This window comes from Vigna umbellata, chromosome 1, assembly GCF_029865625.1.
Source record: "Vigna umbellata cultivar VRB3 chromosome 1, Vumbellata_1.0, whole genome shotgun sequence".
NCBI classification, from domain to species: Eukaryota; Viridiplantae; Streptophyta; class Magnoliopsida; order Fabales; family Fabaceae; genus Vigna; species Vigna umbellata.
The window spans coordinates 25790220-25862308 of record NC_142165.1 but is presented as its reverse complement, the minus strand read 5'-3'; the positions used below and the strand labels follow the sequence as shown (position 1 = coordinate 25862308).

Genomic DNA, 72089 nt, shown 5'->3' with positions numbered 1-72089 from the left:
AAAAAATATTTAAAAAAATACACACAAAGCGAAGGACTAAACTAAAATTCACTTAAATTAACAACTTAAAAGAAAGGTGTAAAACATGTTTTTCTTCAAAAAAAAAAATAATCACATTAATACAAAAAATAGATTACCAAATAAAATTAATTACTTATTAGAAAAATCAGTGAATCAAATAATAGATTCTATATAATCATATTCACGATCCAAATAAATTCATGACATTTACCAGCTCAACAAATACATCTCCAAACCAGAAAATAAATAAAACCCAATCTATAAAGCTATTCTTTTTTCTTTTCACAAGTTTCTTCTTTTTTGCATTAAAACTTCTTTTATGGTAAACCTAAAACTTCTCCCAAAACTCTAGTTTGATGATATAATTAAAGTTCTTACTCAGGATATATATTAATAAATTTCATTCAGAATATATTTTGACGAACGCAGATTCAGTAATTTTAAAAAAATCACAATAATTTTAATTAATTTAAATATGTTGAATGCTCAATTTTAATTTTTAAGAACAGATATAAACAAGCTAGTTAAAAATTAAACAAAATTACATAATTTTTACTTAAAAAAAAGTCATTAATTTGTTCTCCACCTTGACCTTGTATTCTCTGCCAGAGCAATGTCTTTCAGCTAACTATCCAAAACCACAATTGGCAACCCACAAACAAAAGCCACACAACAAAATGTCTTTGATTTTTAATGAATGACATAATATGACCTAGGTGCATACCCAAATGAGATATATATAGAACCTGTATATTTATCATCATTTTATCTTTCCTAATCCCTATATCATCATTACAAACATTCGACCCATAAATCATAATGTGAAAAAGTTACTTCAGAAATTATTGGTAATGTAGGTCTAAGTTTTGATTTGTGCTCAAGAGAATACTTCTTCTATATCAAGCTTTAATTATCATATGTTATGTAAATTTTAATACAAGTAGATAAAAATAAATAGGACATCAAATAATTTTGTAAAAAAAGATTATATATTTAAATGACCTAAGTTTTAAAGGTAATTTGATACTTTATAATATATATTAAAAGTAATAATAATACTATGCTATATTAATTGTGTAAAAGTTTGATAACACGTATATGAAAGCCTAAAACTTTTGAGTAACGTCACATGTGATGAGCATAGGGTGAAAAGTTTTGATTCATTTTGAGAATGATTGAAATTGGAAAACTAATTGGTGCCTTGAATTGTCAGTGCTATGGAATCCTAGCGTATAGTGGTGGCTACTGTTGACCACCACTAAGGTTGTGTTCAATAAATGATTAGAAGGAGATGAAGTGGATTAATTTCGATGTTGAAAGTTTTTTTTTTTTAAAGTATTTTAAAGTGATGAGGGATTAGATTTAAGAGTAAAATTTGTTAAAATTTATGAAAAATTTAATTGGTGTGATGGATTAAAAAAGTTTTAATAAATTAAAAAAAAGATTATCAAATTATTTTCAATGTTAAAAACAATGTAAAATAATATTTAGATGAGTTAGAATTAATTCATAATATTTTTATTGAATAAATTTGTAAAAAATATTAATTGAAATAAATAAATATATAAAATATAATAAATTTTCACAATCGGTTCCCACCACCACGAAACCAATTTTTACATTCTTAGAATCAATTCTAACCACCACAAAACATGTTCCAAACAAATCAATTTTCATACATCTGAAATTGATTCCAATCACTAGAGAACAAATTCCAAACACAACAAAATTGATTCTCACACCCTTAAAAAATCGATTTCAACCCCGATATAGGTTCCAATTATTTCTTGAAAGCACAATGAAATCGATTCCAACTCGGTCTTCAATGATACTTGAGGTGTCACATAAAATATATTTATGTAAAAATACTACATTCATCTAAAAAGTCTTCGTTTGAGCATATGAGAAATTAACATTAATCTCAATTTTTTTTTTCATTGCCTTCTAATCTCTACAAAATAACACGAGAAAAAACCTTAAATCATGACTTGGTATTCTCTTTAAATAGGAATTCTATAAGTAAGAGAGAAATTGGAGTTAAAGCAATTGGAAAGTGTGGAATTCTTTTTTTCTTTTGTTTTCCAGATTTTGTATGATGCTATATTGGTGCACCACCACCACATGAATGCCAATCAACTCAGATATGAAATCTAAAAGTAGGGTTCATATGAAACCCACGTAACAATAATAACAATAATTCTTTTACAAACGGCCCAACACTGTACACTCAAACCAGTGTGTGGCCCAGTCCAATGCGCGGCTTGGTATTTCCCAAGCATTCTGACTTCCAGCGTGGCAAAAACATACCACGAGAGACCTGAGAGAGAAGAGAGAGCGGGGGGTCGAGAAGCTTCGCCTCGGGTGCTGTCCAGGAGCAATCCGGCGACGATGGAGGCCGCTGTTCAAGGTGATGAAGAAGACAAAAATGGAGGCGACAGTGAGAGAGGTAAGAAAAACTCTTCCTTGTATTATTTTAATGTGTCTGAAAATATTACATTCTCTGTGTGTTGTGTCTTGAAACGGAAACAGAGAAGCTCTATTTATAGAGCTTCTGTAAACCCAAAACTGTAAACTAAACGTAACAAACTAATAAATGTAAAATACAAGACTACTGTCTTTTGTTGACAGTAATGAATATAGACTACTGTCTTTTGTTGACAGTAATGAATATTCATTCCCAATAAATTCTCTGCAATCGCCTTCAACTTCAACAATCGCACTACACACATATGTCTTCAATAGTTTTTCACCAATAAATCTCTCTCATAAATATTACTACACCTCTCTTCACAATGCCAACTTTAATTCATCATATCAAACTTCCCAGCCCTCCCATAGATTTATATAAGAAATGGAAATTTATTTTTTTATATATTAATCTAACTCACATTGAAATCTTAATAATATTCAAAATCTAAGAACTATCTTATTATAATAATGGTTGTATGAAAGAACTTTTTTCTTAGCAAAAAAAAAAATGTTCTAAACAAAAAGACATTTCAGGTATTACAATCCATATAAATAATAAATAATTATATATAAAGGTTACATAAACATACTAAGGATTCAACAAATCACAAATTCTTGTTCATTTAATAAAATAGAAAAGAGAAAATTAATCATTTTACTTTTGTTGAAAAATTCAATATTTAATTTAAATAAGTTTTATAATAACGTAAAAATTTAAATCGTGTTATTTAAAAGTTATATTGTTTCTACTTAATCACAAAAGATATATTGGTTTTTGTTTTATAAGTTGATGTTTATTGTTATTATATGATTTTTTATCATGTTTGTTAATATTTCATTTTGCAGTAAATATGGTCTCTGATTTGACTTTATTTTATTATTTCCATTCTCTAGATATTTGTCAATTGAATATAAAATTCACAGTCATCATTTTACTCTTACTTGAATAAGATATTTATATTATCAACTTTTGTTATATTTGAACATAATGTGATTTATTTATTTATTTTTTGTCAAATATTTGTTGTTATTGAAAATATACATAAACTCCCAAATAACTATTCTATCTTCTGGCTTTAAATATTATTATACTTTCTTCTCTCTAAAAATATTATAATTAATCCACTTATTTTGTGATTAAAATAATATTCAAATATAATTATATTTTTATCATATTATATTCTATTAAATATAATATAGTATACTGACATAAATATAGATATCGTTGCATTCTTGTGTCAGTATTTTTCAAATATTTGTATAACCTAAGTTATTAATATTTGAAAATTGATATTGTGGATGTGGGGTATACATGTGTGTGGATAGATGCAAACATGTGTTGTTAGAAAGAAAGTGTGAACTTAAAATATCATAAATTAATATGTGTCTTCTCTTTTTAAAAATTTGTATTATAACATAAGTTATTAATATATATTTAAAAATTAATAGTATGGTATGAGAATTAGTACATGCGTCCGTCTATAGATGAATGTATGTATTTGAGTGTGTGCGTTTATGTGGTATAATACATATTATAAAAGAAAATACAGATACAATGTGAAAAACACATGTGTTTTCACTAATAATATTATAAATGAGATAAGTGTATTTTCTCCTCTTTAATAAAATTATTCTCAAGGTACCCAATGATAATTTATATGATGTTTATTTTCTATTAGTCTCCTTTATTATTGATATCAATTCACAGGCAAGGACGGCTTTCGAAATAATTTTTTTAATGAAACGAATACTATTGAAAATGTTAATTAACTTTCTTAATAGACGAGTTAACACACACTATATATATATACTTTTCTGTTTTAGAAGAGTAGGTTAACGAATTGTATGTGAAGTGTATTCTAAGAAATACATAATTACACTTTCTTCACTTATTATCAAAGAGACTGAAAACCAACCAGAAAAAATTAATAAAAAAAAGGGTTTCCTTATTGGTGGGATATTTAGATTGTTATCTGAGATGGAGTTGCGCAGTGGACAGGATGAATAGTTTGTGCCGGTCATCATCGAACCAAAAACTAAGAGGTCCCTTCATTCCAATTAAAAAATATAGACAAAGAATGTGACCATTCACGAACCAACCCCACTTCACCACTTTAGTAGTTTCATGTTCTTCCCTCATGCCATGTTTTTGTTTTTGCCCTAACTTTTAATACAATTATTTTACTTTCAAAATAATATTCTAACATCCAACAATCTCCCATAATTTAGAAGTCTAATGTATAAAAAATTTAAGTTTTAAAACGAATAATAACTTTAACCCCAACATGAGACTAAATAATGATAATAATACGGTGTTTGACTGGCACATATGTGGTAGAAGGTTGCTTGGTGTTGCGTCTCTTCAGATATGCTTTTGTGATATGAAAGGACAAAATGAAAAGCATTATGGTCGGCAACCTCACATGATTGCTTGATTTAAGCAGCCTCTCGTGCTACTTGTGATGTCAATAAATGTGGTCCTCTTTATATGGTCTATGTTTTTTCTTATTTTCTTCGACTCCTGTCTATGCTTCAAATTAATTTTCTGTCTCTTCGTACTTTCAGCTATATGGATTCAATCCTTAATGATGTCATATTAGCATTTGGGTTAGTGTCTTGGGCTTTCAAACAGGGACCTTAACTGGACTTTGGGCCTTGTTAGGCCCAGTAATTATACCCCCATGCCTACACCAAATAACTAGAAAAGAAATACCTCTTGTGCATTCCTTGAACTTGTAATTAGAAAAGATAAGCATGTGTTCCTTGTCTCACTCTCCACGCTTTGGCTGAGACTGAGAGCTTTAGTTGAATCCTTATCTTCTTATGTTTTAGGATATTTCTTCCTGTACCCCACCTTTTTCTTCTTGTACTGTCATACAAGTTGTAATTCCAACATTGTCCCTCATTAAAATTATAATAGAAATCTCCACTCTTTTATATTTTTAATATTTTCTGGATTGGATGTTTTGGAAGGTATTTCAGACTTGAAAATATATTATGAAAACTCAGTATAGAAGGTATAAAAAATATAACCTGGATTGGGTGTTTCGAAAAGTATTTTTTAATTCGGAAATGCTTTTTGAAACATTGATTCTAATTGTTTTTTGTTACGTCCGAAAAGTATTTCTAAATCCAGAAATATGTTCCAAAAAACTTATTCTGAATTATAAAAACAAATTTAGATCCAAAAATACATTTCGAAATACATGTTCCAAAATATTAAAATAAACATATTCACTGAAAATGATGAATCCGAAAGACATATTTTAGAATGCATGATTTGGACTTGGTTTAATTTGGAAGAAGAATGAAGTGTTGAGGAAAAATCAAGGTTCACTTTCCTATTAACTCAAGGGTAGACTGGTATTTTAAAAGTTGGAGGTGCATAAAGAAAAATTGGGATGCTGGAAGTAGCAGCCTATATTTTATGTCTTCAGTTATTTACAACAGGGACCACTGTGGCGAGTTCATTGTAGTGCTACCACATTCCACGTTATAAGTTCTTGCTGCACCACTCTCTCTTTTCCACTATTTTGTCATCCATTTATAGTCATTTTAAAGTGGTCACTATTGTCAACATGAAGGTGTCACTACAACAACGCTAGTTAGTAACATTTCATTTATTTATATTAATTAAATATGAATAATGTTAATTTCTTTTTATTAAAATAAGATATCAGATTAGCATATTATTATAATAACATTACGATTAATATTAAAATAACACTAGAAATAATATTGCAATAAGATTGGAATTAAGAATAAGATTAATATTAGATTATGTAAGGTTATTAGTAAGTGAAAAGTGGTAATATTAGTTATAGGATAAGTTTAGTTATATTTATTTAGTCTTATGAAAAGTTTCAATTTCTTTAATTAAATTTTAGTTTGAAATGTGTGTATATACTTTATTGATATTTTTTTGTTATAGCTTGATATTCCTATTTGTGATATGTTGACCGTATTAGAATTGAGTTTAGGGGACGTTGGATCCTAAATAAATCGTAATTTTTAATTTTAGAAGTTTGTAGTTTAAGTTTTTTCTTACGAATTGATAATTATTTGTTTCACAGACAATGTTGTCATGTGGTTTTATTTAATATTTATAAAACCAGAGACAAACTTGAAATATATAATACAAAGACATGTTTTAATTACAAAATAATTTATTTTTTCAGCTCATCTAACATATTATAAATTATTATTAATTTTTACTTTTAAATCTACTCTATCTTTTCATAACCTACATTGAATTCATTTTAAATATGTAGTTTGCAGTAAGAATCGATAAATTTGAATATATAAAATAGATGTATATTTTTATTTTAATGAGATCGATTTATTTTAATAATAAATGTTTCGTAATATAAACATAAGTTTATATCCGTCTCATTATCTAAAACACAAACCATTTCTCTAAAATAATCTTCTCTTGAGTTTCCTACCTTCTCTTTACTTTTTTTAACTCCTAGTTCATCTTTATAAGCGTTTTTAGGGTTCTTTGAGTTTGAAGCAAGGGTTTGACGTGTAAGGTAAGGAAAGCTAGTGCTATATTTTGATAATTTAGTTCCTAGTGTTTTATGACTAACTTGTTAGGTATCATTTTTCTTACTTTCTAAATAATTTCATCTGTTACATGTATCTTCATTGACATCACAAGTCAATGAAATGATGGAAATGATAGCATTTATGTTACAAAATTTTGAAGGTCAATTGCCTTCAAAGTTTGCCACATTTCAACCATCGGTAATAATTGCTAAATTTATTTGTATGATTTTTTTTTAAAATATATAACAGACTAGCTATTGTGTTATATTGTAGGTATCTTATCAAGGAAACATATTAAATGATGAATGTAACGAAGATGAAGAAAATTAGACATCTTTCTATTTAATTTTTATGTATGAATAATTAGTTGTGTTTGTATTGATATGCAATGTATGAAGTTTTGAGGATGCAAATATCACCTGCCACCCTTTTAATAACTCGACGAGACTACCGAAATGCAAATGGCCAAAACGAAAATGTCACACAATGGCATCATCCTTTACATCAAACTTCAAGCACTTCTTTTGTAGTATGTTCAGTTCCAACTTGTCTATTATGTTCTTTTTCATTTCTTCTTGGACAATCAAGCGACAAAGTTTATCTTTTAAATATAGTACTTAGTCCTTCATGAGAACATACTTGCATGTCTTCATTATTTGGCTCATTCTCAATATTTTGCTTTTGAGATCGGGTACATAGTACACGTATCTAATTTCTTTAACTCGACCATTCTTCTGTAGGTACCGAATTGTACCTCTCCCTTTACCACCACCTTGGAGTCATCTCCAAATTATATGTGCCTGACCTCAACTTTGAATAACTCTTTGAATAGACTGTCATCACCGTACATATGGATTACTTGCTCTTATATCCACATACCAAACCGAGTTGTTTGAACAACTTAGACTAAGCTCGACATTTGTCTCTTGTTCGAACATAGCTTGGCTTCCGATCTCCTTAACATCATACAACTCATATTCAGCTTGGCCTCCGGTCTCCAGCTTGGTAGCTTGGCTTTCGATTTCCAACTTGGTAGCTCAGCTTCTTCCCATCTCCAGCTCCTGAGTTTGTAAACATCATTACAATTCCTACTTCTTCATAAACTTCTTCAGTAAGGGCATTTGTCTCCTTCTTTCTCTCATACCGATAATACTTTGCAATATGATTGGCCTTATCACAATTATGACATTTTGCTGATCTGCAATCGTTTGCATAATGGTAGTGCTTTCCACATTTAAAACAATCAACTCTTGAGCTACTTAACCAACCTCCTTAATCTTTCCCTTGTCCTCAACTATGCCAATTTTGAAGACCAAATTGTTCTTTGTTGTCTCCAAAATCAGCTCAGCCACGTCCTATGTCCTTGGCTTTCTCAGCTTCTTCCACCAGAACCTCAGACTTGAGTGTAGCGTTCGCCTCAAGCGACTTTTAAACTAAGAGCATTGTCAAATCCTTAGACTCCTCAATGGCGCAAACCATGTTCTTAGAGTCATCTGTTAATGACCCTAAAATATTCTCAACAACTCGGCTACCAAGAAGCGGTTTTCCATTTTTGTCGAGTTGATTTGTCACGTTTTCCACCCGAGTCATGTACTCGGCTTCTCATTTTCTCTTCCATTCTCAAGCTGTAAAACTCGCTTTTAAGGGTTTGAAGTCGAACTTGCTTAACTCAGTCATCCCATTTGTATGCCTTTTCCATGATCTCCCATACTTCTCTGAAAGATGAAGCGTTTGTTATTTTCTCAAAGTCGGACTCAACCAGAGTTTGGTACAATACATACAAAGCTTATTTGTCCTTTACTCGCATTTTCTCAATGCAGTAATCTGGGCAACTGTGTACTCTTCATCTTCTACTAGTTCTTGATACGTATTCCTAACTATATCCCACACTCTACATATTTCAATTATCATAGTTGGCTTTCTTTGTCAATTACGACAATAATACATTGTTTACAAGATTAACCATCTTCCTCTTTTTTTCCTCAAACACTCAAACAAACTTATTTTTTTCATTCAAACAGTCGTACTCTTACTTTCCTATGTTAATTTGTTAGTAAATAAGTGAAACAAAGAATAATGTAAATTACTTTTGTATATTTATTAAATTAAAAAAGCTATTAAATAACAGTAAATAGTCAGTAAAAAAAATACTATCATAATACATTAGAATAACTTTTTATAATTACGTGATAACGAGTAAGAGATATTTATTATGTACCAACAGAATTAGTTCTTTATTTTTTTTCTTCTCAATTAAGTTTTTAATTTTGAAAAATTAAAATAATGTAACCCTTACTATTAAATTAATTAAAGGATGTCAAAAAATAATAACTTAACATATTATCGTAGATTTTTCAAAATTAGAAACTTAATTGAAAAAAAAAATTAAATGTATTTTCAATAACTCCTTAGTTTAAGTTTACATAAAAAAGGGAATCGCGAACTAGTAGAGACTGAGGGGCAAAAGCATATAGTAAGAATTGGGATATGTTACCAAATTGCAAAGGGAGGGACTGGCTACAGAGAAAGAACAATGGCAGTGACCATTTAGAGGTTTAATTCTATGGGAGTGTAAATTGACGGGACAACAATGACACGATGTCTGTTTAAGTAGGAGTTTAGTTCAGTAATAAGGGAGTATGAATAGTGATGGAGTAGTTTAGTTCTTGTAAGGGTCCGTATGTATGGTAAGTCAGAAGTATGTGCCTGGTGTCTAACAAAATCTGGACATAATTAATTTTTATATTCAAGCTTCATGCAAATAAATCTATATATCTAAGTTTTTCATGCAATGTTTTCATAGTTGATGGAAAGAGGAATTAAGATTCAAATATGAATATTATAACTCCAACAGCCATAAAACGATGCCTATGGCATATATTGGGGCCAAAAATGTTTGGAAGGAAAAGAAAGTGCGTGTGGATGGCAGGTGCAGAGACCGAGCGAGCGTCACCATCCGGCGGCAGAGAGTAGGCGATGGCAGAAGAAGAACACCACTTGGTTTCGTCCTGTAACAGAACCAGCATTTAATGCCACAACTCAAAACCTTCACATCATTGCACACTTTCCATCATTACTAACATTTCCCATTCCCACACTCATTCCACCACCTTCTCTTCATCATTACTTTCCTTCCTATAAATTCCACCTTCTTCTTCTTCTTCTTCTCTCCCTCACTTCATTCTCTCCATTTCAACTGCACCATGCTCTCTCACCACACTCTCAACCCTCACGCTCAACCTTTTTATCTTAATCCCTACCAACACCAACTACTGTATTTTCCTCGTCCTATCTGTTACTACGTTCCCCCCTCCACCACCGGATTTTACGCTCCCTTTCACGCCCCAATCTCCGACCCTTCTCGTCAACGCTCCAAAACCGACACCGTTCCGAGTAAACTGTGCGCCCCCACCGGAAACTGGCGCTACCATCGCAAGTTTTACAAATGGCGGGTTAGAGGAAGGAAGATTCGAGCAAACTGTACGGGCGTTATGCCGTTTCCTAACACCGTCAAAGAAGCCGAGTCCTCTTCTATAACCACCGTCATGATTCGCAATGTCCCTAACCAATTCAAGTAACCGCTCTCTTCTCGCTAGCCTTGTATAAAGTGTGCGCTGTGTGAGAGTGTAGTTTTGAACGAGATTTTTGTGTTGGAACTTGTTTTAGGTTTGATGACTTGCTACACATACTGGACGAGCATTGTTTGCGACAGAACAAGGGCGTTGTCGATCCCGAGGAGTGGTCCAAGTTTGACTTCGTTTATCTGCCGGTGGATTATAGGTAAGGTTCTGGAACATTGTGTGTGGTTGCGGTTCGTGTGTTGTTCACGTTTGCGTGGTTTTTTTTTTCCAGGAAATATGCGATGCAGAAAAGGGTTTCGAATTTGGGATATGCCTTTGTTAACTTTACCTCTCCCGAAGCTGCGTTCAGGTTCTACGTCGAGTTCCATGGTCACGAATGGGATGTTGCCCAGAACAAAAAGATATGCGAAATCAACGTGGCTCAGTATCAGGTTTCGTTGTCGTTTCAGGGAATGTCTTTTTATTTACCCTAACGGGTTTGGTAGAAATTTCTGGTGTTTCTATTTGGTTTGATATAACTTAACACCGAAGCTCATTAGTAGTATTAATGTCAGTGTTGGGCACTGCTGCAAATCAAGAATCCATTTGAGTAACGGAGTGAGGAAGAAGACGAAGATATTTGGGAAATCAAATATAGATAGTACGTTTTAGTTTGTTAAGATAGACCTTTTTGTTTGATCAATAACGTCTTTTTGTAGCGTTTGAGCTTTGAATGTTTTTTTTTTATTCATCGACGCATATGAATGAAAGAGTTGATACATAAATTTTAATTAGCTTTAAAAGCAATTACACTCGTATAAATGTAGAATTACTCGCCTTCCTCATTCTCATCAAACGAAAGTTGCAACGCTGGAGACATTTAGGTGACTTGTTACTCTATTCTTAGGGGACAGATTAAATTTTTGTTGGAAAAGGAAATGTAATAGAATTTTAAGAGATTACTGTTATTTATTCTTGAATACAAGGGAAAGTGGGTGTGTTAAAACCGAAGACACCATGAATGTTATCCAAGAAAACGTAGGAGAATGTAACTTCCCTTCATATTTAAACCTTAAATAAGAGAGCTGCATTAGCGGTGTTTTTTTTTTTGTATCGTTTTTGTAATGTGTTGTCCCTTGAATTGTGCAGGGCAGAGATACTCTGATGAGGGTTTTCCAGACAAAAGTATTCCGGTGTGCGAGCCCAGATTTATTGCCTGTGCTATTTTCAGAAGGCCGTAACGGCTTGAATCGTCGAATCGAGGGAACTTATTTGGGAAATTATGTTTGTGGCCTGCCACCAAGAACCAAAAGAACCGGTGCTTTTGATCAGAAAGTGTGATTTGAGCCCTTTTCTGTACCTCTTTCCCCTTTCCAAGGAAACTTAATCGTTAGCTTTTTCATTTTACCTTTTTCTAGGCTGAATCACTTCTTGGTCTTGGACTTCGATGCTGGTTTTGGCGCATCCTTACTGGTCTTTTATTCCATGACAGGGTCTAATACATATTCCACCCTTGCTTCAGCTGCTACCTGCTGGGCATTCTGGTCTAGCTTAATCTAACTCTTCATGCTTGTATTTTGAGAGTGGTGGGATTTAGGTTTTTTCAGCTTACTTGTGTTTCCTTCTCGGCACCCGGTCTAGGTCCTAGGTTGTTTGATCGTATATCTTTAACCATGCATAGTATCTCTTGACTCTTGTTTTTCCTCTAGGCTTTTAGTTTCCTGTGTTTTCATTCTCCCCCTGGAAATGGTGCGCTCTTCCATGCTACAATCTGGGGTGAATTGGAAACATGGGTTTAAAGGACTGTGAATTGCCCCTGTTTGCTTTTGTTGTAAATTGTTAAATAATAGTAATCGTGTCAATCCTAATCCTTCAGAAGAGAAAATAACGTGATGATTGTGTTCTATTTTTTCTTTATATGGCATATATTTATCTATGACTATGATTTTAGGACATTTCTGGCATTTGTTTTCAGACTGAGTTTAAATTTTGCAGCTTCGAGCCTATCCATTGAGTGTGCTGGTCGTCTGAAATCCTCTAGCAAGCAGTTTTCTGGTTTGGTTTGGCTTTATGCGTTGCCTCGTGTTATTTTTCTCCAGCATCCAATTATAGGAAACATCTAATTAATGAACATGTTTTGGGATACTTTTTGCATTTGTAGGCGCTAATAGTAATCATTTAATTCTATATATTTTTTTGACAATTGACGTATTCTGAGCTGAGCCTACGGTCACATGATGTTTATATTTATGTATTATGTACATTAATGGTAGCAAGGTGATGCAGTCATTAAGATGAATAATGGTATTAGTATTACATTGAAATAATCATTAAAATATAAAAATTTGTATTCATAAAAGAAAGAGAAAGGATAGGATTAAAAATGAGTAAAGGATAGGGTTAATCTGAGCGGAAGAATCAAATGTCATTTCTCTTAAAGAAAGAAATATTTATCACTTATTATACTTATATAAAGACTTGTACCTTAAAGGATATGGATAGCATGAAAAGGACGAAACGTACTATGAACATTAATATTATACTGGAAATATACTATTAATAAAGTAAATTTTAAAAACTCAATTCAAAGTATATTAGTAAAGTAAAATTTAGAAACTCAATTAGAAGTAGATTAATAAAATATTCAACTGAAGATATTTGGTTTAGAAGATGACTAAGGTTGTGTTCACGTATGGATGGAACTGTTTACGCATATTAGGATAGACGGATTTGGAATTAAAATCGTGTTTACATTATTGGAAAGGATGGAAGAGCAACGATTTGCGGATGAAGCATTTTCTTCATCTGCGACGATAGCATGGGATTTGAGGGAGATTAGAGTAAAATTTTTTTTTTACCCCTTTAAACATTTTATTCAAAATGCAATTTTGCAATTGTAAAAGCATACAGCCTCGGTATATGAAAACAAAACATTTATTTGAGAGAGGTGTGCTATTGGAGAGGGATTTGCTCTGTGAATATATTAATAAACATATAATAATAGTAATAATAATAAACATATAATAATAATTATAATAATAATTAATTTTCATGTTAAAATTATTTTTTATTTTTTTTATAATAATTTTTATAATTATATATAATATTAATTATTATTATTTTATATTACTTTAATAATTAAATGTATTTTGATAATTTTTAATTTTTATTAATTAAATAAATTTTTTATCTATCATATGAATCAAATTTTATACTAATTTTTACAAATTTTACTTTCAAATCTATTTTCATCTACATTCAAATAAATAACAAAAAATTTATCTTCAATATCTCTTTTAAATGAAAAAAATCTAAAAATATTGTTGAGGAGTTCTTATAATATCTTTAATACGGAAGATAAAAAGAATAAAATAAAAACAATAATAAAGAAATTAAATTGATTTTACTGTTTTTCTAAATAGGCTAGATATTTGGTTATCTAATATTTATTGTATTAAATTTTTAAATTAATTAATATAAAGGTTTAATTAATGCTGGACTACAATTAAAAATGAAAACTTTGGGTTATTTAAGTAAATTCAATTAAATTCTGGTTTCAATCAAATTTTATTATTTTTAATTATGTGTGTGGTTTTTTATCAAATGAAAAATTAATTAACTAAAGTAAAGTTTTTGATTAATTTTTGTTAAAATTTATTTTTAATCATATGAATTATTGATAAAAAGAAATTAAAGTTTCTAACTTAATTTTTAATTCATATGATTAATATACATGGAGACGTGCTAATTAATCACAATATATAAATTATTAGTTTTATCTGATTTAGAAATAAAAGACATGATGAACATAAATAATATTAATAAAAAACAATAAGCTTAAAAAATTAGGTTTCGCAAAAGATTTCTAAGTTTTTCTGTATATTTTTTAAAATATTTCTTTATATATAAATTGGGCTTAATTTTTTTATGGTAATCAATTCTAAGAGTTTAGCACTTCATGATAGAAATGACATGGAAGAAAAATTAAGTCCCTCAAAAGGATTTTAAGCTTTCCTAAATCTTTGTCTAGAAGTTTTTTATGAATAAATTAGGTTGAGTCTTTGGTTTATTGTTGTAACATTCTTCTGTGATAATGTAATATTATGCAGTAATATTTTAAATAAATTTAATATCTTCTATATATATATATATATAATTGTTATGAAATTTTAAAATTAAATTTAATATTTTTAAGATATATATAATTGTTATGGAATTTTAAAAATATTTAAAAAGATCTTACTAAATTTTGAAAAGATTTGGTCTTTTTATATTCTTTTATCTTTTATATAATTATTTATGGAGTATCAAAGTTCTATTATGGGGAAAAATAGAGAAACTGTTGTTGTTGGTTCCCTCTTTCTAGTTTAGCTAAATTTGTTCATATTTTTGATGTTTTTATTCTTCTTCATGCAATGTTTGTCTTAATTCATTGTAGTTTAGTTCATCCATGAGTTTAAACTTAGCTTTCATTATATCAAAACATATTAGAAATATAAAAAAAAACAATAACAAATAAAAAACTATTTTTAACATATTTTTATATCTTAAACTCATTTAACTATCTTAAAATAAATTCTAATTAAAATAACATTTTGAACACAATAAACTATTTATGAAATCAAAATTAAAGATTAAACAATAATGACGAAAGATTGAAAAGAAAGTAAACATAGTTAAAGTATGGTAATCCAATTTTTATTTTGTATAAAATATTACCATTTAACCAACTATTTATAATATTTATATTTTTATTCAATTATTTATTTATACAGTGAGAGTTACTAACTCTCATACTCGAGTCGGTATATAAATGTAATTAAAATAAATTCTCAACAATATAATATAATTACCTACTTTCTTAAATCAAATTTGTGTTAATAGATTTTAGAATGAGATTTTAATTAAGATTAGAAGTTAATCTTTCAGTAAACTATTGACCGAATGGTCAGACACTACAATTTATAATATTTCTATTTTCATTCAATTTTTATTTTTACTTTTTTACGGAAAAAAACCTTTGAATTTTGCGCAACAAAATGTGTAAAAAGCATCTCTCAAATCCCTTATTGTTAACCATAATACTATATTTTTCAATTTATTCTTAAAAGATTTTATAGATGATATTCATTCTATCCCATTGTTTATTTTTCCTTAACAAAATTACTTTTTCTTGTAACCAAAGTACTTTATTCTCATCTATCTTTTATTAATTTTATACTTATTTTAATCTTCATTTCATTTTTCGTCTGCTTCTCACCCACCCTCTTTCTTATTTCATTTGGGTTAAATATGTTTTTGATCCCTTAACTTTCACTGAAAATTGGAATTAGTCCCTCTTCAAAACTTTGGACTAATTTAGTCCCTAAACTTTAGAAATGTGTGAATTTAGTCCTTTTAACCAAATTTTGTTAACTTTATTTGATGTTTCGAACGCATTTCTCAGTTAACATTGAAGCAAAAATGTGTCAAACAGTATAAACAACTTAAATGCTATCATGAAACGCACTTGAAACATCAAATAAACCTAACAAAATTTAGTTAAAAGGACTAAATTCACACATTTCTAAAGTTTGGGGACTAAATTAGGCCAAAGTTTTGAAGAGGGACTAATTCCAATTTTCACTAAAAGTTAAGGGACCAAAAACATATTTAACCCTTTCATTTTTCATAGGATCTCCTGTACGACAATATATTGTGAATAAAATTTAACCTAACTATATTAGACGAAGTAGGCCCAATTTTTGGCTTAATCCTTTAAATCGTATCAATCGACATTGTCTGAGCTGAGCCTTTGGTCACATGATGTTTGTCTAACTTTAATGATAGCAAGGTGATGCGGTGTAAACAAAATATCTCTCAAATCCCTTCTTATTAACTATAATACTAATATTAGTATTGTATAAATATCAATATATACAATAATTGTTTTACCCTCTTAATTTTAAATATCATTAGATATGAAACCGATGGTTAGACTCGGATAACAAATTATTTGAATTGTGGGTTGACTTCGGTAGATTATTTGGGTTACCAGAGTAATTTTCTTTTAAATCTTTTTATTTTTATTTTCAATAAATAAAATGGATATATTAAATCTTTTAATAATTATTTTTTATAATAAATTATAATTTTATGTACTTTATTATTGAATTCTAACAAGAAATATTCAACATTAAAGTATAATTGAAAATTGAAAATTTACCTTTAAAGTATCAAATAGTAAAATTTTATTTTCCGATAAGATTGGATAGCTAAAGTTAAAATATATTGTTATTATTTATTTTAGTAATTTTATTTATCCCATATGATAGAATCAATGACCTTATACATTCATATGTTGAAGTCTATCCTATATGAAAATTTACTTAGATTAATTTGGGATTTTATGAAATAGGTGACGTGAGTTTGTTTATAGGTCTTGATGGCCTACTTGGTAAGGTATAGAGATTTGTGCGAGTGAGTGGTCATGGTAGGTATCACTTTATTTTTATTGGATTGTTGAGAAATGACTTGTGGTTCGATCTGTCTGGTCTTGGTGGTGATATGAAAGAGTTGTGTTTAGGGTGATGTTTCTGTTCTATTTTTGGAAATGACAACTGAAATCATTTGGGGTACGGATGCTGAAAGGAAGCCGCAAAAATTAAATGAACATGCAAAACCAATCCAAATAATCACCTTTTTTAACCCATTTTTCTTTTACCTCAACAACATCACAAAACAATAATGTTTCTCTAAAATAAACCACAGTTAAAAAAATAAAAATAAAAAGTTCAAAACCACCTCAATATATTTATTTGTTCAAATGAACTTAATTATTGTCGATAATATAAACAAGTCATACAGAAAACATGAAAATACTTGTTTACGTTGCTTTCTTTTCTTCTGAATTTTGGATTAATTAGTATTTTAATTTTAATATTTGTCGAATTAATTCAATATGATTTATTAACTTTTTTTATGTTCAATTTATTCTTATTTTATTTAAAATATTAATATGATATCTGTTAAATTATTGTTAATATTGTTTATTGCATTATTCCTTAAATGTATTTATATAAATAGATATGAAAAAAAAACTGTGGGTATTAAATGTTACATATATAGTAAAGTATTGGAAATGTGATCATAACTGAACATTGAAGTTTAATTTAATTTTACATAATTTAATATTGCAAAATGTTATTTATTTGGCTAACAATTGTCTTTAAAACTAAAAAACAAATCTTAATGTATTCATGAATATAAGCATTTGTATGCTAATTCACATTAAAATTTTTGTATCGCTTATTTTTTTCTTTTCTTTTTATTATTTTGTTCCTAATAACTGGTATTAGAGTTAATTTCTTAGTATGCTTTGTGATTGCAGCTTTGTCTTATATTCCATATCAGAAAATGTTTGTTTTTTTAGGAATCTCGGTTTAAAGAAGTTGTGAAAGATGTAGTTAGATGACTACCTGTATTAGAAGAAGTTGTATCTACCCTTAAGAGGGAAGAAGCCAATAATGTTAGATCGATGGACACTTGGTGTGATCCGATTGACATTAGCCAAGAATGTAATGTTCAACATCATGAACGAGAAGAAACTAGCAGATTTGATATAGGTATTGTCAAATATGTATGAGAAGCCATCTATAATCAATAAGGTGTATTTGATTCGTAGGCTTGTCAACCTCAAAATGGGTGAAGGTATCTCAGTTACTCATCATATTAGTGAATTTAATACAATTATTGCACATTTAACATCAGTGCAGATAACATTTAATGATGAAGTGAAATCACTCACTAGTGCAAAAATAACGTATAATGTCACATGTTCAACGTCTAACCACTCAATAGCCAACGTTAAAAATGACTAGTGACATTTTTGTAAATAAATGCAATTATTAAACGTCGATTAGAATTGTAATTCGACGTAAAAGGATATAAAACGTCGAATTCTCCAGCGTTAAACGTCAAAAGGTTACTGAATTGAATAAAAAATTGAGCGAGAGATTGAAAATTCATTCACTTGATCTTAGCGCGCGAGACCCTCTTCTCTGCTCAAACTTTTCTCGAACGAAGTTTGACGACCATCACATGTAATCTTTCTTTCATTTGATACAAATGCATGTTAATTTACTACTTTAGGTATGATTTTCGTTTGTTTTGACCGATTATTTTCGTGTTCTTGTCCTTCATATGCGCATTCTGCTTTCTCTCTCACTTGTAGCAACACTTTATTCCGATGAACCAAGGTTAGTTTTCGTTTTCGTTTTGAAGAACTTATTTGTTGAACTTGTTTGTTGTTATTTTTTGTTGAACTTGTTTGTTGTTGTTTGGTTGAACTTGTTTATTGTTGTTTGATTAAACTTGTTTGTTGTTTGATTGAACTTGTTTGTTGTTTGTCATTGTTGTTTATTGTTGATACTATATTACACGTTCATAGTTCATGCTTTATAAAATACCAAAAACTGCAATGTGTTGTTTTTCTGCTTTTCAGGTCTGATAGAGTTGTAAAAAAGGATCACAATTAATTAAAAAGATAAAAAAATTGATTAACGTCGTTTATTGATAAAATTCGACGTTAAATTTAACGTCAAATTTTTTAAATTCGACGTCAATTTAACGTTTCCCGATATGACGTCGTTCTCGAGTTCGACGTGAAAGGCCGAAAATATTCGACGTTGTACGCTGTTTTTGTACTAGTCATTAGTTTTATTATCATCTCTTTCGATAAGTTGAAGTGCAACTGTTACTGCATTTAGTAATTTTGCAAGCAATAACAAGTTGAAGTTTGATAACATCTCTGTCTTGATCTTAAGCGAAGATGTTCAGAAGAGAAGTTTAGTGGAATCTTTCAGTTCTAATTCTAGTTCAGCATTAAGTGTTGAAAATAGAGGAAGAAATAGCCATAAAGGTTGTAATCAAGGCTAGAACAGATCAAAGTCTAGGGAGAGATCACAAACAAAAGTACGAAATGATATCACTTGTTGGAATTGTTAGAAAAAATGGTTACTTTACAAATCAATATTGGACTTTAAAGAAGAACAATAACAAAAGGAAGCAAGATGATCATCAATCAGCAAATTTAGTAACAAATGAAATTCCAGATGCACTATTATGTAGTTTAGATAGTTCCATTGACTCATGGATTATGGACTCAGGTGCGTCATTTCATACTACACCTTCTTTATAACTATTATCTAACTATGTTTATGAAAAGTTTGAGAATGTTTACCTTGCAGATGGAAAATCTCTTGATATTGTGGGAAGATGTGATATTAACATCAAAAACTCTAATGGAAATGTGTGGACTTTGAATAATATCAAACATATTCCTGTCTTAAAGAAAAACTTAATATTTATAGGGTAGTTGGATCATGAGGGGCATTACACCATTTTTGAAAAAGGACATTAGAAGGTAATGGAATACAATCTTGTTATTTCCCATGGAAAGAAACAAAGATCTCTTTACATAATTGAAAATGAGGATATGATATCAATTAGAGAAGTTGGCTATAGTTCCTCTTTGTGGCATCAAACTTGAGCATATGAGTGGGAAAAAAATGAAAGTCATGATCTCAAAAGGTAAAATACCTAACTTGAAGGATGTTGAAGTTGGGCCTTGTGAACATTGTATCTTTGGAAAGCAGAAAAAAGTTAGCTTCTCCAAAACAGGTAAGACGTTTAAAGTTGAAAGACTAGAATTGGTGCATACAGATGTTTGAGGCCTAGCTCTATTGAAATCCCTTGGTGGTTCACAATATTATGTAATCTTCATTGATGATTCTACAAGAAAAGTTTTTTTTCCTTACTCGTTTTTTTTCCTAAGCAGAATTTTGGCCAAGAGGTTTTAACAAGGTATTTTATCAATTAAATAAAGGTTTTTCAACTTCATGAATAAAAATCTCTTTGACTTTTTTTTGCAGGAAATAAGTAGTTTCCTATTGTCTACCGAGGTGGTCTTGGTTGAACCTTTCACGTAGTTTCCTATCGCCTACGGTGCTCTTGGTTGAACCTTTCATGCAGTTCCCTGCCGTCTTGGAAGGCGATCCTGGTTGAACATTTCATGCAGTCCTAATTGAACCTCTCATACAGTTTCTTGCCTCTTACCAAGGCAGACCTTGTTGAACCTTTCGTATTGTCCAACATACTAACTACGCGACAATAAGGAACATAGTTCTTAGTCATACATGCATCCATTATTCAAAGTTTGAAGAAAAAGACAAGTTATGGAAGCAAAACAAAAGACAAGAAGACAGTAAGAATTATTATTCATTCATATTCAATAAGTACAAGCTTCAGGCCCAACTACTCAGTCTTTTACAAAAAAAAAGAGAACAATACAAATTGCAAGCAATCTAAGTGATGAATCTATTCATCAACTCCATTATCAGTGTTCTTCTCATCCTTATTCATTTGGTCAAAAATAACTGAAGGACTTGCTCTAACGGTCTCCTCTCTAGACTCTTCACCCTCAACATCTTTGACCATAGCTTTGTTCTCAACCGCCTTAGTGGCTGTTATCTCATCCTCATCGATCAGCCGACCTTTGAAGATGCCTTTGTTTACATCAAACCTCACATCCTTTGAAGAGACCTCTTGATAAAAGAACTTGACTTGGTGAATTGCATTGATGAAATCGTTGGCATGTTTAGTAATTATATACTTTTGCAACCCGACCATGTCAAACTCAAGCCTTACTCGACCTTTTTCTCCTCTGTAAGTTCCTTCTTGAGGGCTTCGATCTCGTTCTTCATATCCTTTTCTTTGTTTTGGTTCTTTTTCTCATAATCTAGGCACCTTGTCTTCCAATTCTTCAGTTGCTTGGTGTTCTCCTTAAGGGCCTTCTCCTTGGCCCATGCACTCTTCTCCTCCTCAAAATTCTTTTGCAGGGTGGTAAGCTCCTCGACAAATTTTGTCTTGTCCTCATCGGCCAACTCCTTCTATAGCAAATTTTTCTACTCTCTGGCCAATTTGTCTTGTCCCCATATGGTCCCATAAACAACATAAACAGTACTATAAATATAACAATTATCGAGGTATTTAAATTACGTTTTCATTAATTACACATTTATTGTTTGTTAATGTGAGAGACTGACTTGAGCGTCAGAGTGTCCTTTACAGACATAATCCCATTTCATCTTAAGGAAGACGACTGCTTGGAAAGATGACGAGTATTTTAAGGATTGAAGATTTGAAGCATTCGAGAAATCTTTGAAGTTTTTGCAAGGTAGCTCTATAAGAACAAAATACAATTTTTAAAAATAGCTTAAAGATATATTTAAGGACCCATTGATAATATTTATATGTTAAGGCCTAAAAACACTATTTATATATGCTAGTACAAAAAGTATAATAATCTCATATTTGCGTTTACACACAAATAGTCAATAAAAAATCTCTTATTTACTTGAGTATCATAGAGTTTTTGCAGGTAGATTTCTCCTTAAGGTGACTCGAGCTCATTCACACGTTAGTAGCTTAGTTATCTTAAAGACTGTTCGACCAAACTTGATAAGAATATATATATATATATATATATATATATATATATATATATATATATATATATATATATATATGACTTAGTAGTATTTGAGGTGGTTAATTAGAGTACTGACGTGATTTGTGAACGAACTCCCACTCACCACGAGGAGAAAATCCATTTGCAAAGACTCTTCGTCACTTAATTAAATAAGAGATTTTTTATATATAAAGTAATGTAAAAATATCATAGTAGAAATATGAGTTTTCCGTTCAATTTCACAATTTTTCTTTTTCTTTGTATAGCGAATGTAACTTTTCAAGCTTTATACCCAAAGCAGGGGTGACGATAAGAACGAATAAACTTTACAACCATGATAGATCCTATTCCCATTATCTTCACCATCACAAAAGCAAAAGCAGCATAAATTCTTGGTCCCTCTCTTTCCAAATATTTACAGTGCCGAATAGCAATAGACAATCACAAAGCACCACAGCACACCTCTCTCTAATCGTGAACATGGCTCAAGTGGGTTCTCTCTCCGCTGAAATCGAGACCTTGAACCATGTACTTTCCCTGGTGGAGGCATTCAGAGCATTCGACGCCGACAACGATGGGCGAATCACGAAGGCAGAGCTTGGTGGAATCTTGGGCTCACTCGGGTACAACGCTAGCGAGCAAGAAGTGAGTGCAATGATGCAAGAAGGTGACAAAAACAGAGATGGGTTTCTGAGCATACACGAGTTCTTGGAGATGAACACGAGAGACTTGGAGGGTGGGAATCTCGCCAGCACTCTCAGCACAGCGTTTGAAGCGTTGGATGAAGATGGGAACGAGATTCTGACCGGGGAAGACCTTCATGGCATCATGCAAAACTTGGGTCTAGACTTATCCCTGGAGAACTGTGTTCATCTTGTAGCTTCTCTTGATGCAGACGGAGATGGAGCTGTGAGCTTGGATGAATTCAGACTCATCGTTGATTCCCTCGTCTGAGAAATAGTCTGTGTATGTGTTATGTGATCAATGATCATGTGTTTATGTTTACGTATAGCAATAGGTAATGTATAGGTTAAGGAATTGAATAAGCACTTGTGATGCAACTTGGTTTGCAAATATAATGCATCATATCTTCTACCATAATGTTTATAATTGTTTATATAATGAAAAATATATGATAAAAAAGATTTTTTTTATTATATTTTAACATAAACACAGGTATTATTTTTTATTAGATTTAGAATATGTTAATACACTAATAAATAAATAATTAATTAATGAGAAAATGATATGGTGATAAAATGTAAAAAAATCTGTTCCAAAATTTTTTTTATATATAATATAATAAATTTAAATTTTTAGAGGCTTTAGAAAGACGAGAAGTTTTGAATAGTATTTAGAGTCTTTCAAAAGTATTTATGTTATTTTGACATCCAAATTTTCATACATACTTTACCTTCATTATTTTATTCTTTGATGTCATTTTTTCTTCACATATACAAAAATTAATTTTTTTAAATACTCAAATACACGTGAAAGTAGATTATCAATTGGTGCAAGGAATATGTAAAAACACATTTTTCCTTCTATCAAATATGCATATCAAGTAGTTCATTTCTGTAGATTGTATACATGTACTAAGCGAGTGAATTATTTGATACTATATTTGTTTTAAGTTACTTAAATTTAAAATTTAAATATATATAACTCTGTTAAGTACTCAAACGGGAAAATGAATTTTAATAGATTATATGTAATCCTATCTATCTTTGATGATAAATAATTTCAATAAAACACACATTTTTTCCATGTCCAATCTATACTTCTTGAATATGGGCTATATTCCTATTAATTATAGTGTCTCAAAATGTTAGGCTTAATTTCATTTATTTTATCTTAAATGTAACGATTATCAAATTTTAGTTTTTTTTTGGTTATTTAAGTTTCATATATATTTTATTTTTTATGTGATATTGATCCCCGTATATTGTTAATTTTTTCAAGAATTTGGTTAATGAAACAAGAATTTTGTTGGTAGGATAGTTAATGTGATAATTGAGGTAAATAAGATGACTCTAAATTTACTTTTAACGACAAAAACTGAAATCGATATAAAACAAACAAATTCAAATCTGATTTTATTATGTGCAGCTAGAGATTATCCTTTCACACTAAAGTTTCGCATATCGACATATTAATTAATATAATTATAATTATACTTATTTATTGTTAGATACTTAGAATACAAGTAACACTTGAATCACATAATTAAGACTAATTCCAGTCACTAGTGCAGTAAGGGAAAATGACATCGGTTAATTTTGCTTATAGACACCGGTTCTGCGAGGCATATAGGGACGAGGTAAAAAGGGGATGACTTTATGCCTCGGTTCTGAACCGGGTTAAAACGAGATAAGATTATGCCTCGGTTCTTAGATAACCGAGACAATAGCGTGTTTTGTTTTTATTTTTTTGGTATGCACAATCCACTTCTCCCTCTTCGTTGCACAGTCCACAGTCCAAGCAAAAGGGTTATTGAATTTTCCTTCCCTTTCATAGAACCAAATCTCAAAAGATACAGAACCAAATCTTAAAAGCAAGCACTCCAACAGCAACTACATCAGCCTTAACAAAATCGCTCCCAAAATAACACAGAACAAAAAGTATGGGTTTTGATGCAATGAGCATTGCGGAGATTGTCATCACCAACTCTAAGAACGATTTGGGGAAGAAGGGAGGCTCCTGTAAGGCCAAACCAGAACAAAGAGAAAAAAAGATGAAGGTTGATGCCTCCCCTTCTCGTAGAAACGCCAAGTCCTCGCCGCGACTTCGCTACGACCTCGCCGCCACCTCTTCGTGCCTCACCAACGCCACCGCTGCAGGGCGTCCTCGTCGCGACTGCGCCACGACCTCGCTGCCACCTCTTCGTGCCTCGCCAACGCCACCGCTGCAGGACGTCCTCGCCGCGACTTCGCCACGACCTCGCCGCCACCTTGCCGCCACCTTGCCGCCACCTCGCCGTCACCTCACCACGACCTCGCCGTCACCTCACTACGGTCTCGCTGCAGCCTCACCGCGGCCGCGCTGTGACCTCGCCGCCACCTCGCCTCCACAAAAACACTACGATTCGTTCAACTCTTAGATCGGCGAACCTCCCATCATCTCCAAGGCACCATCTTCTCTGCTCGCCAAACGCCTTAGATTGGCGAGCCTCCCATCATCGACGATGCGATACCCGTCTCCACCATCGCGCCTCCCCTCCGCTTTCGACGCCAACCACCATCGTCATCCTTGCCGGAGCGCAAGTTGCTCGCGCCGTGGCTGTCAAGTGGGAGAAGAGAGATTGCCCTCTTTGTTTCTGCTTCTACGAGAGGAAAGAAAATCGCTTCGTGTAAAATGAAAAAGGGGAGATGAGAGTAGGTCAGGTGCAAGATTTGACCGAGGTAATAGGCTTCAGTTCCACCTTTAACCGAGTCAATACACCAAAACACAGGCCTTGGTTCCACCTTTAACCGAGTTAATAGGCCGTAATATGTGCTATATGCTTCTGTTCTCACTGAACCGAGGCATATAAATTCATAAAAACTACAAAATTGGCACCACTTTCTGATAGGCTGCGGTTTTTCTTAGACCGAAGTCTATTGAACGAGTTAAAAAGCATATTTTTTACTAGTGAGTATAAATTCCTTTAGAAATTATAGAGACAACAAATCCAATATATATGTTTTAATTTTTTGTTAGCTATTATTAATAACTTTATTAGGTGAATCGAAGTAAAATTGCTAGCTAAAATCGTGATCATACAAGTTAAAAATTGTTTGGAAGAATATACGGTCTTCCATACACTAGTAAAAAAATGTTTTTTTAACGTGCCATATATTCTTCGGTTTCGTAAAAACCAAAGCATATATGGCGCGGTGGTAGTTTCGTAAATAAGACGAAGTTATACGTCTCGATTTTGCTCCAAATCGAAGCATAAAAGTGTTACTGCCTCAGTTATATAGGAAACTGAGGCATAATAACGTATCAGATATACATAACTTAGACCTTGCACCTGACACCTTTTTGGAAAACAGAAATACGACTTCGGTTATCAGAAAGAACCGAGGCATATAACCGTGTCATCCCTGCTAAATCCCTTTGATCCATGCTCCACTGTATTCACTGATAAGCATACTGCCTCGGTTTTTTGCAGAACCGAGGCAATATACCCTGCAAAACCTGCTCCCTCTGATATAAAACGTTCTAAATTCATTTAAGTCAATTGATACTGCCTCGGTTCACCTTAACCGATGCCATTGATAGTTTTCAACTTCGGTTGAGCGCCTAACCGATGCTTATAGTGTTAAGTTATTTCAAAAATGCCATTTACTGAAATCTTTAGGCATCAGTTGCCCTATTAATCGAGGCCATAGAGTGTTTCTGCTTCGGTTAAGTAGATGAACTGAGGTAATAGCGTTTTTTTGGAGTTACTTCTCCTGAATCACGAACAGTTTTCTTCACGCGTTATAGTTCTTCCTCTACGCCACTGTTCTTCCTCCACCACTACCACTCCTTGCCTCGTCGCGCCGCCCCCTGTGCTGCCAGTGTTCACGCCTGCCACGTCACTCTGCGCCGCCTCCTGTGCTTCCACTACTCGCGCCTACCTCGTCGCGTCGCCCCGGCCCCTATGCTGCCATTGCTCGCATCTGCCTCGTCGCGCCATTGGTGTCATTGTTGCTGCCTCTGGTGCTTCCTCCAATGACTCCATTCTTCTGCTGCCGCTGCAACCTCCGCCATTGTTGCCTTCACAGCTACTTCAATCTCGCTGCTTGTAGTGAGGTTGGTTCATTGTCTTTTTGTTGTGTTTGATAATAATTGGTGGAAGATTGATATATTGGTCATAATACTAGCAATTATATTGTTAATTGGTCATTAGATTGATATGTGTTTGATAATTGTTGTTGTGAAATTGATGGATGTGTTTGATAATTGTTGTTGTGAAATTGATGGATATGTTGTTGTTGTTAATTGGTCATATTATAAATTTTATTATTCTTTGGTGATTAAGATGGATATGTGTTTGATAATTGTTGTTGTGAAATTGATATATTGGTTATTGTTATTTGATGATAAGATTATAAGCTAAACAATATTCAACTAAGGTTTGAGAAAATGATATAAACAAGTGAAATAAACTCAAGTACCTAAACCCTAAAGTTAATTGAAATGACATTATTTACTCTTGCTTCAATATATTGTTTGTTTGAATATATTGCATGTTGCATATGCAATTATTTGTTTGCTTGAATATATATTGTTGTTATGAATTAGCCTTAGTTTCCCGTTTGAGATTCAATACAAAAATTATTTACTATCCCCAGATTTTTTTTAACAAATGTACTTTTTACAAATGAATAGAGAGGAGATGGTAATAATAATTTACAAGTATTGAATCTTGAATTGTCCGGTTGGACAGTTTAAGAAGAGTAATAACTTTTTCATAGTTTAGTAATACATATCAATTTTAATATACATGTCTTAAATTTCATAAAAATTTGTAGTTGTGTTTTGTATTGATCTTCGGGTGCATATTTGATTGTGATTTATAATCACTTTCATTTCGTATAACCTGAAGACCAATGCGAAATGCTGGCAAAATTTTGTGAAATTTTAGATATGTTGTTTAAAATTTATATGTTTAATAAACTAAAAGAAGTGAATCTTCTTGAATGGGATAGGGTCACACCTTGAATACAAAAATGATCAAAGTGATCATTCAAGATTATTGAAATTGTGTAAACAATTTCAATAAATATGCGTACGAATCGACAGTGGATTAATTCACCACGCATCAGTGTCGAGTACAAGAGAGGGGTAGAAGAATTTATGTTAGAAGTTGAGTCGCTACACTTTTCCACATCCAAAGATCAAAATCCTGTAGTTGGATCAATGATATATTATGGTAGAATAGAAGAGATATGAGAGGTTGATTACACTAAGTTTTTTGTTGCACTCTTCAAATGTAAGTGGGTTGACAATAAGCGTGGTGTCAAAATAGATCAATCTGGTATGACACTAGTTGATTTTTGAAAGGTTGGTTATGGAGACGAACCGTTTATCATGGCATATCAAGCAAGTCAGGTTTTTTATGTCAAAGATCATGTGTCTGACCATTGATATGTCGCTCTTCAAGGAAAAAGACAAATTGAAGATAAAGAAGAGAATCTAAGTAATCATCATATTGCTGACAACCATCCATTTAAAACGACAATAAATTTGGATGACAACCCTCTAGTTGATGATGTACAAGCAATTCGGGAAGATCATAATAAGGGAATATACATATGACCAATCCATATGATTATGTATGAATTTCATATTTGTGTAAAAATTTATGGCTTTTGTTAAATAATATATGTTATTTTATAAGTATTTTATTAATCTTTCATCTTATTTATTGTGACAGATATATGGCTGAGGCATCACATTCGTCAGGGGATGAAGTCCCCACTTCTGACCCACCAGAGGAGCGACCAGATTAAGACAACTTAGACTTAGACGAAATGCAAGTGAGAGGACACCTGTCATTATTGACGTGGTCACTAGAGTAGCATCTGGACCAAATACAGATGTATTTAGGTCTTATCTTGGAGTACTAGCACGTGATCATATCTCTATACTTACTCCATCCTTTGATCATGTATCTGAGGATGATCGGAATCTTATCTGGCAAGATCTATTGGTAAGTTAATCAATATTGCTCCAAATTCTAATTTAATTATATTGATAAATTTGTATTGATTTAAGGTTATTACTTTCTTTATTGCAGATGACATTTGATATCCCAAATGTCGTCAGCCTAAGGAGTAGGTGTTTATCTACAATTGCAGAAAGATTTCGGGGGGTTTTGACAAAATTGACGTCCAAATATATATTTGGACCAAAAAGTAATGAAACTCCACGTTCTAAATATTCCGCAATTGTACAACTTCGTTCATCCGAGATGTCGCAGGTAAGTGTAGGTAAAATGATTCAATTCATCATTCATAATTTTATATCATAACAATTGTTTCATTTTTTTTCACAGCAAACAAGGTCAAAAGCACAGGGTATAAGTGCTTAGAATAAAAATCCACACCTACTGTCTCGTGGTGGATACATGAAGCTTGAGGAAAAAATAATGAAGTAGAACTCAGATAGTATACTTCCGCTTTCTGAGGGTGGTGACCCTCCTCCTCCTCCTTTACCACCATCTCGACACGTGAAGTAGAATTTAGCCCGTATAAGATCTTTAGGCTCCTGCACTTCCGACACTGCTAGAGAGATATCTGAAAGAATTGTAAGATGTCATTTCTCATATTTTTACAACATTTTTGTTATATATATTACATAGATCTTTCAAATAATTATGAAGTTTTGTTATGTTACAGGACTCCTTGGTTAAGCAGAGCTCCCAAGGTCAATTCACACAAGAAGGTCGCTAGGATATTCTTGCCACAACTATTGGACGACCTGAACACCCAGGACGAGTGCGTGCTGTTGGGATTGTCATAGGCATACGACAGTTCTTTGGGTCTTCCTCGCGTCCATCTTCATACGGATTAAATAAAGAGTATAAACAAAAGCTGAAGGAGGACATCAGAAAAGAGATCACGCAGGAGATCACAAAGAAGGTCTTAGCAGAGTTGTATGATGAAGTTGTTGAAATGGTTACGCGCTAGTTCCAACATCAGTTTGAGCATTATGGCAATTGTTCTGTGGCACTCCTGTAGCGGAACATGTTGTGCCCCTTACAAGTAAACTTAATAATAATTTTGGTTTATTAATTTACTTTTTGTATAACCTAACATTTAATTTGATAGGTAGAAGCGACAAAGGAAGTTGCTCAGCTGCCGGTGCCCTAGGGGATGACATGGACGACACTCGTCCATGTCAGCTATATATTCTCTCTCCTACCGGGACCATGCTAGTGGCTCGTGGCATAGTCTATGAGGCAACCACTATAGTGCATGGTGTAGAGCTAGCAGAAGATGAAATCAAGATCACGGTAGATGAAGTTGTCGTACCAAATGCCCTTGTTTCTGTGCCTACATAGGAGTTTTTCACTGTGGCACATGCATTTAAGTCCTTCGTCGCCTGGCCTAGACATTTGGTTGATGTTGTATCTGACCCCCCGGTAAACACTCCTACTATATTCTTCTCAATTTTAATATTTACTTCTTATTGACGTCATAACATAACCATTTTTTCAGGCGCCATTGGCAGTTACTTGTGATCTCCTTACCGAAGAACACTGCTGTCTTGTTTTGTTCATTGTAGAAGTCTCCTCCCAACCCTTTTAGACAAGTAGTAGATTGGTAAGAACCTCAATTTTTCAACTTTCTTTGTTATATAAATGTATGCTAAAGCAATTTTTTTTTAATAGTTCCCTTGCAGCATATATGATGTTGTCTAGGAGATCTACTGCTACAGCTAAAAAGCTTGCATGAATGACCCTTAAGGTTTGGTATTTTAGTCCATACTTTGTTACATCTTGTATCATTCCAATGACGTTACTTAACATTTTATAATTATGACGATATATTGTTGTGTAATAGACAAAACGAGTCATATGAGTGTGGTTACTACGTCATGTATTGGATGATGACCACTATTCGTGCACATATTACCAATGGATGGGAAACAGTAATATTTCGGTTTGAATTTTATTTTCTCTATAGTTTAGATTTCATATACACTAATTAAAGTCATTGTGTTTTATGTAGAGATTCAATATGACTACTTCAATTCCAGAGAAGTCACGTAAACTCATGAGGAAAGCATTGGCTAAATATCTAATTCAACTATATAATAGTATGCAGTAGATATTAGGATATAGTAAGTTCTAAGTTTATGCTTCAAAGTTATTTTATGCTTTTGTACATTATTATTAGTTTAACTTTGTACATTAGATTGATTTATGCTTCAAAGTTGATTTATGATTACATTGAATTGATTTATGCTTCTAAGAAGTTGATTTATGATTACATTGAATGCATTTATGTTTTAATATAACTTTATTGAAAATATATGCTTCTGGATTGTTCTGGACTGTTTTGGCTGTAAAACATATGTAGGTCTGTTTCTGCAGTTGGGAATGTTGCAGAAACAAACCTGTTCTTAAAAAAACAGGGGAATATGCCTCGGTTGTGACCATAACCGAGGCAGAAAGCGCTCTATGACATCGGTTTAGGCCACAGCCGAGGCAGAAAGTCTGGCAAAAAAGAAACAAAAAAGAAACAACATTCTACTGCCTCGGTTCAGGTCCCAATCGAGGCAGTAGAGGCTGACATACTACCTCAGTTCAAAAGGAACCGAGGCGTAAAGTCGTTTGAAAAAAAAAATAAAAAAAAACCCTACTGCTTCGGTTACCTTTGAACTGAGGAAAAATCCTACCCTTTTATGCCTCGGTTGTGAACCGAGGTATAAAATGGTAGACTTTTTGCCTCGCCTATATATGTCTGGGTTCAGGAACCGCTGCCTATGGACGAAAATAACCACTGTCGTTTTTCCTGACTGCACTAGTGATATGATCATTACGGTAATATATAGTCATGAATTTACAAATAACAACTCACTTAAATTCTACAAACGATTTAACATTTGACATGTAACAAGCTCACAATAACTAATACTAAGTTAGAGGTTGAAAAAGATCTGTTCTCTTAAAATTGAAGATGAGATTGAAGAGGATCTATTGAAAGTCTTGTGGATTTACAAGTCTAATCAGAATTAACTATTGCAAGAAACTCTTTATAGTTCGACTTATTATATCAATATGATTCCCATGGAAATAAGAAAATCACTCCTTTATCAAGGTGTACTTAACATAAATTTATTAAGGACATTGAAATCAAGACATTAAAGAAGAGGATCGAGATAAAGGAATCAAAAGGAAAACAATATGATGTAAGAGAGGAAGAAAGGTATTGAGATGTAAGAGATTGAGGAGAAGGATAAAAAAAAGCTTGTTTAAGTGAATAAGGATAATAGAGAGTTCATCGACGAAAAGGTATCATAGAAGATAATATCGATAGAAACGAGCATTGGACAGAGTCAAGAAAGAATTAAAGTTGGATCGAAAGAGGATTTAGATTATGATAACCACTGTAAAACATGGGAGAAATGGACACAACTGATGTAATGTATACGATTTGAGAATAACTGATGCAACGTAGACGATTTTAAAGCTTTTATCACAATTTCTATAACTTTTTCCCTTATTTTAATATAAATCAGTCATTCAAATGTAAAATAAGGATAACAAATTATGGGTACAATTCAAATACTATGTAAATGCTATGAACAGGAGAAATGACAAATCCTATAATGAATAATGTAGCAATTTGGGTCAATGCTTTCTTATATTTTCTTTACCCATATCTGTTTTATCCTTGGAAATTTAGTTTTTCACAACTTATGTTCATGCAGTTTACATTTCCAATTGTCTATTTCAATCCATCTTCATCTTTTTCTACATATCTTCATTTTTTTATTTTTGTTCTCCACATGTCATCCCATCTAAATGTAGAATATTAATGAGATGAGCTTGAAAGATAACATGTAGCTTACCACTAAATTAAAAGATGAGGCAAAACTTGTTCTCTAATTGATACATGAGAAGATTTTCCCCCTGTTTCTTCTTCAAGTTGACAAGTGTAAAGGTTTAAACTTTGATGCAACAAGAGACTGGTTATTTTTCTACTTTTTCCTCTCGATGGTGCATTCCATATGCAATTATTTGAACATCTTCTTGTTGGAAGGATTCACGGAGGGCATGATATATGAAAAAAGAGGAAGCACCCAACTAAGTTATCACTGAGAAAAAAAAAGAACTCAGAAAACATTACAACTATCTAGGTCCCTATGATCACAAGGAGATACAAGTGTTAAGGATTTTCTAGGAAAGATTATAAAGTATCTCAAATATTTTTTTATAGTTTGATGGTCCAACATACAAGGAATCCTTGCACAATAAAGCTATTGTTGGCACTTTTAAACAAAGTATTGAGGTAAATGACATTGTCAAAGATGATGAATTAACAAACCTATCTAAAAACAATCTTGAATCAAATATAGAAGTCAGAGGGTAAGATAGATGAAGGAAGATAAAAACCTACACATAATTGCATTATAGTGGAATTGTGTATCTTTCCCAAAAGCTTTAAGGGTTACATCCTCCTCCATTGTTGCTCACATTTTACGCTCCCTAATTTATAATATTATCTTTAAAATTTATTTCAAAATTTATTTATAATAAGAGCCTATAATTTTATAATATGTTATTTATTTTTTGTATGTTAAATATGTGATTAATTATATGTTTAAATATATTGATATATTTTATTTTATTTGATATTTTTGTATCTAAATTTTCGCTGATTCTGAGTGTCATTTATATAATGTGCTAGTTGTGTCTAATTCTAATTTTATTCAAGTTTAATGTGTAGATAAAGAAAAAACAAAACAAAAATATTTAAAAACAAAAACCTACATGAAACTTCAATCATTGCCAAATAAGAAACATAAAAAAGTATCTAACTTCCTAATATCTCTTTAAAATTAAGCAATGTTTTAAGTCAGAAAGGAATTAAACTTGAGTTAGTAAGAAAACTAAAAGTCTATTCATTTTTTTTTTCATTATTTATTTATAATTTTTTTATTTATTTTGTATCATTTATTTATAACTTTGTGTTTTGATTATGAAAGAATGGAAGCTTAATATGAAAATTTAGGTTTTCAGTTCATAATCAAAATCAAAAAATAATTCTTTTTATCTCATTTTTTTTATCTCATATGAATATTAAATCGAAGTATAATATTCAGAAAAATCGATAAAAAATATTTTTACGAACTAAAGTGTCCTATGATAGTTTATTATTATTTCCATACATATATTATTTTCATATGGAATAATTAATTGAAGAACAACTTTAAAAGAAATAAAAATGTTGTATTAAAAAAATGAGAATGTCAATAATTATTTTATTTATAACAGAAGAAGCATGTCACGTAAGAAATAAATGAGAATGTCAATACTTTTTTTTTTAAAAAAATTATAACGATTGTATGATAGAAGAAACCTGTAAAAAATAAAATGTATTAAATTAATATTTAATTTTTGTGAAATATACATTCAACTTTCTAAACTACTACAAATTTTTTTTTTGAAATCTATCTTTTGCTATTCAGTCTTTATTCAATACATCGTTCCCGCCCTTTTTCACTTCCACCTTTATCTTCTTGTTTATCCCTTGCTGTGTAAGACAGATTTTCTGCTTGTAATCATCAAAACCAGCACCAACAAAACAAAGCCAGGTACGTTTCAAATGACACTTCCTTTATTTTTCATTCTCTTATGTTGAAACAAACTCTCGTTCTGCAACTCAAATTCCATTTCTTCTTAGCAAGTTTACTTGCACCAGAGGAGCCAACGTAGTAGCACCTTCTTTCTTGCTAGTTTCCCCCACAAAAAAAGGTTGCGTCTTTTTGAACCTTATGGCATTTCAATCCAAAACCGAACCTGCTTCCTTCACTGGGTTCATTCCTACCACCAATAAAAAAGAATACTGTGAAATGAGCATATCCCAGCTAGTTTCTGTGCTGCGTATTGCGTTTAAAATTGAGGATTTCGATAAAATTGAGCAAGAGTTGGTAAAGAGGGAAGCAAAACTTAGGGCGGAAATTGGACGACTCCAGGAGAAGATTGAGCTGGAGAGGCTCCAAGGAATTGAATTCGAAGAAAGACTGAAAATCAGAGAGGAGCAATGTGAAAGAGGGAAGAGAGCCCAGGAGGATTATGAGCAGTTGTTGAAGGAAGTGAAAACAAATGGCTGGATTGAAAAACATGCTATTGAGGAGTTAAGGAGAAAGAACGTTGCTTTAGAACGTGAAGTGTGTGAGCTGAAGGAGTTCAAGAAAATAATGCTAGATGATGTCAACTCTGTGGATCAACTAAGGGACAAGATCCGTGTGTTGAAAGAGGAGAAGGTTGGGGACAAGAATGCTCTTCATGTCCTTAACATGAAGAACATTGAAGTGAAGGAAGAAGTTAAGAAGAATTTGACTGTCATAGAAGGGTTGAGGAATGAAAATGCTAAACTGACATACGAGAAGGTCGGGAACAAAAATGCTCTTGATGTCCTTAACATGAAGAACATTGAATTGGTGGAAGCAGTTAAGAAGAATTTGACTGTCATAGAGGGGTTGAGGAATGAAAATGCTAAACTGACAGACGAAAAACACGAACTTAAGACATTTATTGAATCTTTGGAGAGGAGGTATAGTAAACTCCCCGTCAGTTATGTGAAGGTGGAAGAGAGTACTCATTGCTCTGTTGATACTGGCAATGCTCGGTCTCCCAAAAAAGGGAACAAGGAGGATGCTGTAGGTGCATTAGGTATGTAAATGAAAATTCTGTTCTCTTTGCATCTTTTACGTCTATAATACAGATTTACATTTATATAATTTCCTTTAAAAATATTTAATTGGATCACACTGAATTTGATTAATACACTTTAGTCATATTTCTTGGTACCCTGAAAACCATGACGACTTATTGAGAGAACGAAATGGCTATTGGCCGGAACCATGTTTTAATAAATTAATTGAAATGGTGTGGTAAGGCAAGCAATTCTTGCTCAAACTGGATTAATTGAAGACTGAACCAGATTACGTTAAAATACTCAAAAAATATCACAGTTTGCAACTATTAGTAGACAAAATTTAAGAACATACACTCCTCACATCATTCAATCTTGTTGTTGAAGTAACAATATCATAAATTAGTTCACCACAAGGTTGAGGTTGGACCCCCACACAGACAGCTTTGTAACGCCAAATTAACCCTGTTTCCAGCCTTTTGAATTTTACGTTGTTATCTTCAAGTCAAACACAACATTGTTGCCGTTGTCTTTCTCAGTTGTTCAACTCATGGCTTGATTTGTTGTAGAGTCCTGGTCATCTATATATGAGGGTCATAATTTTAAACTGTAACGTTGAGGTTTTCTTGCGCTTTTTGTTCTATTGTATTTTGTTCCCTCAGAAAACTGCTAATCATCTCTTTTTTGTGTTTTCTTCGTTTTTCCTGATAATTTGTTTTTTTCAATAAGAACAAAAGAAAGATCAGACAGAAGCATGCAAAGAAGGTAACTCATTTTGTTTATCCATACAATCAAGATTACGCGTATCTGCTCTGAATTGGATCATAGTAAACGTTGTTAATTACTTGAAGAGTTGAAGGCTGTATTTTTCAAGAAATGCTGACACAACAACCAATTTTATACTTGTATTCCAAAATCTACTACTCTTTATTCCCCTAGCTTTTGCCTGAAGTATATCATGTTAACAAAATAATGTTTAGTTTTAACACATATTCTTTGTACATGCAGGGGTAAAATTTAAATTGGAAAAGGAGATCGTGGACCTAGGTGATGATGATAATGATGCTAGGTATACATCACAAGGATTGCGTGGAGAGCAAACTATTTCTCAAAAAATTGCAGAAAATGAACATTTACAAAGGGTTGAAATGATCAAAAGACAACGAGCTTCTGATATTCAGGCTTCTACTTCCACATTTACATCCTCTGCTGATTTATTTGAAAAAGAAAATCTCCCTGTAAAGAGAAGTAAGTTCTCTAATCAATATTATATGTGAAAATTTAGATTTGTTCTTTGTTTAAAAATATCAGCTTATTGGATATGTCTAGCTATGGTAGTCACACTTTATATCTTTCTGAATGATTATGACGTTGGCACGAAAAATGACTTTGCTCGATGACTGTTATTTGTTGGAAAATCTGACTTATATTAAGTAGAGTTTTCTCTCCTAATCAAATTTTTTTGTCCTTCTTTGTTTTCATCTTCAAAGCTCAGAGACTTTGTTTCAAGGATACAAGTTCACTGTAACTGAGACCAACATGTTGCCAAAATTTGAATAGAAAATTTATTCCTTTATCATAAATCTTCCTCTATTTCACTTCTTTTTCCTCTATTAGGATTTTTTTATTTCTTTCTTTTCTTATTCTGTTAGTGTTTGAAGATTTAGGTAAGATTAATTTTATATTCTTCCTGTTAAGATATTTTTCTCTTTCTTTTATTCAGTGCCAAAATAATTCTTTTTATCTCAACACATTCTTGGTTGATTTAAATCACAGTTAATATTCTTGAATGTTTGGCATGTTATTTATGTTCCTGCTTATATAATTGTTGTGACTTTGGATTGCCCGATAGATTGAATTTGAATTCTCTAGTAAATTTACTAGTTCATATCTATCAACTATAGAAACTTAGGAACTGCTAGAACCAACGTCAACTGAGTTAGCGACCGCAAAAAACTTGCCAGGGTAATACTCGTGCATTAGTTTTGCAGCTGCTGTCACCATATCAGGGTAATCCTTTTGTCTTAAGGCATACTGGTACATGAATGTCAAACTTAATTGTTAAGAAAACCCATCCCCTCACGTCGATATATAAACATATAAGATTAGACATTAACGGATGATCACAGTAAATAATATATCCAATAAATAACGATAGATTCTAATAATGATTCTGATACTATATTAAGAGGTGAACTTTAAACCTAACTTAACCTCACAAAACCAATTTATAAATTGAGATTTACACTCACGTATATATTTTTAATTGATCTTATTTCTCTGGTTGATGTGAGAAGTATATATCTTCACAACAAAAAAATAGTAAAATACAAGTAAAAAGGATAATAAGATAAAGTCAATATATGTATACCTCCTTCATGTTCCTCAACAAGGTCATGATCAGCTTTCAACATACGTAGGGGGAGTATTTGGAATGATAAATTCAGAATCTTCACTCTCTTTAACCTCCTTTTAAACCCTGGATCCTTTTGATTGTCCTCATCATTTTCTCTATGGTGTGGCACCCAAAAATGAATTTTAAAAATGAAAAATAAAAAACAAGAACATATTCTTATTCTCTCGCATAGAAAACCCTTAGTCTGTTTAAAGTGGCATTTGTCACTGATAATCATTTCAACTCACCAGTCTAGAACAATCAATTTAAAACACAATTTCGATACCTGTTGTTGTACATTTTTTTTAATGCTTCGTTTTTAGTTCTGTTGATCTCTTGTTTTTGTTGGCACAGGTGTCATGGGCAAAGATATTCAAAGTCCTGCAAAAAAGATAAAAAAAGGTTATCCGGTTTATAGGGCCCAGAGAGTAAGTGGGCCCATTGAGCCTCTAGCCCATGAAGTGAAGCACGGTTCAAAACAGGTAAGGGTATATGTGAGAAAGAAGCGGAGTTTTCTCTCCTAATCAAATTGTTATTCTTTTTTGTTTTCATCTTCAAAGCTCAGATTCTAGACTTTGTTGCAAGGATACAAGTTCAGTTTATCTCAGACCAACATGTTGTAAAGTTTTAGTAAAATATGTATTCCATTATCCTAAATCTCCCACTATTTCACTTCTTTTTCCTCTGTTTGGATTTGTTTATTTCTTAGGCATACTGGTACATGTTAAAGGTAATATACAATAGTAGTAAGCATACGATCTTCACGACAAAAAAATAGTAAAATACAAGTAAAATGGATAATAAGATAAAGTCAAACTATGTATAAAGGACTGGGCACAAGAGAGGAGAAAGGTAACATGTTTAATCTGAATGTATATCTATACATTATTGAATTGTGTAAAACAAAGTATAATCCTTTATTTATAAGGATTAGAAACTCTGAACAGTGTGCACAATATGACAGCACCAAAAATAGAAAAACAGACCGTTGTTAAAATGAAATATCTCTTACCATATTTTTGGCTTAACACTTGTACCATTAAACATATTCTAATACACCTCCCTAAGCCAAAAACTAGATTGTTCCAGCAACCCCGATCGGCTTCTTGAGGCTTTTAAATCTCCTAAATTTGAGAGCTTTAGTTAGAATGTCAGCAAGTTGCATTTCTGATCTGCAGCAGCACAACTCTAGCTTTTCATCTTTCACCTGCTCATGGATATAGTGGAACTTTGTTTCTATATGCTTGCTTCTTCCATGAGAAGTGGAGTGCTTGGCCAAATCTATTGCAGATTTGTTATCAATACACAATTGTATCTTTTTCGTTAGATCTATCTTCAACCCCTCCATCACAGATTTCAGCCACATAGCCTGACACGTTGTCATAAGTTGCAATATATTCTGCTTCACAAGAGCTCAAAGCCACCATCAGTTCCTTGGTTGAACTCCATGATATAGGAGAGTCTCTAAGGAAGAACAAATACCCTCATGAGCTTTTCCTATCACTTTTATCTCCACACTAGTTCGCATAAGAATAGGCCTTTATTCTCACTTCCATACCTCCTCTTCTTGGAAACAAAATGCCATAGCCGTGTGTGCCCTGTATGTATCTTAGAATGCGTTTCACAACATTTGAGTGTGATATTCTGGGATTTTGCATGTACCTTCTCACAAGACCAACACTAAAACTCACATCTGGCCTTATGTTGCACAAGTATCTTAAACTTCCTACCATGATATGATAGAAGGTAGCATCAACAACCTCCTCTTCTGGATCAATTTCCAATCTTAAACCCACTTCTGCAGGTGTATTTGCAGTATTGCGATTCTGCATTTCAGCCTTCTTCAACATCTCTTTAGCATAGCGTGATTGATGCATCACTATCCCTTTCTCGATTTCCACAAATTCTATGCCAAAGAAGTAATTTAGCTTGCCTAAATCACTCATTCAGCATATGTAGTTTGAAATTCTGAATCACCTTCTCATTGCTTCCAGTAATTAGCATGTCATCTACATACAGACATACTATTAATCTTTCAACTCTCCCTTCTCTCTTGTTGTTCTGCACATAGACACCATGTTCTGAAATAAATCTCTCAAAGCCAATGTTGTCCATGAACTTATCAATCCTCCGGTTCCAAGCTCTCGGGGCCTGCTTTAGCCCATACAGGGCTTTCTTCAATCTGTAAACCAATCCCTGCTGTGCCTCAACTTCAAATCCAGGAGGCTGCACCACATACACTTCTTCTAATCTTCCATTCAAAAAAGTTGATTTCACATCCAATTGATGTAATGACCAACCAAACTGATTTGCTTGAGCCACCACAAGTCTTACCGTTTCCATCCTAGCCACAGGTGCAAAGACCTCACCATAGTCTATTACAGCCTTTTGCAAAAAACCCTTTGCAATGAGCCTTGCCTTATATCTCACAACTTCTTCTTGTGGGTTTACTTTAGTTTTGTAAACCCATTTCAAACCAATCGGACTTTTATCAGCAGGCAGCTCAGTCAACTTCCAAGTACGATTTTTCTTTATGGAATCAATCTCCTCCTGCATAGCTTTCACCCACTTATCATCTGCAGTTGCTTGCTCAAATGTCACGGGTTCAACTTCAGGAACAAGAGCATAATGGACCAGGTTTCCCTCTGAAGTTACTGCAACATCATAGAAAGAATCATAGTCCTTCAAATGTGAAGGCAGCTGTGACATTCTAGATGATCTTCTCTGATTCCTTTCTTGCTCAGGAGACTTCCCTTCCACTGGATCACATTCTTCTCTTGAAGTCCCATCTTCTAACTGAAGAGTTATACTCTTTCTCTACATAGTCTTCCAATCCCACACTCTTTCCTCATCAACTATCACATCTCTACTGACAGTCGCTTGTCCAGTTTTTGGATTGTACAACTTATATCAACCAGTTGGATGATAGCCAACCAAAATCCGTGGCACTCCCTTATCATCCAGTTTTCTCCTCAACTGGTTTGGCACATGCTTGAAGCAAGCCAAATACTCTCAAATGCTCCACATTTGGCTTGATTTTACTCCAGGCTTCCTCTGGGTAATATTCTTCAATCTTTTAGTGGGCGTTGTAACACCCTACTATTTTAAAGGGTATTACTGATAGTAGAGACTAAATTAATTTGATATCTCTTATAAACAATCAAACTTTATTTCATTTAATCCAAAGTACAATACCAAACTTACAAACTTTAAACAATATAGTCTTCACCATTGAAATTTCAACTTATAAGTTTTACACAACATAATCTTCCCCATACAAATTTATTCTTTTACAAAAACCCCTGAAAGTTTTTGCCCGCATCCCTCTCATCTCTAAGCTTGTTCAACCGCATCTGCAACATTATCTAATCACATATAACATGAGTTATATGATCATAGTACAAACAAATAAGGGTAAGCCAACCTTATCATAAAATCATTAAACTTGTAATAAAAATATTATAATCATGTATTTTTGCAATTGATAAAATATCATTATTCCGATGTCATTAATTCATCATTATCAAAGTCATCTTTCCCATTTCCATAAATCTTACAAGTGTACCATGCTTACTCATGAAGCCTTATGGTCAGACCGCTCTCTGCCTGCTTCCTTAAGCCTCACTTATATACTATGTCTTACTTTCTGAAGCCTTATGGTCAGACCCCTCTCTGCCTGCTTCTTTATAACTTACGAATCATATGTTTATGTCAAAGCCTTATGGTCAGACCACTTTCTGCCTGCTTTCATAAACCTCAGGTGTTACTTTGCTCATACCAAACTCTCATGGTATAACTCGAACATACTACTCCCGGTAGTAAACATCATTTCATAAGTAATGATTTCTCATATCCACTCCAACATTTCATAAAACCAACAATTCATACCCTCTTATCCACCTAACTCAATCATGTTCATTCTTTAATCAAGAATTTATAATAACCCGTTTTGGTATCAATAAATTAAACATATTACCATATATTATGCTTCATATTATAAACTCATTTTTGCCCATAACGAGTATAACTCAACATATTTTCACCAAACAAAGATCATGGATCAACCAAAATATATCAACATATCGTAGGGACTACATATTAAAGTCTGGGCTCAATGTAATAATAAATAAAATATATATGAAATTCTTACCATGATAATATTATGCATCTACAATCAACTTGTTTTATTTTATTTTCATCCTAGTAGAGATTTTTCTTTACTCCAATTGGTCACCGGAGAGGACCCAGATGTCTGAACGCATCAAACTCACCTTCGACGTCAGCACATATGACTAGTCACAACTGACTGGACCAGGCCAGGGCTGCTCTATGATCAGGGATGTGCCAACTCAGGTTTTTAAGGTTCCTCTATCCTACCAACAAAGGGAGGCCCTCAATAATTAATCAATTTATTTATTTAATTTATCTACCTTGTTGTCTTATGCTCTAAATCTAAAATGTCTAATTTTAATATTTTTACTTCATCTCACAACAACCTCAAACAGTATCTGTATATCTATTTAATACTCATATATAAGCAATTACAGAACCCTTACTCCAGACCTTCCAACAAGATCAATTTCAGCCAACAAACTCATTCAATAAATTCATCGCATCTCAACATGTACAATTTAACAGTTTCAGTTATAACACCCAATATAATAAAAGTCATAAAACAGTTTCGCAAGAGAACACCAGTTCAACATTCGTATATTTATAAATTCATACAAAAATAATTAGTTGCCCTTACCATCAAAATAATATTAATATAAAAATTCAGGGGAAACAAGAAGTTGAATCTGGCAGAGCCGGTTAGACAACTTCTCATCCTTCCACAAAGATGCAATAAAAAAAATAGATAAGACAATAAAATTTCTGGGGAAACAAGAAGTTGAATCTGGCAGAGCCGGTTAGACAACTTCTAATCCATCCAAAAATACAATATAATTAAATAACACGAACATTAACATGTCTGGGGAAACAAGAAGTTGAATCTGGCAGAGCCGGTTAGACAACTTCTAATCCTTCCAAAAATGCAATAAAATAAATAAGTAAAGCAATAAATAGTTTGGGGAAACAAGAAGTTGAATCTGGCAGAGCCGGTTAGACAACTTCTAATCCATCCAAAAATACAATATAATTAAATAACACGAACATTAACATGTCTGGGGAAACAAGAAGTTGAATCTGGCAGAGCCGGTTAGACAACTTCTAATCCTTCCAAAAATGCAATAAAATAAATAAGTAAAGCAATAAATAGTTTGGGGAAACAAGAAGTTGAATCTGGCAGAGCCGGTTAGACAACTTCTAATCCTTCCAAAATACAATAAAAATAAATAAGGAAAGCAATAAAATGTTTGGGGAAATAAGAAATTGAATCTGGCAGAGCCGGTTAGACAATTTCTAATCCTTCCAAAATACAAAAATAAACAACTAATAACATACAAATGGCATAACATAATCAACATCACATTTTACAACTATCACACTTAGATATCAACACAAAAGCATACTCTCATTTGAATTCAAGATCATACAGAAACAAAATACTCCATATTCAAGATTTAAGATCAGACAAAAGCAAAATATAGCATATTCAAGACTCAAGATAATACAAAGGGAAATACTCAAAGTTAGCTCCCCTTACCTCTATTCCAGACTTAGTTTCCTCTTCTCAAACCGTTCTCCGGAAACCTCCAGAATTTCCCCTCTTCAACTAGAATTTACTCCAACTCTCTTCTCTCACAATTTCTCTAGAATTTTGGTGTAAATTTCCAGCCTCCCCCCTTGGCTATTTATAGTAAAAAAATTTACTATTCATTTTTACTATTCATTTTTACTATTCATTTTTTTATTCATTTTACTATTACAAAAATAATTTTTTATTTGCAAATTGGTGAATTCTGATCTCAATGCTACGTGTAACACTTATCCTTTCCAAAAATAATTTTTTTTTTTTACTATTCACTTTTTACTATTCACAATTTACTATTCACAATTTACTATTCACTAATTTTTTTTTTTTTTTTTTTTTTTTTTTTAAGTATCTAACAAATATTTTCAAGGATCTTACAGGCGTTCTATTCAAAATATATGTTGCAGTCAACATTGCTTCCCCCCATAAAAACTGTGGCAACTCCTTGCTTTTCAACATGCACCTTACCATATTCATTATGGTGCGATTCTTCCTTTCTGTTGTGCCGTTGTGCTCTAGTGCGTAAGAAGGAGTTAACTCATGCATTATTCCTTCCTTCTCATAATAGGTCTTGAATTCTGCTGAGATGTACTCACCCCTCCATCCGTTCTTAAAACTTTTAGCTTCTTGTCACTCTGCCTTTCAACCAAGGTTTTAAACCTTTTAAACACCTCCAGGACTTCACTCTTTCTTTTGATCAGATGCTTTTCTAGTCCAATCATCAATGAAAAGTACAAAGTACCTGCTGCCTCCTGGAGTTTAGTTTGTATGGGTCCACATACATCTGAGTATACAATCTCCAATCTTTCTGAGGTCCTTTGAGGCACAAAACTATGAAATTGCCCTCTAGTTTGCTTGCACTGCACACATTCATGACATACAGATTCTGGAATGTTAACCAAAGGCAAACCACTCACTATAGAGTGTTGACTCAGCTAACACAAATCCCTGAAATTTAAGTGCCCAAAACATAGATGCCATAGCCACTCTATTGACTTTCCTGCTGCATTAAAACATTGATGCTTCACAGCCTTCATTTTCACACGAAAGGTTCTGTTTTGAGACAAACTCGCCTTGATAACCATCCTTTTGCTTTGGTCAAAAATACTAAGATAATTATTTTTCATATTCATTGCAAAACCTTTCTGTAATAGTTGTCCCAAACTCAGTAGATTTGTCTTGAGTCCTGGAACAAACAAGACTTCATATATCACCACTTCTCTCCCATTTTCATCACGAAGCACAATCCGACCAGACCCCTCTACAGTCAAGCTTCTATCATCTGCAAATCTGATTTTGCCATTCAAAACCTCCTTCATCTTGACAAACCAATCTCTCCTTCCAGTCATGTGAGTCGAACACCCTGAATCAAGGTACCATGATGCTTCCTCCAGTTCATCTCCACTCGTTCTTGCCATCAACATCACTGCTTCTGAGTCAGATGTGTTGTTTTGTGCAAGATTGGCTTGGTTCTTGGGTTTATTCTTTGCACCTTCACCCTTCCAGCATTCCTTTGCAAAATGTCCAAGTTTTTGACAATTAAAACATCTCACCTTTTTGTCAAACTTCCAACTCTTTTCTTGATCACCATTAAATTCTGACTTGTGACTCTTTTGGTTCTTAGAGTCATTGAATTCCTTCTCTTGTTGTTCTTGACCCTCCTTGTGCTTCTATTTGCCAAACTTCTTAGACCTTTTTCCCTTTCCATGAAACTGGGATCTGACTTGCAAGACTTGATCTTGATATTGCTTGCGTTCATTCAATTTGTGCTCATGAGCCTCCAACGAATGTTGCAGCTCTTCTACCTCCATATTCTCTAAGTCATGCTTCTCTTCTATTGCAACTTCAATATGATCGAACCTTGGTGGCAAAGTCCTTAGGATCTTATCAACAATGTACTGATATGAGATTGTATCCCTGCATGCACGCATTGCACTCACGTGTTCTTGCACCTTATTGAAATAATCAGCTACAGTATCACTCTCCTCCATAGCTAGGCATTCAAACTGCCTCCTTAATGTCTGCAACTTTACTTTCTTGGTTTTGTCTCCATCTTCATACGTTTTCAGCAAAATTTCCCATATCTTCCTTGTTGTTTGTGCCTTTGAAATTCTGTGAAACACTCTCGGTCCAACACACTAATAGAGAATAAACCGAGCCTTACTATCAAGCTTTTGTTGAGTCTTGAAGTTTCTCTTTTCTTCATCAGAGGCCTTGGTGCTTAATTCAGGAAACCCTTCAAACACCACATCTGCAACATCTTGGAAGCTAAAAATGGTATTCATCTTGATATGCCATTCATCAAAACTTTTTCCATCAAAGATTGGATAAGACCCTTGCATCATTCCTCCTAGTCCAGCCATAACTTCAGCGATCTGCTTCTTGCACTCCTATCATCCCAAATGTTCTTCTACACTTTTTTAAGATTCAAGATATCTCACTTCTTGATGGCCTCAAGATATACTTCTGAAGAAATCTCACACCACTTTGGACACACTTCTTGAAACCTGAAGAACTAACTAGGAAACTAGTTTGTCTCACACTCACACTCACTGGTTTTGAACCTATGCTCTTGATACCATAAAGGATTGGGCACAAGAGAGGAGAAAGGTAACGTGTTTAATCTGAATGTATATCTATATATTATTGAATTGTGTAAAATAGAGTATAACCCTTTATTTATAAGGATTATAAACTTTGAACAGTGTGCACAATATGACAGCACCGAAAACAGAAAAACAGACAATTGTTAAAATGAAACAGCTCTTAGAATATTTTTGGCTTAACACTTGTACACTTAAACATATTCTAATAATGTAGACCTCCCTCATGTTCCTCAACAAGGTTAGGATCAACTTTCAACACACGTAGGGGAGTATTTGGAATGATCAATCCACCATCCTCACTCTCTTTGACCTCCTTCTGAACCCTGGATCCTTTTGATTGTCCTCATTCTTTTCTCTTTGATGTGGCAGAATTTTAAAAAAGAAAAATAAAAAACAAGAGCTACATATGTTATTCTCTCGCACTGAAAAACCTTTGTCTGTTTAAAGTAGCATTTGGCACTGAAAATGATACAGATGGTGGCATTAATGGGTTGAGTAATACCAATAACCCAATTGGTGTGACTGGGCCAAGTAAAGAACCGAAACCCATAAGGAAAAGCTCCAGACAAATTTTTCCTGCCAAAATTTGCTCAAAAGCATGGATCACAATCTGGAATAATATTCTTAGGCATTCCATGGAGTTTAGCCACTAGATTGATGAATAAAAGGGTCACTTGGTAAGCAGAATATTGAGTGGGCAAAGGGTCAAAATGGGCAGCTTTAGAAAAATGATCGACAACTACCAAACTAGTTATATATTTGCGGGATGGAGGAAGGTTGGTGATGAAATCCATAGCCAAGTTTTCCCTGACCCAAGTGGGTGGTGCAATAGGTTGAAGGAGTCCCGTTGGTTTTTGAGGGCTATACTTAATCTGTTGACAGATCATGCATCTGTGGATGAAATCCATAATTTTGCCTAATCACATAGTATTTTTATTAAATGGAACATTTTACTGATCATCTTTCATATGATGCATGACTTGGTGAACTAGTCTAATAACTAGTATAATATAGATGGATGTATTGAAAGGTGATAATTCATAATTACTATATTATGTAAATTTATTTTTTATTCTCGTACTGAATCATAACATATTTATTTATTTTTATATATTTGTGAGGAATCAAAATATTATGTAAAAAAAAAGATCTATTTATGCAACTTACATCGAGAGACTACATACTTTTGTTTATTATTTCAAAAACTTCATGCTACCATTGTGCAATTATATGAATGAAAAATAATGGTAAAGTGAAACATTTAAGTCAACATTATTAGTGTTTTAACAAGTTGGTTGTCACGCAAATAAGGAATTTACTCATGTGTTAATCAATTTATTGAAGTTAATCTGTACCTTGAGTATGTTTTAATTTCATTCATTGCAACCTAACTGACAAATTTGATATAAGTTATATTTAACAACTTATTCCTTGTGTTCAACCAAATACTTCAAGCAATTGCTTTAGCTCGAATACATTGAGAGTGAACTCACTGGTTCAAATATCAAGTATGTATGGTCCTATTAATTGAACAAACCCTTGTCATTAAAGTTGATGTAACTCTTCATTGTGACATATATGTAGATTTATAATGAGTCATTAAGTCTCAAAAATCAAGACCTAAGGGATTTGGCAAATTAGCCCAAGAGACACGTAAAAAAATAGGACATTGACAAATACTTTGTCAATGGATACAAGTTCCACACTAATGCATGGTCCAAAGGAAAAAAAAACACAATTAATTGTGGTGTGTATGTTAAAGGCCCTACAGAGGTTGGTTATGATGGTTTTTATGGAATAATTCGCAAAATATGTAGCTAGAGTACAACATTTGTACTTCTCCAAAGAAAGTAATAGCTTTTTATGGGGAAAGCTTTGATCCTTCTAGAAGAGGTACAAGAGTGGATCTTAGGTATAACAATGTCGAACTTCAAATAAGTTATGATACCAACCATTTGATTTATTCATTGCAGTAAATAATGTTAGACAATTTTATTATTTCACATGTCCAACATTTCATATAGATAAATTTGATTGGTGTGTTGTAATACAAACTAGGTCTAGGGGTTGTATTGAGTCATATGAGGTCGAAGAGGATATCCCCTACCAAGTTGATTAAATGTCACATGCCTATGAAATAATTGAAGTTGAAGGTATATCTGAATTGTATATGATGGTAATCTTGAAGAATCGGAAGGAGAAGAATTGGAAAGAGAAGCAATAAAAGAAGAATAATAACAAGAAAAAGAAGATCAGGAAGAAGAAGTAGAATAAGATTAGGATAACAAAGAAGACGATGACAATGATAACAATGACAAGTATGACGATAATGACCATTACGGTTAGGAAAGATGATAATGAGGATTAATATTTGTACTTAACATTCATCATTTTTGTATAGTTGTAATTTAACTTTTTAATCGGTACTTGTTATGAGATGTTATTGTTCTTGTTGTCATTTTGTGCAAAAATTTAAAAGTCCTACACCAATTCTCGACAAGTTCATTCATTATGTAAGAAAAGCTTGTAATTTTTATTCTGTTTCTGTGCTAGATTTTGTGAAGGTTTAATATGTAAGATGAAACAAAAACAAAAAAATTAATTAAAAAAATGTCAACATTAGGCTTTGGTTATGGCCAAAATCGAAGCATAAAGACGTATTTGGCTTCTGTTCAAGTCATAACCGAAGCTAAATACCTTTTCAAAAAAACAATATTTACAAAAAGCAACATCCGACTTTTGTTATGTGTATAACCGAAGTAGAAAGGGGTATCTAGCTCTGGTTCATTAATCATTGTAGCCAAATACCCTTTCAGAAAAAAAAAATAAAAAAAAAATTACAATAAGCTTGTATTATCCCTATAACCATAGCAAAAAATTGAGTTGACCTTAGTTCTGATGGTGCCAAATGACCATTTATTTTATTTTTTATTTGTGGTTTAGTGCTTCATTTTTTTGAAGTAAAGAAAAATGATAACCTTTTTGCTTCGACTCAAAACCAAAGTGAAGAACCCTCCTTTTTTTTATTTCGACTTAATATGCTTCAGTTGTAGAACTGAAACATTATGTCGAAAACAATTATTGTCGTATCTGTAACATCCAAGAAAATATATAGCATAAAACCATATAAAGGAGTTATCATATAATAATATTGTAGAACAATCACAAGTCTTAGATAAGATTACAGTTATCCTAAAAATAACCATAAAATTTAAGGCTTTACAAAAGTTCTACACAAATCCAAAAACTTTACATTTAACCGATCGGTTAATACAGGATTAGAATTAAACCGAACGGTTAAACCTCAAAAGAAACTATGAACAATAATATGACTGAGCGGTCATAACCTAACCCGCTTGATTCTCGGCATCCAACTCCTGCTCCAGCGAACACTCCACACCCTCTACTCATACCCAAAAGGTGATCATCGCAAAAGGAAAATCGAACGGTAACATGGACAAAGCAGGAAATAAGGGTAAGCTAATGTAATTTAATTATGCATACATACGTACATTTTGTACAATTACAAACAATGCAAAAGCGAACACTTCATCATTCCAAAACAAATACAGATAAGCATATACAAATGAACACTATAATTAATGCATAAACCGAACACCTGACTTGACCATCCGAATTGTATGAATATGTAGCTTTAGGCCGTTCATGCACTCGGGTGGTGTAGTAACTGGAAAATCATCAGTTGCCACTCGAGGTTAGTTCGTTATAACTTACCCAAGAACCTATGGACTAGGACCTCCTGCCATTCTCACACAATGCCTTACCCATCTCTACTTGAGAATCGGTAATCATCAGAATATCAGGATGAACTCCGTGAATTTCATTGTCCATATTCATACTTTACCACTTTAATACACTTTTCACTGAGACATTCCTCCTTGGAATTCTCTTCCACTTTACTTGGAACATATACCATATTGGAACATCAATAAATTTTCTCATAATCAAAAGTTCAATACAACTATCTCAAGACATCATAGTCAAACAGTGAAATTAGCATTTATAGTACAATCAATCATTCATAGAAGATAACCGGTCATAACAACCCATTCCCAAAGTACGACCGAACGAAAACTCACTATATTTATGATTAAACCGAACCACACTACAAACTAAGTACTAGTACAAAACCTAGTAATACCGAGATCGAGTACAATTTCAGACCTAATTATCCAACAAGGGAGAACACTACCAAGACCGAATGCAAATAAGACCTGATACCAAACAAGGCCGAACGCTACCAAAATCGAGTACCACTAGGACCAAATGCCGAATAATGCCGAACAATGTCGAACGCTACTAAGACCAAGTACAAATAAGACCTGATGTCGTACAAGGCCAAACGCTATCAATACCGCATACAACTGAGACCAAATGCCGAACAAGGCCGAACACTACCAATACCGCATACAATTGAGACCTAATGTCGAACAAGGCCGAACGCTACCAATACCGCATACAACTAAAACCTGATGTCGTACAAGGTCTAACACTACCAAGAGAAACCGAATGGTCACGAATGACTCTCGGTGACAATTAAAGAATTTCGCAGAGTACTTCAGAATTATGCTCAGTTCCTATTCCTACCCAGTTCACATCATTTATCAACCATCAACACATACAAACGAACATGCAAGAACATCAATGTTTCATATCAACCAAATCACTAAACAAAACACCATTTTAACATGCAACCATTCAAAATAGGAAATCATAATTAAATTACATGCTTCCCTTACCTCTTAACTGAACGCTCACAGTGCAGAAACTTGCTCACCACCAAAAATCCTAGAACCTAAAGTTCACCGATTTGTGAAAATAAACCAACCATAAAACCCAAAATGTGAGCAGAATTGTAAGAGAAGAAGAAGATAAACACATGCAACCCAACAATTTGACTTGCATGCACAAGAAAACAGAATTCCTAAGAAAAGAAGAACTTACCAGTTCAAGCAACCACTTGATCGGTTTGGAAAAGAACCCCAGATGCTAATGAGGCTCAAGTATCACCTAATAAATGACCAGATGAAGAAGAACATATGAATTTCTAGAAAGAGAGTTTAGAGAGAAGGAGGAGAAAAAAAACTTTCAGAATGTTGGAGAAGAAAGAGTGCATGCAGAAAGTGGAACATGATTTGAAATTTTCCTTTAAATACTACCGTCAAAACCGAACGGTCCACTCTCCTGCAGCCACCTGTCTTCCACTAACCTTCTTAAATTTTCTCAGTCCTCACAGTATCCTTTCCTTGCAATAGTGAAATAAACATAAGACATATAAGATGAGAAATGAAACAAAAGATGAAAATAACTTATGTAAGAGCCTAGAAAATCATGTCTTAGAATTAATACTGTGTTTTGAATAATGAGACTCAATTATTTTAAAATTAAGAATTTAAAGTATAAATAGAACTTTTGCAAGGATGGGTTCCCTTAAATATTTCTCATTTTCTTTCATTGAGATTTCCACCTCTTTGAGGAGCTTTACTAAGGTTGACTCATGATTAATTTGACATAAGGGCCTCTCCAATTTTGGGTGTGGAAGTGTTAGATGAACCTACCATGTTACCTACAAAACTATAAAAATATAAACCAAAAAACTAGAAAAACAAGTTAAAGTTATAAAAAGCAATCAAAGGAAATAAACCCTCAAAGTGTCGGGTTAGCTAAACAATATTTCAATGTGGGGTGCATTCAACTCTCAAGCTAAAGTTCAAGAGTGCTCAAACCCTCATGTCCAAGTTCGTGAAAATTGGCATTAAAATGAAATATGCACACCAACCAACCACTTAAAGAAGTCCAAGAAAAAAGAAAACCCCAAAGACAAAGCTAGAAAATCTTATGAAAAGCAAGAAATGGCACAACTTTTGTCCTTGGAAATTTAGTTTCTCACAACTTATGTTCATGCAATTTATATTTCCAGTTGTCCATTTCAATCCTTCTTCATCTTTTTCTACATCCTCTTCATTTTTTATTTTTTTTCTCCATATGCCATCTCATTTATATGTACAATATTAATGAGATGAGCTTGAAAGATAATATGTACCTTACCACTGAATTAAAAGATGAGGCAAAACTTGTTCTCTAATTGATACATCTGAGAAGATTTTTCCCTTGTTTCTTGTTCAAGTTGACAAGTGTAGAGGTTTAAACTTTGAAGCAACAAAAGACTTGTTGTTTTTCTACTTTTCCCTCTCGATGGTGCACTCCATATGCAATTATTTGAACATATTCTTGTTGGAAGGATTCATGGAGGGCATGATATATGAAAAAAGGAAGCACTCAACTAAGTTATCATTGAGAAAAAAAAAAGAACTGAGAAAACATTAGACACCATCTAGGATCCTACGGTCACAAGGAGACACAAAAGTCAAGGATTTTCTAGGAAAGATTATAAAGTATCTCAAATATCTTGTTTTATTTTGATGGTCCCACATACAAGGAATCCTTGCACAATGAAGCAATTGTTGACACTTTTAAACAAAGTATTGAGGTAAATGACATTGTCAAAGATGATCAATTAACAAACCTATCTAAAAAAAATCTTGAATCAAATATACAAGTCAGAAGGTGAGATGGATGAAGGCACATCTAAACCTCACATAGTTGCATTGTAGTGTGATTGTGTAGCTTTCCAAAAAGCGTCAAGGGTTACATCCTCCTCCATTGCTGCTCGTCACGTTTCACGCTCCCTCATTTATATTATTATCTTCAAAATTTATTTTTAATAAGAACATATAATTTTAAAATATGTTGTTTATTTTTTTTATGTTAGATATATGATTAATAATATGTTTAAATATATTGATATATTTTGTTTTATTTGAGATTTTTGTATCTAAATTTTAATTGATTTTGGATGTCATTTATATAATCTGCTAGTCTGATTCTAATTTATCCAAGTTTGATGTGTAGGTAGAAACAAAAACAAAACAAAAATATTTTAAAACAAAAACTTACAATAGGTTTCACTTATTATCAAATAAGAGGCATAAAAGGGTATACTAACTAAAGTTTAATCCCTTCATGATTTAAAAAATGATATAATTTTAATGGTATTAGGCATTGCTAACCAAAGTCTAATCCCTTTCTGATTTAAAAAATTATTAATTTAAATACTTGGGTTTGTATAATAATTGAAACCTAATTCCTTTGTGATTAAAAAAGATTTAATTTTAAATAATATTAGGCATTTGGTATTTGGAGAACTGAAGCCTAATGTCCCTTTAAAATTAAACAATTTTTTAAACCAGAAAAGGATTAAATTTGAACTATTAAGAAAATAAAAGTCTAATATTTTTTTCATTTATTTATTATAATCTTATGCTTTGATTCTAAAAAATGGAAATTTAATATAAAAATTTAGGTTTCAGTTCATAACTAAAATAAAAATAATAATCTTTTTTTATCTTATACGAATTTTTTATCTTATAGGAATGTGTTTCAGATATTGAATCTAAATATAATAATAATACAACCGATAAAAAGCCCTTTTACGAACTAATATGTTCCATATATGTATTATTTTTGCGTATAGTAATTAATTAGAGAATAACTTAAAAAGAAAAAAATGTTGTATTAAAAAATGAGAATGTGAATAATTATTTTATTTATAATAGAAGAAGCATATCAAGTAAGAGATAAATGAGAATGCCAGTACTTTTTTTTTAAATTACAACTATTGTATGATAGAAGAAGCCTCTCAAAAAATAAAATGTATTTAATTAATATTTAACTTTTGTGAAATATATATTCGACTTTCTAAACTACTACAAATTTATTTTTGAAATCTTTCTTTTGCTGTTCAGTCTTTATTCAATAGGTCGTTCCCGCCCTTTTTCACTTCCCCCTTCATCTTCTTGTTTATCCCTTGCTGTGCAACACAGATTTTCTGCTTGTAATCATCAAAACCAGCACCAACAAAACAAAGCCAGGTACGTTTCAAATGATACTTCCTTTATTTTTCATTCTCTTATGTTGAAACAAACTCTCGTTCTGCAACTCAAATTCCATTTCTTCTTAGCTTGCACCAGAGGAGCCAACGTAGTAGCACCTTCTTTCTTGCTAGTTTCCCCCACAAAAAAAGGTTGCGTCTTTTGAACCTTATGGCATTTCAATCCAAAACCGAACCTGCTTCCTTGACTAGGGTCATTCCTACCACCAATAAAAAAGAATACTGTGAAATGAGCATATCCCAGCTAGTTTCTGTGCTGCGTATTGCGTTTAAAATTGAGGATTTTGATAAAATTGAGCAAGAGTTGGTAAAGAGGGAAGCAAAACTTAGGGCGGAAATTGGACGACTCCAGGAGAAGATTGAGCTGGAGAGGCTCCAAGGAATTGAATTCGAAGAAAGACTGAAAATCAGAGAGGAGCAATGTGAAAGAGGGAAGAGAGCCCAGGAGGATTATGAGCAGTTGTTGAAGGAAGTGAAAACAAATGGCTGGATTGAAAAACATGCTATTGAGGAGTTAAGGAGAAAGAACGTTGCTTTAGAACGTGAAGTGTGTGAGCTGAAGGAGTTCAAGAAAATAGTGCTAGATGATGTCAACTCTGTGGATCAACTAAGGGACAAGATCCGTGTGTTGAAAGAGGAGAAGGTTGGGGACAAGAATGCTCTTCATGTCCTTAACATGAAGAACATTGAAGTGAAGGAAGAAGTTAAGAAGAATTTGACTGTCATAGAAGGTTTGAGGAATGAAAATGCTAAACTGACATACGAGAAGGTCGGGAACAAAAATGCTCTTGATGTCCTTAACATGAAGAACATTGAATTGGTGGAAGCAGTTAAGAAGAATTTGACTGTCATAGAGGGGTTGAGGAATGAAAATGCTAAACTGACAGACGAAAAACACGAACTTAAGACATTTATTGAATCTTTGGAGAGGAGGTATAGTAAACTCCCCGTCAGTTATGTGAAGGTGGAAGACAGTACTCATTGCTCTGTTGATACTGGCAATGCTCGGTCTCCCAAAAAAGGGAACAAGGAGGATGCTGTAGGTTCATTAGGTATGTAAATGAAAATTCTGTTCTCTTTGCATCTTTTACGTCTATAATACAGATTTACATTTATATAATTTCCTTTAAAAATATTTAATTGGATCACACTGAATTGATTAATACACTTTAGTCATATTTCTTGGTACCCTGAAAACCATGACGACTTTTTGAGAGAAGGAATTGGCTATTGGCCCGAACCATGTTTTAGTAAATTAATTGAAATGGTGTGGTAAGGCAAGCAATTCTTGCTCAAACTGGATTAATTGAAGAGTGAATCGGATTACGTTAAAATACTCAAAATGATCACAGTTTGCAACTATTAGTAGACAAAATTTAAGATCATACACTCCTCAAATAATCCAATCTTGTTGTTGAAGTAACAATATCATAAATTAGTTCACCACAAGGTTGAGGTTGGACCCCCACACAGACAGCTTTGTCTCGCCAAATTAGCCTTGTTTCCAGCCTAAGTTATTTTACGTTCATATCTTCAAGTCAAACACAACATTGTTCCCGTTGTCTTCCTCAGATGTTCAACTCATGGCTTGATTTGTTGTAGATTCCTGGTCATCTATAATATTTGAGGGTCATAATTTTAAACTGTAACATTGAGGTTTTCTTGCGTTTTATGTTCTATTATATTTTGTTCCCTTAGAAAACGGCTAATCATCTCTTTTTGTGTTTTCTTCGTTTCTCCTGATAATTCTTTCTTTCAATAAGAAGAAAAGAAAGAGCAGACAGAAGCATGCAAAGAAGGTAACTCATTTTGTTTATCCATACAATCAAGATTACGTGTATCTGCTCTGAATTTGATCATAGTAAACGTTGTTAATTACTTGAAGAGCCGGAGGCTGTATTTTTCAAGAAATGTTGATACAACAACTAATTTTATACTTGTATTCCAAAATCTATTACTCTTTATTCTCCTAGCCTTTGGCTGAAGTATATAATGTTAACAAAATAATGTTTAGTTTTAACACATATTCTTTGTACATGCAGGGGTAAACTTTAAATTGGAAACGGAGATCGTGGACCTAGGTGATGATGATAATGATGCTAGGTATACATCACAAGGATTGCGTGGAGAGCAAACTATTTCTCAAAAAATTGCAGAAAATGAACATTTACAAAGGGTTGAAATGATCAAAAGACAACGAGCTTCTGATATTCAGGCTTCTACTTCCACATTTACATCCTCTGCTGATTTATTTGAAAAAGAAAATCTCCCTGTAAAGAGAAGTAAGTTCTCTAATCAATATTTTATGTGAAAATTTAGATTTGTTCTTAGTTTAAAAATATCAACTTGGTGGAATTGTATGTCTAGCTATGGTAGTCACAGTTTATATCTTTCTGAATGATTATGACATTGATGCCATATATGATTTCAACGTTTGGACAATGCCCAAGAGCAATTTCTATCACTGCAGCATTTTCAGTTATGAAAGGCATATCCCTACTGGTATGTCTCCCTTCGCCTCCATCAGTGACTAGCACTCCGTCTCTGTATCAAATGCCCATACTATAACAGTACCAAAAATTACAATCAGAATCATTTCACAACATTAAACAACAAAGAACCTTTACAGGTAGATAACATGAATTTCAACCTGAAATTCTGTCACTCCCCAGGTCTGTTTTCCCTCCAATTAGAAGAGCCTTTTTCCCCAGGATACCTTGTCAGTTTATCATCCAGTGTAAGAGACTCGAAAAAAGACACAAATCATATCAATTATTACAGTAATTTGTACAATTGATACAAAGCTCAAGTATAGGAGTACACTGAAGTAGTCAACTAGCTATGGTACTTCTCTGGTTTCTCACATCAAGCTACAATTTACTACCGTGAAACATATTCTTGATGGATTTTCCTTTAGTTTTTAAAATTGAAAATGCTGTCTTTTCCATTCTAAAATCTTCTCCCAAATCTCTCTATCTATGAACATCGTATGTTGGAGGGCCCAGACTTTCTATATAGTATATAATTAATGATTCCTTCTTCAATTGCTTCATCATACCAAGGGGTCACGCAACTAGATATGATTGATTATCATTATTAAGTAGAACATTCATTTGTTGCAGACAGAATTTACTGACGAATAGTGTGTGTATGGACACTCAGCGGGCCCCTTATTTGCTTTTTCAACTTGTTTGAGAAATTCAATTTTATGACCTTTACACACATTGAGAGACATGTTATCCCATGTATTGCACAATGAAGCAAGGTCGATAAGAATATGTTGCTAATAAGTACCAAAGGATGGCTCTTGCATGCTGGAATCTTCAGTGGCAGACTGCTTGGTGATAAGTAAAGCTTTGACGATGCCTTCGTCCATGAAAATCTATCAAAATTCAGCACCTGAAAGTAAAAAAAGTATAGCACCGGTTGAGATGGCCAACAAACAAGCTAGTAAGTAGTAAATAATGTTCATGTTTTTGCTTACAATCTCCCACTTATACCTGTACATCATCCAACAAGCCAGTCCCAGATTCACCGCCTACCACTACCATCTTATTCCCAATGACTGCTGCTGCATGCTGCACATATTTCACAATGAAAATGACGGTTCAGTCCTTTCCCCTTCACTGCCACTATATATGAGGATTCCACTACTTTAAAATGATCAATTCACTTCAGTGAGTAAAGTAAGTAATGTTAGTCTTTCATATGTTGAAGAGTTTGAAGGATAAATACAAAAAGATGGAAAAGAAGGAGAAAAAGAAGAAGAACCAGACAACGTCCAAGAACAAAAACTTGAAATAGATGAATAAGGCAACGATGAGTATGATGATGATTATGATGATCACAATGACAGTTCCAACAACGATGACAATGATGATGATGAGGACGATGACGACGATTGAAATAAAAGGAACCCTTGTGTTTTGCCCTAACTACAAATTGAAATACAAATGTATAGTTAGGAAGTAAAAAAGTTGTAACCTTACACTAAAAAATCAAATACAATAATGTTTTAAATACCAATTCTGTATGTATGCATTAATTAATCATTTGCAGTCTTTTGCCACTTACTTTTATACTTCCTCATTGCAGTAATGTCAAGAGAGGGTCCTTCTCGCATTGATAAAGGAAAGGTTGTAAAAAAGCCTAGGAGGCAGGCCCGATACATTATAAAGGTTCCTCAAATGCTACCATTCCCAGTTGCCACTACTTTAGCTGATGTTGGGTCATCACGTCCAACATGCCCTATTATAGGGCCCACACCAGATCCTCATGTGGATTCGACACCATCTATTGATCACACTTCTTCTATACCTATGCTATCTTCAGTTCCATCTCTAGATATACACCATCCATCTGATGATCTTGCTGATGGAGTTGATCCTGCTCCTCATGATCGACTGACCATTAAACCTTATGGTCGAGGGTAATACCAAATCTTCTTCTTAATACATTTCCATTACATTCTTTGTTTTACTTTGCTTGCAGATTCATAACTTTTTTGTATTCATATTCAGGTTTCTTCCTTCTAGAGTTGCTTCACAAGCCATCACCAAATCTATTAAGCAAGAATTTCTTCAGCCTTGGCCATCATGGGGAGCAATCCCTACAGAGGATAGGGAACATTTCTGGCAGATATTTAAGGTAAAACATCCTGTTAGTTAATCATGTTCTATTCATTTCAAATATGAAGTTCATCTCTTTTATTTTAACATTATATATTGTAACAGCAAAAGGTAAAGTGGAGAGCTGAGCATGAAGCTGAAATTAAGAAAAATTTCCACAGCAAAGCATCTCACAGGCTATCAGAAATGTTTAGAGATGCACGAATTACAGGAGAACGCCCTTATTGGGTGGAGGAGCACATATGGAACTCATTGCTGGCACATTGGAATTTGCCAGACTACCGCAATAAATGTGCTATCGCCCAAAGAAATAGGGCTTCAGAAAAGGGTGGTGTACTACATACAGGTGGTTCAATCACCACACATGAGCATGCCATTCGTATGGTACAAATATTCATTCATTTCCTACCAATTTTGATATAAGTTATGTACTTTGAGATTGATATATATAACTTCTATAATTTTACAGGCAGCTAAGCTTGGACGGGCTGTCCACGTTGATGAGGTGTTTAAACAAACTCATATTCGAAAAGACACTGGCGCATATGTTGATGAGAGGTCTCGAAGGACTATTGTAAGCCAACTGTTTAACAAAATTTAAACTTATACTATTTATTTCCTTTTAAACTTTCAACTTGATGTAACTGACGCTTTGGTATATCATTTAACAGGAAGATTTCTATGTTAGACTCTCACAGGCCAAATCAAAGATGGGATCTACTCCTGCGGATGTTGCATCACAAGTAAATGTTGATGACGATGACATTATTAGAAGACAATGTTGGGTTGACGTCGTCGGTGGAAAGAGGAAAGGACGACTATATGGGGCATGACAACTTGCTACTAATTATAATGCTGGAAAAGACATATTGAAGCACTAACCATTTGCATCCAACACTTCTGACAAGAGCGTTGTTGTCCTCAAACAACAACTACAAGCTCTTGACCAAACTTATGATGTACTCCTTCAAAGATTTGAGAATCTCGAAAATCTGGTCATGACATTGTCACCTCAACAAGGATAGAATTAGTCCATCCCATCATCCTCCTAGAAGCAACGCCACTAATGTAGCCCACCACAGTGCAATTATCTTCCTAGCAAGAACCGCCTCTCCAGCAACAGTCTTAATAGAATGAAGAAGAACATGATTCAAATGACTATAATGATTATTAGGACTTTTTGTACTTCTTTTACAAACATTTATGCATGTTTTTACTTTAAGACTTATTTGTTTTATGTCTTGTTTGAATGATACAATAACAAGTATGCATTTTAATGATATGGATTATATTTCATGATTATAATGTCTAAGTTGAGAAATGTGTGCTGCATTGAGTGCTTTCTTGGCAGGTCTATTGTGGTGGGTAGGGAATGTTAGCAATAGTATATGAACATCTTTCAAACATTATCGACAGACTTATTGATGGATTTATCTATCGGTAATGTACATTGTATTAACTTCATTATTGACGATTATTTTCAGTTGGTAATGTTACTCGTTTTCTCACCAGTACTGGAAGATGTAGGTCATCGGTAATTATCGAGGAGCATAATTGATTGTTAATTATCAACGGTCTTAGTCTGCTGGTAATTATCGACGGGCGATATCTCTCGATAATTATCGAGGGGAAATCCATCGGTAATATTTTTGGACAAGAAAATTATCGAAGGATTTTCAGTCATAAAAAATTTGTCGAAATATTCACATTACCGACATATATTTGCATTGTCAACAAATTTCGTTCGTTGATAAATCTATTTTTTTTTGTAGTGGTCCTACAGTTCACTTCTTTTTCCTCTATCAGGATTTGTTTTTCTTAGGTATACGGGTACATGTTAAAGGTAATATACAATAACAATAAGCATATGATCTTTAGGACAAAAAAGATAGTAAAATACAAGTAAAAAGGATAATAAGATAAAGTCAAACTATGTATACTTCATTCATGTTCCTCAACAAGGTCAGGATCAACTTTCAACACGCGTAGGGGAGTATTTGGAATGATCAATTCACCACATTTACTCTCTTTAACCTCATTTTGAACCTTGGATCCTTTTGATTGCCTCATCCTTTTCTCTATGATATGGCAGAATTTTAAAAAGGAAAAATAAAAAATAAGAGCTACATATGTTATTCACTCACATAAAAAAACATTTTTCTATTTAAAGTAGCATTTGGCACTGAAAATGATACAAATGGTGGCACTAATGGGTTGAGTAATACCAATAACCCAATTGATGTGAGTGGGCCAAGTAAAGAACCAAAACCCATAAGGAAAAGCTCTAGATAAAATATTTCCAGCCAAAATTTGCTAAAAAACATGGATGTTGAAAAGCTTTTTTGTTGCGCAAAAGCCAACAAAACCTAAATTCTCCACTAATGTAGTATAGGGCAACCTAGGGTCTAATCCGTGGACTTGAAACTTGTTAAGATTAGAATTGTACAATTAAAACCTAATTATTTACTAAAAGCTATGTGGGGAAAAGAAAAGAGTTAAATGGAATCTAAAATATGAAACTAGTTGATATTGCAATACATGATTATATCTAAATAAATGGTGAACGAAAAAAAAATAAAGAAAACAAATGCCTAATCCTAAATCGTGTAAATGATTATTAGAATAACTATAAAGTAAAAGAATTAATGGAAATGATTAACACAAATTCAACAATAGGTAATGTTTTAGAAATGAATGAATGCATGAAACCTAAACTATAGCCTAAATTTACACGAAACAACCACTGATCTGTTTATGCTATGACTATATATACAAAGGAAAAAAAATCAGAACCTAAACTAGTCAAATGAATATCAACTAATATGCTAAAAATCAAAATATAATAGTAAACTGATTATGTAGAAAATGAATTATGTAAATGATGAATCCTAATTCTACTAATGAGGACTTATAATACAAAGCATGAAAATAAATCTCAAATTGAAAAAGATATAAAACTGAAACAGAATTGAATTTAAGCAATTATCCTAATTCTATCATCTATCAAATCAAATAAAGTAAGAAATCATACAAAGAACTTTGATAAAGACAATTTCCAGACTTATCAAACATTGATTTGATGAAAAAAGCCTCATTCACCCTCAGGAAGACATCTTGTAACATAAAGCCCATTTTGGGGTCTTTGAGTTCATATTTCAGAACTTGAAATGGTGACTCTCACTTAATTCTTCAATTCAATATTTTTACAATCCAGAAACATATCCTTAACGACAATACCCAAAAGGGGTGCTCGAGCGGTGAGCGACACTCTTATGCTCTTAAGCCTCCAAAAAGGGCACCCAAGCTTCGAGCATTCCTCACTTCTGGGGCTTTTCCAGGCCTTTTTGAGCTCCATCTCCTTGACACTTCATCTCTGCTTTCCGTATTATCTCATTTCCTGCCAAAACAAGGGGATTTAGTCATAAATTCATTAAATTCAACCTCAACTCTCTTATTCACACAACTTAACAGAAAAACATGATTCTAAGTAGAAAAAGGTGCATTTAGTATCAAAATTACATCACATATAACGGTATTTTCAACCGTTATCACATACAGCAGAAAAACATCTTCAATTGTCATTCTGTCTTGTACAAGTCTAGCAGGTAAAATCACCCAAGCAAGAATGTGTGTTGTTATCTTTTCTTCTTTATTCAGTCCCTCATGCACATATAATCTTTCAAGTGTATATCTACCAGGAAACCTTTACCAATTACTGTACACGTCCTTTTTCTTCAGCCATCTGTTTGTTTCTGAGTACCGTAAGTGAGAGAATAACCATTCGACTTTTAATTCTGCAACTTGAAACCAGACATCATTGTCAATGTGAACATTTACTCCTTTTACTCGAGAATAAAGGACACCATCTATGTTTCTCATATTGTTGTAGAAGACCCTTACTAAGTCAGGGTATCAATCACCCTTCATCTAGAGAAGTATAGAGAGACCTTGAGTTTCTATCCATTCCTAGAAGTGAAATCCCTTTTTTTCAAATAAGTCGAGGTTCAGATATTTGTGAGGAACAATATGTTTAAACTACGTCCACCTCAGAAACTCTAGATGAGTCTCCTCATCACTGATCTACCCAGAGAGATCAACATTTCTTGCAGCCATAACATCCTTTCCTCTATCTCTTGAAGGATGTGATGAAGAAGCCATTTGAATTTGGATACCAGATAATTTTCCTCAGTATTAGGGTTTAGTATCTTAAGTCACTCGTGCAATATAGAAACAACTCAGTGTACATAAGATTTTCAAATTCAGTGTGTATGTGCAACGTCACGCGTTCAACGTCAAATAACATAACAATCAACGTTAACAATAACATGTGACATTGTTGTAAATAAATTCATTCAGTCCACGTCGAGTGGTATCAATACTGGACGTGGATCTCTTCGTTTCAAATATTATGTCAAATCTCTTAGCGTGTGTTCGTATGAAGGTAATTTACTGTTTACGCCATTTAGCGCGGATGGATTTGCGAGAGGAAGTGTGTTCGTTTGCGGTGATTTGCAAAGATAGAAAAGCGACGATTTGCGAGATTTCACTGTTTCGACCATCTCGCTGTTATGAACTGATGACGTACATTAGATTGTGTAATTATGCTCAGTATCTTGTATGAACGTCGAATCCCAACCGAATTCGACGTTCAAACATCATTCAGTGAAAAAGTAAAAAAATCTCTTGATACTGATAATAACTGCTTCTGACGAAAAATACGTCGAAGATCTATGAGGCTTGGACTTTAAAGTGAGAGTTTAAAAGAAAAAATGATAAAAAATGGAGCGAACTTTGGCTTTTGGATGAAGATTAAAACGTCGAATACTAGCCAAATTTGACATAACATTCTAGTCACACAATTAATGGTCCCAACCACTCCAATGCCCTTCACCTTGATAATCAAGTATACCCATTGAAAACCTATTCTACATAACTTCGGTAATGAAATTCATGTTAACTTTTTTCTTCTGTTTTTCTTTTTTTCCTTCACTAAACGAAGACATTTCTTTGTTAACCATGAAGGCATGAGGGAAAAATAGAGGAAAATGTTAACACTTATGAATTTCAAGTAGACCCTTTGAAAACCTATCCTACATAACTTCGGTAATCAAATTCATGTTAACTTTTTTCTTGTGTTTTCCTCCTTTTCCTTTACTAAACGAAGACAGTTCTTTGTTAACCATGAAGGCAAAGGGGGAAAACACAGGAAAAAGTTAACACTTATGAATTTCAAGTAGACCCTTTGAAAACCTATCCTACATAACTTCAGTAATCAAATTCATGTTAACTTTTTTCTTGTGCTTTCCTTTTTTTCCTTTACTAAAGGAAGACATTTCTTTTTTAACCTTAAAAGAAAAGAGGGAAAACACAGGAAAAAGTTAACACTTATGAATTTCAAGTAGACCCTTTGAAAACCTATCCTACATTACTTCCGCAACCAAATTCATGTTAACTTTTTCCTTTGGTTTTCCTTCAATTCCTCCTTTAAACGAAGTCATTTCTTTGTTACTCATGAAGGCATTGCGAAAAACTAGAGGAAAATGTTAACAATTATGAATTTCAAAAACATTCTCCATTGTTTTGCTTGTTTTCTTTTTACTTCCTGGTTTTGGTTATAATGTCTTCCATCATCTTTGGTCTTCATTTTAGATGTTGTGTTTTGTAAAAGTGGATTTCTTTTTGAAATCCTCTAAGATATAGGACGTCAGTGATCTCAAAAAAAGACGTTAATCTCTAGGCCTTTGCATCGAATGCACTCAATATTCGACGTCAACTTTATAAATTTAATTTGTCTTGGAGTTGTTTCCACCATAGGAAACCAAATAGCTCTGAAATCTAATGGTAGAAGACAACTCAAAGACAATTTAAAAAAAGATTTATACGTTGTTGAATGATGAAGTTGAACATCTTCTTTATATAATTATTTTAGATCATAAAATTGTTTGAGCATTAAACATATTGTGACCATATTTCTTTTTCATAAGCGCTTCCCTTTTAGTAAGATAACTTAATCATTTCTGTACTATAAAAAGCATTTTGTTGACTTGAATTTCAAAGGCCACCTTCATATGAACTGAGACCTGAATGCGGCACTTTGAAATTCAAGTGAGCAAATTGCAATTTGAGGAACAAAAATGCTTCGAAATCTAAGGAAAAGAAAACACAAAGGAAATAAAAACCATGAATCCTAATATGTTCAACAGAGAAACAGAAGGGCAGGGATTACCCAAAATTTAAACTATATTTATAGATGAAATGATGACGTCAGACTGGCTAAGAAATAGACGTACATTATATCATGAATAATGCTTAGCAACTACCACAGTCCATCATCTGTAGGAACGTCAAAGCCCAGCCGTAGTGGACGTTCAAACATCATTCAGTGGAAAGTAATACATATCTTTTGATTCAGATAAGAACTAATTGACGTCCAGCCCCCAACAAACGATGTGAAAAACATAGTTGGAAACAACACACCATTAATGTCCGAAGTACTCCACAGACTCGGACGTGCTATTAAATGATTAAAAATTAAAAAGAAAAAAAGATAAAAAAATTAGATGATCCGCTGACGAAAGTTAAATCATTATAAAACTAGTACATCATGTGATTATGCTTAGTAACTGCCATATTGGATAAACGTCACAGTCCTGCCGAATTCGACGTTCAAACATCCATCAATGAAAAAGTAAAAAATCTATTTGGATTATGATATGAACTCCTTGCTGACTAAACGAAGACATTTCTATGATATAGGACGTCATTGATCACAAATATTTGACACAACTCCACTCTTTTGCATCGAATGCACTCAAAATTCGACGTCAACTGTATAAATTTAATTTGTATTATAGTTGTTTCCACCATACGAAATCAAATAGCTCTGAAATCTAATGGTAGAAGACAACTCCAAGACAATTTTTTTAAAGGATTCATACATAGTTAAATGATGAAGTTGAACATCATTTTTATATAATTATTTTAGATCATAAAATTGTTTCAGCATTAAACATATTGTGAACCATATTTCTTTTTCCTAAGCGCTTCCCTTTCAGTAAGATAACTTAATCATTTTTGTACTATAAAAAACATTTTGTTCACTTGAATTTCAAAGGTCACCTTCATATGAACTGAGACCTGAATGCGGCACTTTAAAATTCAACCCAGCAAATTGCAATTTAAAGAACAGAGATGTTTCGAAATCTAAGGAAAGGAAAACACCAAGGATATAAAAAACATGAATCCTAATATGTTCAATACAGAAACAGGAGGCAAGGGATAATGTGAAATGTAAGCTATATTTATAGATGAACCGATGACGTACATCGTGTAATTATGCTTAGTGACCGCCACACTCCACCATCTTGTATGAACGTCGAAGCCCTGCCGAATTCGACGTTCAAACATCATTCAGAAAAAAAACAATAAATGTCGTTTGATTCATTTAAAAACAAATTGACGTCCCGCCCCCCAGAAATTGTCTATTTTTCAATCACCCGTGAAGAAGGTGAGATTTGGAGGGCTTGAAATTAAAAAGTTTGACGTGCCCCTCTATATTCATATAATTCCACTCTCAATTTTGCTAATTTAATATAATCGATTCTAAGTAAGAAAGAATCGATTCAAAGCGTTATAAATTAAGAAATGCAATTGAGCTTTTAATGATTATTTATGGTCATATTAATGACAATGTGGTTGGATATTGATCACACGTTTGATAAAATACTAAAAAGCGATGAAATAATGCATGAGAGGGGTCAAATTTGTTTTTCTCATAATGTTAATCATAGAATTTTTTTAGGGTTAAATATATTTTTAGTCCCTCAACTATCAAGCGTTTTTATTTTTCGTCCCTATTTCAAACTTTGTACGATTTGATCCCTGTCCTTAAGGAAACCATTATTTTTGGTCCTCCAAAAGAAACGACGTTAAAATTCGGGTGATGTGGCTAACGTATAGGCACGTGGGATGACATGTATCCTTTCTAACATTTGCCACATGTCTTTACATTTTAAATTGAAATTGATTAGTGATTAAATGAGATGACGGAGATAAGGGCTTATATACTTACTAAGGGATGGGATCTTCTTAAGCGAATCAAAGACGAGCACATAATTTCAGTTGGAAAGAAGGTTGAAGGTGAACCGCAAAAGGTTGGATTTCATCTTCTTCAACATTGGTGTAGTTGGTCATGTAAGTTCATTCTCCTCTTTCGTTTCGTGTGAATGGATGGATTTGGGATATAGGGTTTTTGTTGGGAGTAGTCAAACTTGATTTAGTTTGGAAATTACTGTATCAGGGAAATGGAAGCTGATAGAGGAGGAAATGGTTGCACGCGAAGGAGTATTGGTTCTGGAATGTCCCAAACATGTGGATCCTCCTCTCACTTAGCTTCAAGAAATTGTGGTTGTGGGGAAAGATTGCTGCTGTTGAAGGCAACTACATGGAAGAACAAAGGGAGACTATTTTATAGATGTAGAAATTGGGCAGTAAGTGAGAAAATGTTTTACTTATTGTGATGAAGTGTTTTGTAATTTGTTTTACAGAGTAATTCAAGTTGTAACTACTTTGAATGGGTTGATGAAGGAGACTCTAAAATTGAAGGAAGCTTACAAATGAGGAGTGAAGAAGTTGAAGTCTGTATTGAAAATGTTGTGTTGGATCTAAGGAAGAAGAAGGACAAGTTGAAGAGGAAATTAGAGCAAGAGAGAAAAAGGTTCAAAATGATGTTGGTCTTGTTTGTATTGTCATTATGGGCATTAACAGTGATGTTTTGTATTATGTTTGTGCTGAAGATAAATTGTAATTAGATTGGTAATGTTGTGTTGTGGATGTACTTTGAAGTTTTAAATTGAATAAAATGTGGACAACATATGTGATTACGTTGTGTTATGTGCATTTCTGTTATGTGATTATAGTTGTTATTTTAAATCAAAGAGTTTGACAGCATAGTTTATAAAAATCAGTTACACCCAAAATCTCAACCAGTAAAAGCATTATACTGTTATGCGTAATTTGGACATGTGAATGAAGTCTTGAACCAATAAAAGCATTATAAAGAATGACCAAGTATCATTGGATGTGGATGGTTTATATAAAAATGTGACAAAAATACTTATAACATCAGAAAGCACAATGTGACAGCAGAAAGCACCAGTATTGAACCTGATAAGGTTTTTCACTTATAACATCAATCTTGCAAGATTATTGAACCTGAAAACATACATCAAAAATAGTATCTCTGTCTATTATGAGATGCCAACCCCCTACTGCTTTGAAAATAACTAATCCAACAAGTAATTTAAAGCACAATGACTGAAATGGACAGTGAACAATGAAGAGTAAAATGTGATCCAAGTACAGAGCATTGCATTGAACAAAAATAACACAAGAAATTACAGAAGTGGTCCCCGAGCAGTTTAATTAACATAAGAAGTGGTCCCCTAGTACTTTAATTAACATTGGATGTGGTACACTATATGACAAACAAGTTGTCCAAAAAATACTGTGCTCACTACAAATGGTCTCCCTAAGTGGGTCCCAATCAGTACATTATAGCATTAAAAAAAGTTTGTGGATGTCAATTGCAACTCGCTTGAGACCCTAGAAATTGTGCAGCCAATCTTGAGGATGTTCTTCTTCCCCCTTGACGCATATGTGTAGCCCCTCTAAGTTGTGATGTTCTTTGACCTTGTGAGGTTGATGCAGATGGTTCAGCAGCCGCTGCAGTTCTTCTTGCAGATCCTCCCCTTCCAGTTGATGCAGATCCTCCCCTTCCAGTTGATCCTCCCCTTCCACCTGATGCACTTCTTCTTGCATATTCTCTCCTTCCTGTTGATATAGATTCTCCCATTGCAGATGTGCCTCTTGTGTCCTGTGAAAGGCTTAAGGTAGTTAGATTTGACATAGTTATAAATAAATGAACTTGTAAATAACATGTTCAGGAGGAAGTACCTTGCTTTTCTGCCCCTTTTTACAACTTCTTACATTGTGTCCATATGCATTACAACTGCTACACTTCATACCAATATTTTTCTTGGACAACTTTGAATGGATGACATATTCATCAGCTTCTCTTCTTCTTAACTTTTTAGGCCTCCCACGAGGTGTTTTATAAGTGGGTGGTAGTAGGGCAGTGTCAGATGTAGGCCAAAGTTGTTGTCCATTGATTGGAATTATTTGAGGTGCATAACAAGTGTTATAAGCATGTTTCTTGTAATATGGATGAACATAATCTTCTGGGTTTTCTAATTTATAATGTATGGCAGCAACAACATGTCTACAAGGTATTCCAACCAAATCCCAAAAGTAAAAACTACAATTATGATTACTTATATCAACTACAAACATTGTCCATTGTAAAGTCATGAGTGACTTCAAATTTAGCACCCCCTGCCCAAACTGGAAGCCAATTCCCACTCCTTTCAACTTCCCTATCAATTCTTTTTCTCGGTTTAGGCATAACATCACCAGGATAGTTGATCACTTTTTCTCTGTTGCAAACCTACTCATAATATATGACCTAGTCCATTCCATCATAGTAATTATAGGTTTGTCTCTTGCCAGCAAAATAGTACTATTAAATGACTCAGACAAATTATTGATCAACACATCGCATCTAGGATAAGCACTAAATGCATGTTTACACCAAGATTTAGTTGGAATTGTCATTAACCAATTATAAGCATCACAATTCACAGTCTTCAACTCACCCATTTTTTTTCCCAGTCTTGAAAGTATGTTGCCTTGGCAGCCCCCATCATAAGGTCTCTAATGAGTAGTCCTCCACCAAATTTCTTCTTATAGTTGTTGTACAAATGCCTTAAACACAGCCTGTGCTCCACCCCATTCAAAATCTCATCAAATACTACCATTAATCCCTGCCAACAAATGCCAACAGCCTTTAATAAAGTAACTTAACAATTTGAATAAAAGAGGGAATGAAAAAACATATTGATGTATAAAGTAACTTACCTTTTGCTGATCCGAAATAAAGATCCACCGTTGACAATCTATGCCCCCAATATCACCCAGCAGCAGGCTCAAAAACCACCTCCATGTCTCTTTCCATTCATTTTCAACCACAGCAAAAGCTAGTGGGAAATATTGGTCATTAGGGTCTCTTGCCACTGCCACTAACAACTGACCTCCATATGTTGTCTTCAAATGACAACCATCTACCCCAATGAATGGCCTGCAACTACCTAAGAACCCCTCTTTACAGCCCTCTAAACACATGTAGAATGCCCCACCAACATAACCATCTTCGTAATCCATTAGGACATCTTCTACTTCCACATTCCCCTCCACCCCACCAACATAACCATCTTTTTTATCCACTACATCATCTTCTTCAGCCACATAAGCATGTGCTTCACCAACATAACCATCTTCTTTATCCACTACATCATCTTCTTCAGCCACATAAGCATGTGCTTCACCAACATAACCATCTTCTTTATCCACTGCGTCATCTTCTTCAGCCACATAAGCATGTGGTTCACCAACATAACCATCTTCTTTATCCACTGCATCATCTTCTTCAGCCACATAAGCATGTGGTTCACCAACATAACCATCTTCTTTATCCACTGCATCATCTTCTTCATCCACATAAGCATGTGCTTCACCAACATAACCAACTTCTTCATCCACAATAGCATCCATCGTCTTCAACAACATATTCATGTATATGTTCCACCTCTTCTTCCATATTTACCTCTTCCTCCGTCTCCTGTACTGCCTCTTCACCAAAACACAGAAACTTAACTTCATCTAGCTGACTAGGTTGTACATGTTGGACATAGATTTCAACCTCATTATTGTCGCAACCGGAATCGCGACGGGACGACGATCCAAAAAAGAAACGGGTTTTAAAAAGAGATTTGGAGTCGCCACCATAGTTTATTATGGAAAACTATGGAAAAACCTCAAAACGATAAAGCACGGTCCACGAAAACCAAAGATTGGGTTCGGGAGTCGGTTACGCGTGGGGAAGGTGTTAGCACCCCACAACGCCTGCCCTAAGGCAGTACCTTTAACTAAATACGTGAATTTGATGTGGGTTTCAAAATGTTTAACTATCCCTAAAATAAAAATAAAAATAAACAAAATATATTTTTTAGTTTTTTTGGGCCCGACAAGGATTGACCTTGCTCCTACGTATTCTCATTCAAAATGAGAAATCAGGGTTACGTAGTTCTTTTAGAAACTGTGTTGAAAATTTTGACTAAGAAATTGTTTGAGAATTTTGTTTGGAATTGATTTTGGATTTTTGGGAAGTGAACCTGACAAGGACTAGCCTTGCTCCTACGTATCTCCATTTTTGATGGAGAATCAAGGATCACGTAGTTCTAGGTTGAAAGACTGTTTGTTGTTTGAAAAAGCCAGATGTTTTTAGTTTTTTGAAGATTTTATATATTTTTTGATATTTTCGAGAAAAAGAAAGTAATGAATACTAGGCCGACGCGGACGGTCACACGAGTACTCATACCTTTAGAATGATATTTAAATATTTTTAATTATTTTTGAAAAGAGAGATAACGATATTAAGCACTAGGCCGATGCGAACGATCACACGAGCACTCATACTGTTATCTGCTTATTTAGGAAGACTTGAGAGCATTGAGTGCTAGGCTGATGCGGACGATCGCACGAGCACTCATACCCTCGTTTAATATTACGTAAATAAGAGAGAAAAGTATTGAACACTAGGACGATGCGAACGATCACACGAGTGTTCAACCTTTAAACATATTTTTTGAAATTTTATTTAAGAAGAAGAAAAGGTTTTTAGCACAAGGACGACGCGAGCGGTCACACGTGTGCTTAAACCTTTAAAACGTATACTTTTGTATATTTATTTAAGGAAGGAAGAAAAGGTTTTTAGCACAAGGACGACGCGAGCGGTCACACGTGTGCTTAAACCTTTAAAACATATTTTTGTAAATTTATTGAAGGAAGAAGAAGAGGTTTTTAGCACAAGGCCTACGCGAGCGGTCGCACGTGTGCTTAAGACCTTTTCAAAATATTTTTATTTGATTTTTAACTTTTGTAAAAGAAAGGAAAAAGATTTTCAGCACAAGGCCTACGCGAGCGGTCGCACGTGTGCTTAAACCTTTTCAAAATATTTTTATTTGGTTTTTAACTTTTGTAAGAGAAAGGGAAAAGATTTTCAGCACAAGGCCTACGCGAGCGGTCGCACGTGTGCTTAAACCTTTTCAAAATATTTTTATTTGATTTTTAACTTTTGTAAAAGAAAGGGAAAAGATTTTCAGCACAAGGCCTACGCGAGCGGTCGCACGTGTGCTTAAACCTTTTCAAAA

At 33.4% G+C, this 72089-nt stretch overlaps 5 protein-coding genes and 1 long non-coding RNA gene across 7 annotated transcripts; 4 read left to right on the top strand and 2 right to left on the bottom strand.

Annotated features, from left to right (window-relative positions):
- Nucleotides 1–10241: 10241 nt before the first annotated feature.
- LOC148205010 (protein terminal ear1-like) lies at nt 10242–12097 on the top strand. Its single transcript, XM_088098648.1, has 5 exons — nt 10242–10612; nt 10705–10818; nt 10891–11050; nt 11748–11933; nt 12017–12097. The coding sequence occupies exons 1-5, from the start codon at nt 10242–10244 to the stop codon at nt 12095–12097; spliced, it is 912 nt and encodes a 303-aa protein (XP_087954774.1).
- Nucleotides 12098–22526: 10429 nt separating this feature from the next.
- On the top strand, nt 22527–23264 carry LOC148205009 (putative calcium-binding protein CML29). Its single transcript, XM_088109671.1, has one exon. It carries the CDS (start codon nt 22588–22590, stop codon nt 23059–23061), a length of 474 nt encoding a protein of 157 aa, XP_087965797.1. The 5' UTR covers nt 22527–22587; the 3' UTR covers nt 23062–23264.
- Nucleotides 23265–34331: 11067 nt separating this feature from the next.
- Nucleotides 34332–38513, top strand: LOC124837898 (uncharacterized). Of its 2 annotated transcripts, XM_088109666.1 has the most exons (4): nt 34332–35485; nt 36198–36233; nt 36477–36716; nt 38218–38513. In XM_088109666.1, the coding sequence occupies exons 1-4, from the start codon at nt 34585–34587 to the stop codon at nt 38385–38387; spliced, it is 1347 nt and encodes a 448-aa protein (XP_087965792.1). In that variant the 5' UTR covers nt 34332–34584; the 3' UTR covers nt 38388–38513. The 2 variants fall into 2 exon arrangements, with proteins under 2 accessions (XP_087965792.1, XP_087965793.1); XM_088109667.1 differs by lacking the exon at nt 36198–36233.
- A 1288-nt stretch (nt 38514–39801) lies between these two features.
- On the bottom strand, nt 39802–45921 carry LOC148205008 (uncharacterized). Its single transcript, XM_088098540.1, has 5 exons — nt 45713–45921; nt 45283–45670; nt 44537–45069; nt 44301–44418; nt 39802–40659 (listed from the first exon to the last, which is right to left on the bottom strand). The coding sequence occupies exons 1-5, from the start codon at nt 45919–45921 to the stop codon at nt 39802–39804; spliced, it is 2106 nt and encodes a 701-aa protein (XP_087954666.1).
- An 8288-nt stretch (nt 45922–54209) lies between these two features.
- LOC148205006 (uncharacterized) lies at nt 54210–59923 on the top strand. Its single transcript, XM_088109661.1, has 8 exons — nt 54210–55188; nt 55900–55935; nt 56179–56418; nt 58232–58565; nt 58657–58783; nt 58870–59148; nt 59234–59338; nt 59436–59923. The coding sequence occupies exons 1-8, from the start codon at nt 54288–54290 to the stop codon at nt 59595–59597; spliced, it is 2184 nt and encodes a 727-aa protein (XP_087965787.1). The 5' UTR covers nt 54210–54287; the 3' UTR covers nt 59598–59923.
- Nucleotides 56310–58048, bottom strand: LOC148205007 (uncharacterized). Its single transcript, XR_015784979.1, has 4 exons — nt 57637–58048; nt 57431–57535; nt 56787–56852; nt 56310–56698 (listed from the first exon to the last, which is right to left on the bottom strand). It is a non-coding gene; the product is annotated as an uncharacterized LOC148205007 (long non-coding RNA).
- Nucleotides 59924–72089: the final 12166 nt, after the last annotated feature.

Bases quoted from the DNA above. Each gene is read 5' to 3' on its own strand.
- LOC148205010 (XM_088098648.1), top strand. From the start codon at position 10,242: ATGCTCTCTCACCACACTCTCAACCCTCACGCTCAACCTTTTTATCTT. The intron at 10,819-10,890 runs GTAAGGTTCTGG...TTTTTTTTCCAG, and splicing joins TATCTGCCGGTGGATTATAG to GAAATATGCGATGCAGAAAA. The intron at 11,934-12,016 runs GTGTGATTTGAG...ACCTTTTTCTAG, and splicing joins CCGGTGCTTTTGATCAGAAA to GCTGAATCACTTCTTGGTCT.
- LOC148205009 (XM_088109671.1), top strand. From the start codon at position 22,588: ATGGCTCAAGTGGGTTCTCTCTCCGCTGAAATCGAGACCTTGAACCAT.
- LOC124837898 (XM_088109666.1), top strand. From the start codon at position 34,585: ATGGCATTTCAATCCAAAACCGAACCTGCTTCCTTCACTGGGTTCATT. The intron at 35,486-36,197 runs GTATGTAAATGA...TTTTTCAATAAG, and splicing joins GGATGCTGTAGGTGCATTAG to AACAAAAGAAAGATCAGACA. The intron at 36,717-38,217 runs GTAAGTTCTCTA...TTGTTGGCACAG, and splicing joins AAATCTCCCTGTAAAGAGAA to GTGTCATGGGCAAAGATATT.
- LOC148205008 (XM_088098540.1), bottom strand. From the start codon at position 45,921: ATGGCTGGACTAGGAGGAATGATGCAAGGGTCTTATCCAATCTTTGAT. The intron at 45,671-45,712 runs GTTTATTCTCTA...AGTGTTTCACAG, and splicing joins AAGCTTGATAGTAAGGCTCG to AATTTCAAAGGCACAAACAA. The intron at 45,070-45,282 runs GTCAGATCCCAG...CATTTTGCAAAG, and splicing joins ATCAAGATCAAGTCTTGCAA to GAATGCTGGAAGGGTGAAGG.
- LOC148205006 (XM_088109661.1), top strand. From the start codon at position 54,288: ATGGCATTTCAATCCAAAACCGAACCTGCTTCCTTGACTAGGGTCATT. The intron at 55,936-56,178 runs GTAACTCATTTT...TTGTACATGCAG, and splicing joins GACAGAAGCATGCAAAGAAG to GGGTAAACTTTAAATTGGAA. The intron at 56,419-58,231 runs GTAAGTTCTCTA...TCCTCATTGCAG, and splicing joins AAATCTCCCTGTAAAGAGAA to TAATGTCAAGAGAGGGTCCT.